This window comes from Cibotium barometz, chromosome 21 (genome assembly GCF_041138505.1).
Source record: "Cibotium barometz isolate CiBa-2024 chromosome 21, ASM4113850v1, whole genome shotgun sequence".
NCBI classification, from domain to species: domain Eukaryota; kingdom Viridiplantae; phylum Streptophyta; class Polypodiopsida; order Cyatheales; family Cibotiaceae; genus Cibotium; species Cibotium barometz.
In genome coordinates, this window is record NC_141066.1 from 47,277,135 (window position 1) to 47,349,223 (window position 72,089).

The window sequence follows — 72,089 nt, forward strand, 5'->3', positions numbered from 1 at the left end:
TAATTGGGTGTAAAGCTTCACAGTGAAGCGTTTGATATTTTTGAAAGCTTCAAAGGAAGCCTTATGTAAAGGTGCTTGGCTTCACATGCATATATATATATATATATACATATATCTATACATATATCTATATATATCTAGATATATATAGATATATGTACGTATATATATACATATATATATATATATGTATGTATATATATACGTACATATATCTAGATATATCTAAATATACTTATATATATATAGATATATCTAGATATATATATATACGTACGTGTATATATATATATATATATAGATATATGTGTATATATATATATATACATATATATCCAAGGTTTGAAGATATTTTTGTACTAAGGTGCATTAAGGTGCTTGTGCCTGCTCAACATCCAATGCTAGAGAGGGCTTTAAAGGTCTATGGTTCATGTGAGGTTGAACAAATAGTTTCATTTTATGGTTCACCTAAAAAGCTTAATGTTCAAGACTTCAATGCAGTGATTGATCCTGATGAATTCACGAGAGAGTTTGTAAAGTACAAGCATCGAGCATCAAGCTTTATGGGAATGGGTAAGATACACTCTTCCAGATGTAACTTCTTCCATTGCATGTAATAGCCTATGGAGAGATGCACTTCCTAATGTGTTGTCTATATGCCAATTTGCTCTTGTCCAATGTTGTAGCATAACAATATGTGAAAGAGGTTTTAGTGCATGCACTATGATAAAAACCAAGTTAAGAAATCGATTATAGATTAAAAGTTTGGATGCTTTGATGAAGTTGTCTATTGAAGGTCGTGATGATCTAAGCGATTCTTCAAAGTTTGTTAATAGTGTGGAGTTATGGTCTTCCAAAGCTCATCCTCATTTATTCACTGCTCATGGAATTTTCTCCTTAGTTTTACAATAATGTTGCCTTTTTTCTTATGAAGGATATGACTGGGATGAGGATTTTATGTCTTTAGTTCCAAAAAATATGGCCGATGATAAGATTGAAGTCCCTTATCATTTATGGTCTCCTTTTAACTTATAAAAACAAAAAAAAAAGTAATTTTCTTCCTTCTTCCAAAGTTTTGGTGATGCTATACTCTTTTTTCTTTTTTTCTACTCTTTACTAGTTTGCCTTTCTTTTGTCTTTTTTTAACTTAAAAAAACAAAAAAAAGTTATTTTCTTCCCTCTTTCAAAGTTTTAGTGGTACCATACTTTGTAGTACATGACTTTTATTTTTTTCTACTCTTTACTAGTTTGCCTTGCTTTCTTGTCTAATGTTTTGTCTTGCTTTCCTTTTTTCTTAGGAGTGTTAACTCTTCTTTGCGGCCATAAAATTGATCTAAATACTTTTATTAACCTGCTCCATATATGTTCTTTGATTAAGAAGTCCCTGATAAATGATTCTCAAAAGCTATCACATAAATAACTCTCCATTACTGCTCAAGAGGAGAGTACTACATATTGCAGCACTGGTTATCATTTTTTTACTTCAACATTACCAGAGCCTACTCTTAAACATACCCTCAGTCAGGCCTTAACTTTGAAGCAAAATTGTGCTTCAAGACCTTTCCAGGCTTCAAGTGAATCCTATTAATTGGGTGTAAAGCTTCACAGTGAAGCCTTTGATATTTTTGAAAGCTTCAAAGGAAGCCTTATGTAAAGGTGCTTGGCTTCACATGCATATATATATATATATATATACATATATACATATATATATATACATATATACATATACATATATATATATATATATACATATATCTACATATATATATATATAGTATATATATGTATATATATATATATATATATATATATACATATGTATATATGGATTACTTCCGCTAGCTTAGTGTGATAAAAGGAAATAGGCTATCTCAAATTATAATGAAAAGGCTTAATCGGACTCAAATTTTGAGTGACTTGTTCACACTTGGGTGAGAAGGATTTAAATCCCGCTCATAAAAATCCCTGGTGCCACACACACATGCTCTCTCACTCTCTCATAGATAACTTTTTTTTGAAAAGAGAGTTTTTCTTTTGACCTTTACTTGATTCAAAAATATCTTATCGTAGTACAACATATCTGCTTTTGTGTTGTACACCTCTGGGTCATAAAGAACATCGCCAGTCTACCCCACTGATCCAAAAGAGACCATGTATGCAAACCATACCTGTAGATGTGATTGAGAAACCCTACCAAAATATCTGAAACAGATGCCTAAAGTTCTAAATTGCCATCAAAATTAGGTCATGGTCGTTTTTCTATACAAGCATATCGTATGCTCTCGTCTAGACCTCAGGGAGATAGTTTTGCCAACTATTTTTCACAATAAAAAACACCCTTGTAATAAAAAACACCATTGCAATAGACAATTTGAAATAGATGAATTATCATCCACTTGTATTCCAGTTGGGAAGGTGTTCAGTTGTCATATCCCTTGTTATGGGTACCCTACATGATGCTCTTTCCCTTGCTTTTTGGGATAGGGGGGATCCCATGGGTACTATGCCCTCTCCTCACGTGTGTGAGTAATATAAGCATTTTTAAGAAAATAAATAGATGAATTAGAAAATGTTTTTTAAAGTAGAAAGTTACACATTAATTACCATTTGAATATCATCCATCAAGTCATAGGCATTTTTGCCTATTTAACTGAGTGGAAAAAAATAAATCCAAACATAAAGTATGGCAATGGGGACTCAACAAAACATAAAGTATGGCAATGGGGACTCAACAAAACATAAAGTATGGCAATGGGGACTCAACAAAACAATCCTCCCTTGCATGTATTAAACAAATGAGAATGTGAACATCCTTCATAGCTCTTTTGATACTAGTGTTGAAGATGGCCATTATTTTGTTCAAAAATAAAACATGTGAATATCTTTGTCATTTTGTATTGTTGAGGTTGATGATGCACCATGAGTCTCAGTTACTTATGTTGGGGTTTTTCTCTAATGTAGTGTTGTTGTGGCAACTTGTGGTCTCATTCTTTTTTTAAAATGCAAACTATGATTTATTTATACTTCAAAAGAAAAGTATGACGCTTCATGAGGAGATATCAACTTAGCTATGTTTTGTCTAGTGAGTTTACCCATCGTCGAACAAAAGACTTCATGCTTGCCTCAATAAAGTCTTAGCAAAAGCTCTAGAAGACTCAATATAACAAGGTCCTCCACCATGAATCTTATGATTCCTAACATTCTAGATAGTTTGGATATCATGACTATTAGAGCATGCCCACACATTAGAAGCTCTCCTTAATTTGATCCTCTTATCTAGTCTCAGTTGTTCAATACCCCACTCTTTGACCTTTGGATTAGTGAGAGCTAAAGGAGATCTTGGCCAATCATCTCTTATATGGTTAATCACTTCTTGCATAAAAACTATCTTTTTGCTACTCAATACACTTTGTGGACTATCTGGAATTCTTTGGTTCATTATGTTATTGTCCCATATGTGTCCAAATTTCCTGATTCCTTTATTATGAAGTCTTTTAGCCAGTGTCTTGTTCCACTCAACAATAGGACTTTCTTCCTTCATGAATGCCTTAGATAACCATAGAATTGGACTCAAGGAAGAATCCCCTCTGAAATTAACCCACCATTGTACATTTGACAAAAATTTCTTCCAGATTTCTACCATATTTCTCAAAAAGACTAACCCTTTGATCTTGATCCTCCCCCCAGTGGGGTTGTTGCAAGATCAGGATGTCTAGTTTTGTCTAGTTTATGCTGGACTGGGACAATTCTTGGACAACAAATTTGGGGGGGGGGGGGGGTACTTCAAACGAGATCAAGAAACTAATAGAAAATACACATACACTCAAATTTAACCCCAATATAACTTAAATTAATATAAATTAGTCAAATTTATCAAAATTAACCAAAAATATGATAAAACAATAAAAAAATAATCTTTCCATACTTAGAGTGATGTAATTTTTTTTCCATAGATGCACCAATACAAGTACACTAGTCCCTATAGGTTTTAGATGATTTACATCAAAAATGTAATTTTACTAATTAGATTATTAGTATTTGCCGGACTTCTGATAGCCTGTAAGAATTTTAGAAAAGAGATCATTAAAAATCAAACCATTGGATTTGCAATTTTGACTAACCATCACATTCTACCAATGTATCACTATCTACCACTCTTTTGATCTACAAGATTATGCATTTTTAAGTGGTAGTTATTGTGGGTGCAAAAAGTGGCGTATATTATAACACTTTAAAGAACTTGAAATATTTAAAGAAAATAGACAAATAGCTTAAAAATTTCTCAAAAAATCAAGTTAAGCTCTATATTATGTGAAGATCTAAGATGCAAAGTGGAAATCTCATATGAGTTTATATGTGAAAGATATTAGCATTTTATGGAACAAGCCCAAATTTGGGACATGGTGTATACATTGAGCTTGTACCTAAGGAAATGAGGACTTTTAACTATATAATGCTTAATTAGATTATGCAACTATATTCCCAACTTTGCATGTGGCGTTCCAACAAAAGAACTTGAAAGGAAATTCCTTCGTTAGCTAGGAGAGATTGGCCACTAAAGGTAAATAAATGCCTATTTTTTTACTATTTACAGGGTGCCTGAGTGGACAAAACTGGGCACCCTGATCCTGCAAAACCGCCTCCTGGCGCGCAATCAACTTTTCCAACTAGCATGTACCATGCCACTAATTTCTAGCCACTTGAGCTCTCTCAATCATACATTTAATGATATGGGCCTATGGTTGATAATCCCTTTCAGCTTGCTTAGCCATTTGCACAGTAATTGCTTGACCTTGTCCATAATGGTAGGCAGATCCCAACCACCATCTACCTTTCTTGTACATATCTATCCCCATGAGAAAATGCCCAAACCTATTTGTATTCCCATGTCCACATGTAGTTCTTGAAAACCTTTACAACCTTGCTCCCCTCATTAGAAGAAAACTTGATCAATGAGGCAATATAAACAGACATGACATAAAGCACATGCTTGAGAACAACTAACTTACCTACCATGCTTAATTTAATTTGAGATCTAAGATCCACCTTGGCCTTTAGTTTTTCCAAAAACCACATAGAACAATAATTTTAATGATCCTCCCTAGCCCCACAAGGCACCCCAAATATCTTATTAATTAACTACTCTGATTTCTTATAGCTCACATTCCTCAAGCACTCCATCACTATGATAAAAAATATTCATGCTCCAATTTCTTTTAGCCCACATTCCTCAAGCACCCTCTGATCAAAACTAAGTCTAAGCACCTCAATTTTGTGGTGTGAAATTCTAGAGCTTGATACATTAGAGAAGTCCTCATGTACACACTCATCAAGGCATGTATGCTTTCTTTTTCACAGTTCACAATGTTACGGGCCACTACAAGGGATTGGGCTCATACCCGCGCTCCTAGCCGCTAAAAATGACTTGTGAATAAAAGTAGCGGGCCCGTGTATCAGCGCGTGTATCATCGCGGCCAGAGACATGCGTGTAAAAGCGCGTGTATAGCACCTCTCAGACGCGCGTATACACGGGTGTATAGCCGCGTTTTTTTTTACAGACGCGTTGATACATGCGACTATACACGCTTTTTCTTATTTTAGACGCGCTTATACACGGCTGTATAGCCGCGTCCTATTCAGTTCAAATTGTCTCAGACGCGTTTACACCTGCGTCTATACACGCGTTTCTTTAATTTAGATGCGCTTATACATGCGTAATCACCAGTTTTGACGCATTAATACACGCGTTTTTTCCAGGGTATCCGCATAGATACACGCGAGTTTTAGCAGTTCTGACGCGTTTATACACGCGAACAGAGAGCAAAAAAAAAATCCAGAGAGTACTATTTGGTGCCTGAATACTGTTCCAGCATTCCAGCACCCAATAGCACTCTCTGGTTTTTTTTTTGTGCATTAGACCATCCCATTAGACCATCCACGAAGAACATATGCACGAGGGAGATTAAGACAAGAACGACATGAATGCATACATTGTCAATACACGATTCAAGACAGACATGAATGTAATACTATCGATCAATCAATTCAATATTACTATCAAAATTTCATACATGTATACAAGGGAGTCCATATCTCGAAGTAGCCCATGGCTTGAGTTTACAAAAAAATATATACAATCACATCCTCAATATGGAATGTGATACTATAAGTCTGAGTACTACTCAGACCCAGATGATGACTCGGTGCTCCCTCCATGCTCAGATGAGCTCACATCGGTCGGAATGTCCGAGGAGTAGTGCTCACGTCCACCCTCTGCAGCGGCGGCCGGTGGATCATCAGCAGCTTATGCCTGTTCAAGTAATATATAGTATATAAGTATATATATATGCAATTCAATAAACCAAAACCATTCGTTTAGAATTTTCAAGTACCTGTCGACCGTATGGTCTCATGGCCATCTCAAACTGCGCGTCCGTAATACGTCCCTCGGCTCTGAAGATGGCCCACGTGTCACGTCTGCTATGCCGGCGAGCATACGCAGTATCGTGGGTTGTGGGCTTCCTCCCCGTAACCCGTCGCTGTATCATAATCAACACAATTTGTAAGATTAAAACAATCATAGAATCAATGAATTAAGTAAACAATCAAATAAAGTGGCAAGATACTTACGAACTCTGCCTCCCATGACTCGACGCCGCCAGATCCGAAATGCGAAGATCCAATGGTCTCCATCTGGATCCGTCGTGCCTCCACATGCTGCCTGCTCTTCACGCCACCCTCTGCTCGTTTCTTTGCCTCCTTCCACTCGCGTTTGTGCGCAGTGGTGGTGGCAGGTTTCTCGGCAGGATAGCCACCCGCAGCTACATTTAGCCGGTCATCGTACGTGAGTTTTTTAAGGTGAGATCTTTTGTTACTTAAGATCTCCCTTATTCGCGTCCTTCCCCATACATCCGAGAATGTAGCATGTGGGGGATTGGGGTACCGACTATGTACAGCCTCTATCACCTCCCCAACTAATCGGCTATTTTGATCTTTAAATTTAATAAAACAATTTCTATATGAGTTTGATACTACCCCACGCATGTACTCCATTACCTCCCTCCCCCTCGCATCCATCACTATCCCGCCCCTATCCGTCACATCATAGCAGACCACTCTCTCTATCTCTCTCATCTCCTCCTCTTCCGAACTGTCTCCTCTAACTCTTCTCTCTCTATCTCCTCTCTCACCGCGTGCCCTACTACCTCCCCCACCTCCCCCACCTCCCCCACCAAAGCACCCGCCGCATCCTCCACTCCCACTCTTCCTACTGCTGCGGGTGGAGTCACGACTGGGGGATTGTCTACGTGACGGTGGCTGTGAGCCCTGACGTGATGGTGGCTCTGAGGGAGCACGTGATGGTGGGTGTGAGGGTGTACGTGAGTGTGTCTGGGACGAGGTATGTCTCCTCGGTGGACGTGGAAGAGGAGAAGCTGCATGCCGTCTCGTCGGACTCGGAGGAATAGACGGCACTGGAGTGCCCTGGATACTCGCGGTAGGGGTATAGACACCAGGCAGGGAAGGAGGGGGGTGGGCATACATATACTCTGTAAGCTCAACCGGACCAGGATGGCGCCCAAAATGATTCAGCATCTCCATCAGCCAATTGCTGTACGCAAATGGATCGGATGAAGAACCTGGAATATCCATAAAGAACCTGCAAACAAACATCTTCATGTACATCATGGGCTGTCTCTTGACTCACACAAATATCATGGGCTGTCTCTTGACTCACACAAATATCATCATTCAAGTCAGTTGTGTTGCCTGCAAATCATGAAATCTGAAACGCCGCAGTCTCGTGCAGAAACGCGTGTATAGACCCGTCAAAAAATGCGTGTATACACCCGTCAAAAAACGCGTGTATGCACCCGTCAAAAACGCGTGTATACACCCGTCCAGAAACGCGTGTATATTCGCGTGAACAGACTCTGCAAACAGGTTACACGCGTTTCTACACGCGACCTGCAAAATTTTTTTTCGAAAAGACCGACCCCCGACAAAGACAGACAAAATGTCCTTATAAAAGGAGCCCCTGTCAGGATGCAGTAACCCAATCGTGTGCACAGAAGCAAAAGGACAAACCCAAAGAGCAAAGAGCAAATAGCATAAAGAAATCTGACGAAAGAGACAAGGCACAGGACAAAGTGACTCACCTCTGAAAAAGTGAGTCCTCTCTGCTCCTTCTCTGCTCCCTCCTTCTCCCGTGTGTGTGCTCCTTTCTCTGCTCCCTCCTTGCTGTTGGAAGAGGCGAAAACAGGCGAAAACGCAAGCAAAGTCGATTTCTTAGTTCAAAATCTATATTTGGGGAAGGCGGGCTGTTTTTAGTTTAAACATACTGTCGCGTTTATATTCGCGTTTATAAACGCGTGTATATTCGCGTGTATGATATTTTAGCTGCGTTTATACACGCGTTTTACAGGCGTTACCCGCGTGAATACATGCGATTTTTAGGAAGTAGCCGCGTTAATACACGCAATTTTTGGGAAATAGCCGCGTGAATACACGCGATTTTTGTGCTTTCATTAAAAACATATAATGATTTTGTGTTTTCTGATTTGTACACAGGATGTCACCAACCTCTTCAAGCAGTTCTGGGGAAGATGAGACAATGCGTCATCGTAATCGCGATGTGTGGTTGGGACAACGGATCAAATGTATGTGTAGTCGATGTCAAGGATGCATTGTACGAGCACGTCGAATTACCTTGAATCACATCTCCATGTATGGAGAATGGAATCAAACAAGTTTAGAGGTGAGTAGATGTAAATTGATGATGGTATTCAAATGACTCATGGTATCCAAATTAAATTAATAGAGTTGTAACATATAATTTGATAAATTGAAGCAGGATGCAGTACCACACCCTAACATGGTACCCTACGCGCGACGAGAGCACGTAAAGCGTCGACGAGATGATGCTGGAGCTTCGGGATCTATTGTCAGAGATGAGTGGGAAAGGGATGACAATAGCCCTGCACCCCACGAAGTTGTGGAAGAGGAGGTGCTTGATGATATGGTGCGGAATCTTTTTAAGGATGATCCCAAAGGTATGGACGACGATGATATGGAACAAGAGCATCTTTATAAGGCTTCATCGACACCGGTGTTTGAAGGGTGCACATTCTCTGTTTTACGTGCTTCACTTGAACTACTTAATATACAAACAGTTTATGGATGGAGCAATGCAAGTCTTGACGCATTGTTGAAGTAAGCATTCTAACTTACAAATTTGAATTAGTGGTTTAAGGTTTAGGATTTAAGACTAATTATAATTGATGATATTGGATGCAGGCTATTATCAAACATGCTTCCAAAGGAAAATAGACTACCCACCTCAAGAGACATAGCGAGGCGCTATGTGACATCTCTTCGAGGACTGGATTATGATAAAATACATGCATGCGTCAATGATTGCATTCTCTTTCGTGGGACGCATAAGGAGGCTCTACATTGTCCCACTTGTGGTGAAGCAAGGTACAGAACAGATATGAAGAGTTTTGATGTACCTCGTAAAGTCTTGCGACACTTTCCTATAATTCCTCGCATCAAACACATGTTCAAGTGCAAATCCATAGCAGAGCTCATGTCATGGCATTCCTCACATCGATCGGATGATGGCATGTGGAGAATTCCCGCAGACACTCCTGCTTGGAAGCATATTGAAGATGAGTGGCCCAGCTTTAAAACAGAGCCCAGAAACTTGAGACTTGGCCTGGGTATGGATGGAGTGAATCCATTTGGTTTCAAAAGCACCGCATACAGCGTGTGGCCAGTTGTGTTGGTGAATTACAACCTTCCACCATCAATGGCGATCAAGAAGGGACATCTTATGTTATCCCTTCTAATTCCAGGGAAACATAAAGTCAAGCATATGGATGTTTATCTTGAACCACTGAGTTGGAGGAACTATGGAGAGGTGTTGCGGTGGTGGACATTAGTAGGCATCCCTCCTCTCGACACTTCGACTTAAAAGCAGTGTTGATGTGGACAATGCATGACTTTCCAGGATACAGCGATTGTTCTGGTAAGAATTCTAATTACCTCCCTACTCTATTACTATTGGCTATATATATTAATTAGACGGTTTGACTTTATTATTCTAACTTTTATTTATATTTTAACAGGTTTGAAAACATCGGGTAAACATGCATGTCCTGTTTGTGGCCCTTCGTTAGTACATGAGTATGCTGACGGTTTGTGTAAGACTATATTCGATAATCATCATCGATTTCTCCCCTCAGATCATCCTAAATATGTTGCTAGTAAGAGTAACATTCCTCCACAAACACTTCGTGCAAAAGATTGGAAGCGTATTTGGGAGTCTACAACTATTCTTCCTCCAGATGGCATGAACAGGTATAGTGATGTTTTTTCAATCTTGTTTTGTGTAGTCTCTAATTGGATTAAAGGTCACATAGAGCAATCCCTTGTGTAGGTACTCCATTTTTTTCCGGCTGCCATATTGGACCCATCTTAAGATCAACCATCTTCTTGATCCCATGCACATCTTCAAGAATGTGGGATCTGGTATTTGGGAACATATTACTGGTAAACAAGACAATGTTAGCGTACGTGAGGACTTGCGGGTCGCAGGACGTATGCGTCAAGCTTGGCCACGAGAGGTGGGTGGGCACGTTCGTCTTCCGCCTGCACCATGGATTATATCAAAGAAAGAGGAGAAGCAGGTAAAGCACGCCATCACCACTTTGCGTACTCCCACTGGATGCATGAGATCATTGAAGGGAGCCTTTACAACCACTAAGAAAAGAGGCGTTGAGCAACTATATGGGTTGAAGTCCCACGATTGGCACAAGATGCTTCAAGTAAGTGTTTTCCAAGTCTTGTACGTACGTTGAAATTAAATTTTGTAATGCCATAAACCATAAATGTGCTCTTATGTGCGCAGTTCATACTACCTACCAGCATCGACCATTGTGCAAATAAGAGTTTGAAAAAATGTATTTATAAGATGGGCGAGCTTGTGAGGTATGTAAAACCCATGCTCAGATCACCCTTCATTATACCTTGCAAAATGAACGTGCATGAGGTACAACGTACTATTTATTTATTTTTCAGATATGTTAGTTCCAAAGCAATTGATCCAACCACGTTGGATGATGCGCGTGTTATGGCAGTGGAGGTGGTTTGTTTGGTAGAGGAGACTTTTCCGCGAACCATTCTCACAAGTCAACTACATCTCATTGTGCATTTAGTGGACGAAATTGCTTTATGTGGTACTGTGCATGCACGCTGGATGTTCTTCCTAGAGCGCTTCATGAAGACCTTAAAAGACTTTGTGAGGCAAAGTGCAAGGCCTGAAGGAAGCATGGCCGAGGGTTGGTTGATACAAGAGTCTCTTGTATATATTTCAGAATTTCTTGGTCAGGTGGACAGCTCTTTGCCACGACTATGGAGCAATGAAGAGGACTTGAGGATGACCTCTATTGTGCCTCAAGGAAAAGGACAGAGTAAAGTAATTGACAGAACATTGATTGATGATCTCAATTTCACTTGTATCCTTAATAGTGATGTGATGAGCAGATGGGTTACAAGATATGAGGATGCAAAGACAAGCAGGCAAGCAGAAAGAGCTCTCTTTCGGAGGCAACATGGCTCTCGGAAGGCGTACCCTAAGCATCTAGCAACACTTCCGAATGATATCCATGTTGATTGGTTGCATGAGGAAATGGAGAGAGCAGCGAGCGACGAGGGGCTGCATATCACGGCGGAAGAATGGGAGTATGCACGAGGATGCATGTCAAAGGTACATAGAACTAATGTTTTGCATTAGTTGTAAGTGATTTGCTTTTAATATTTATTCACATTGCTTACACAAATATTGCTTCTATTTTGGTCCAATGCACTATGTTCAATGCTATATGGTGTGAAGGCAAGCATTATGGTGTGAAGGCAAGCATTTTCGAACACAAAGAATTGATGAAAAGAGAAATACACAAGATTGCGGTGTCATTAGTAGCTTTGAGGGAGCTAATGGAAAAATGGATGATTATTGTGGCATAATCCAAGACATATTTAGGCTTGACTTTCGTCGCTTCTTTGTGTATGTTTTGGATGTCAAATGGCAAATGAACGTGGTGGAAAAAGGGCCTGATGCAACGATAAAACGCCATGCAAGTGGATATGTAACTATTGACTCTACAAAGTTCTGGCAAACAAAGAAAGATAGGCTCGTATTGCCACAACAATGTGAGCAGGTATGCATTTTTTTACTAATGTGTTTCATGTACATATATATCTAAGCTCGCGTACCCTTGACTTTTGATATGCTAATTAATTACTGTACTGTGTATATTTGAGTAGGTTATCTATCTACCAATGGTGCATGACATCAAATGGTGGTACGTCATCCCTATTGCACCACGTTCCAAAGTGATGTATAATACATTCACTGATATGGAGCATATGGAGGATGTAACAAGCCGCAATGAAGATGATGTCGAACATGCCATTGAAGATGTTGTGATCGATGATCAAGAAATAAGAGATGATCATGATAATGAGGATGAGCATGCCATTTCTCATGATCATGAGAATGACCCTACCATTGAGGATGATGGTGATGTTGATGAGGATGATCAGGACATCGATACCATTATCAATGGAGTACAGAATATCGATAGTGGAATAAATTTAATCGTAGCCTTACCAATTGATCAAATGGATATTGATGTTGATCGTTTGGCAAGGATGGATCTTATTGAAGATGAGATCGAACCCTAACCAATCCGTCACTGTATGTTCTAAATTGATGACATTTCTATCATCTCATATGCATGATTTATTTTTGAATATATTTCATTGTTGTAAATGCATGTAGTGGGATTGTGTAATGATGTATACTGTAATGTACTATGAGATGGTTTAAGGAAAATAGTTTTTAATTTTGTAAAAGAATTCAGTTTTTCTTCAGTTTTTCTCTGCTATGCGTGTATTAATCCGTGTATAGTAGCGTGTATTTATCCGTGTATAATAGCGAGTATTACCCCGTGAATATTATCGTGTATAGGTGCGTGTATTGCTGCGTGTATATAGATGCGTTTATACACGCGTTGATTAATGCAAACATACACGCGAACTTAAATGCAAAAATACACGCGCCCGATTCTATTCAAATACAAGCGCGACCATACACGCGTTCGTAATTTATCGCGTGTATAAAACGCGTGTATGGCAGCATTGTCTTGTAGTGGGCTATCATCTATGGGAGACAAATTTCACCATTTGGTAAAGGTAAAGTCCTGGTACCTTTTTGTAAGAGCAAGTCCAAGTTCCTGATGAGAAGGGCATCTATGTCAAGAGCAAACAATAGTGGTGCTAAGAGGCAACCCTATCTCATTGATCTCTTAATGAGAAAAGGAGAGGTAATATAACCATTCACTTGTATTGCTACATGAGCATTCTGAATAAAGTTTTCACCATTTTGAAAATTGCAACCCAAAGTCCATCTCAGCTATCACAGGAAAAATGGACTCCCAAGCTCAGGGGGTGCACCTATAAGAAAATATCCATATCACCTGCATTCAAAGGGTATTAATAAAACCCCTTTACTTAAATGTTATGAGGTAATGAATGATCCCTCTTCCTTAAGAAACTTACAAGTTTCATTTTTCAAAGTGTCGTATAAAACCCCCTCTTGTAAATGTAATCTTATAACTTTTTTCAAACTTTATCAAATAAAATACCCTTCCCAGTGAGCTTTTTTCAAACTTTTTTCAAACTTTATCAAATAAAATACCCTTCCCAGTGAACTCACATGATACGTTTAAAATTTTGGAGGTGCATTCCTTGAGCTTGCAAGCCACCCTATCATAAGCCTTTTCCAATTCCATACTCAACATAAGATAATGCTCTTTTTGGTCTGAAGCCCAATCAATGGGGCTAGCACTATATTGAGGATTGCCTCTTGAATTGAACTACCATGAACAAAACCATACTACCTCTTGTGCACTTTCTTCTTGGAGACATATTTCCTGACCACCATCAAAGTAAGAGCTTTTTCCATCACCTTCTAGATGGTGTGTAACACAGTCAAAGGTTTGTATTGTTTAACCTCTTTCATGTCCCTACCTTTGTGGACTAGTTTAACAAAACTTTTCTTAACATTTGTTGGCATTGTGCATTAAAATATCACTACATTTGGAAGGATTCCCCCATGCTTCATGATTTAAAAATAGTTTAGTGCTTGCTCACCTTGGCCCTATTTTGCATATCTTGTGATTAATACACTCGAAGAGGCAAAATACCAAGAACTTGAATCTCCCAAAGAACATATTATGCTTTGCTAGAACTCACCTTGGCCCTATTGTGCATATTTTGTGATTAACACACTTCAAGAGACAAAATACCAGGAACCTGAAGTCATTGAAGAATATATTATTTTTTGCTAGAGCTCCACTCTTTTCAACATGTCCACAAGAGTGTGCTCCCTACTAACACAATATCACTCTTTGTAGACAATTGTGTCATGAGTGAGTTTATTTTCCCTTCTTGGTAGATTCTGTAATGCCACATGCTTTTAAAATGCAATTGAAAGAACCCTTGTACGTCCTATCCATTCTAAGGCCTCCCCAATATCTACAAGATGAGAATAGGGCATATCACCTCCTAGCTGCCCTCACATGAGCTCAACAGTATGGATTTTTTAAATCCCTTTTCACACATTTTTTACATTAAAAAAGGTACCATTTAAAGGGGGTATTCACCGATTGAATAGAGAAAGAGTGTGCTATATTCATGATAAGTTCACAGATAGGGGGCTTATAAAATAGGCCTGAGATATAAAGACTTTACACAATGTGACCCCCCTCCACTCCCCCCCTTCCCCTCAGTAGCCACCAAATCCTTTTTAAAATATTTAACCCTATCATGTGAGTTCAATAGAAGGCATTTTTAAAATCCTTTTTTTACACATTCTTTACATATAGAAGGGCACAATATAAAGGGGATATTTACAGATTGAATAGAAAAAGGGTATACTTTATTCATAAAAACTTTACACAAAAAAGGGGGGGGGGTAATTAGGCCTTGAATGCACATGATATAGAGGGTTTACATATAGTGATCCTCTTCAGCCTAGCCTACACTTTTCTTGACATTACTCTCCCCTTTTGGAGAAGTTTTTGCTCTAAAAAATATATCTAGGGAAGATGTGACTTGCAAGAACTAACTTTTTTTGACATAATAATCCTCTTGAGGTTTTCCATTCCATTTAACTAGCTTGTTTAATGCTAGTCCTTAAAGCGATCTCAATGCATAGTAGAGTTGTATCCAACTTATCTAACCACCTAATATTGAAGCAATGACCGATCACTAGAGGCTCTTGAAAACACTACCTTGATAGTGCCCTTTGCTCAACATAAAAGGTGGGTTAATGAAACTCCCTTCCCCCCATCTTAGCCCTAGTCTCACTACTTGATGACCCACTTTAGTCTATGCAAGTACTACAGACTAGCCATTGAAAACCAAGGTTGAAAACTTGTGGGAATTCATCAAATGCCACATAGAATCTTGGTATGTGTCATCAAAATTAAAGTTTGATGAATGTTGTGCTTTATCCAGACTTTTCTCTCTCTAAAAGTGGCCATTTGAGAGAGAAAAGGAACACGAAAGCACATATGGATGGACAAAGAGGCATGTATGAAAGTGAATTAAAGGAAAGAGAAGTGCCAAAATGTGAATTTTACTTCAAAAGTGCATGGAATATTTTCCTAGGATCTCACCAAAATTTTACGAAGTGCAAACGGGCCTCCGAAGGACCTAAAACGGCTAAAATACGGCTTACGTGAGGTATCAAGAGGGGGCACATGGACAAAGAATTATGAAAATGGGAAGGAGGGATTTGACGCCCAACCTTCCCCATGACTCACCCATGCTCTACCTCTCTCTAAGCCGCCACCACATGGATGCTAAAAATGGTATCAGCTTTCCACCTCATCAATTTGAGTTCTTAAAAGTGGATTATCTTGCTCATTAAGAGGGCAATTAGAGTGTGGAAAAGCACAAGTGAAAGCTCTCAAAAAGCTCTTCAAGCTCAAGCACTCATATGCTAGTAGTTACATGCTTATGCTAGTGTAATACCCTTGGTAGATAAGTACATAGGCTATGGAGCACTTCCAGCTCAAGCTCCCATCCAAATCCTCTTCAAGACTCTCCTTTTCTTCGCAAGTACTCTTGGCTTGAATAACCATTGAGGCTCTGAGAAGAGGACAACGTAGCACAAGGTCCTAAGCACAAGCCCAAAAGCTCATGGTGGGTTATGGAGATCCTAGCCTCCATGGTCCAAGAGATATATTAATTCAAGCTTCTCTCTTTATGTAAAGAGTTCAAGAGCGAAATATTAATACAAAGCCTTTCGAGGGGGGGTCGGCCTCAAGAAATCCGACCCTCAATCTTGTGGTGTTAAGTTCTTGATTTGCAAGCTTGTTTTGCATATGCTATTTGGTTGTGTGTATGTGAGTAGCTAAATGAATGCATGAGCTAGTGGTTTGTGTGTGTGAATAGTCAAATGAATGCAAATGCAAGTTGTTTGTGTGTACAAATAATTGAATGAATGCATTAGCTACTATGTTATTCCTATCACATGCTATCACTACTAAGGGTGGAAATTAAAGGAAATCATTACTAAAAGAGCTTGAGTAAATACTTGTTATTTGCTATAAAGAAGCTTATATTAAACTTGGTTTCATTAGTATCAGAGCATTGTAGGTGTTGCTTAATTGAAATTAGAATTTCTAATTAAGCTATGATCCAAGCACTCTCATAAAAAGGTAGTGAATATTGTGAAGGAATCATGTCTTTCATTCCACACAATGAGCATAGTTGGGATCAAGTAAATTTTAAGGAAGATGAAGCTTCAACACAAGGAACTCATGGCTTAAGGAACTTCGTTCAAAGCTTGCATGAAGCACAACATAATCCCTTTTTTAGGCCCACGGTTCAAGCTTTAATGTTTGCTCATGTCATGGTTCTTACAACAAAGTCTCCTCCACGAGAAGCCGATTCTCCACAAGGGAGTGAGCATGTAAGAATGTTTGTGGAACGGGAGGGGCAATCTCCATCAAGTGCTCCTAAAGAATGACGTTCCCATTGTAGACGGCAAAGATCTTCTTCAAGTGATGGATCTTCCTCATCCAAAAGTGGAAGAAGTAAAAGAAGCCGTTTTCATCGACGAAGGAGAAGGTCTCCTTCACCTCCATCAAGCCCTTCACTCTCAAAAGGTGATGAAGAGAGTTCTCTACAAGAGAGGTCAAGCACATGCACTCGCATACCAAGAAGGCGCAAAAGGACCTATTATGCTTGGAAGAGAGCTCGCAAGCTTCAAACATTCAAGGAGGGTGGAAAGAATGTGACTTTTCTCACATTTGATGGTACATATGGCAACACGGATAAAGTACTCAACTTTATCCAACAATTTGATGCGGCTTTTGGTGGAGAGCACTTCACCAAATAGTCCAAGTTACGTCATGTGGCCATGTACATGCAAAGGTCCGCCCGTCAATGGTGGGCGAGTCTTCGAGCTCAAGGTTTGCGGCCCAAAACTTGGCAAGAATGTAGGAATGCTATCATGAAGCAATTCCTAAGCGACCAAGCTCAAGATGATGTGCTAACATCATGGCATGCTCTTAAGCTCGAAAAGGGAGAGAGTATGCAGCACTACATAGACAAGTTTTGGGATTTACATCTCAAAGCTATTGTCTTTAAGAAGATAAATTTCTCGAAGCAAAAGCAATAGTTTTTGGCCGGCGGGCTTTATGAAGATGTGCCTGGATATGTTTATGCACAAAAGCTAGCAACTATCTTCGAAGTCATCCATCACTCATTGGTGGCTCATTGGTGGGTAGCAAGATTTTCCCTTTCAGTCCACTCCATCCTCACAAGACAAGACCATCCAACTTCCAAAAATGGGTCAAGAAGTTTAGTGAGTTGGGTGATCGTACGATCATTTGGCTTCATTTAGACAAGTGGCCAAGGTGGAGGAGGTCTTTGATCTTCACACTTTAGTTGAAGGGTTTGGATTTACACTAGAGTGTTAGACATTGAAGAGTGCACACAGAGGGTGTTGTGTGTGTGTGTGGAGTAGCACAGAGATGGATAAGAAGAAGACACAAGATGTGAACTCCTTATCACAATGAGTGAATAGGGTTTGGAAAGAGTCCTTATTAGTTAGACTACAAAGAATGGTGTCCGGCTGCCCACTTACTTAGGGATGGCACAATGGGCTTTACCACCCCAACAAAATATGCCAAGGTAAGGCCCAGCCATTCGATATTTGATGGTCCATATTTGATGGGGATGAAACTTGGTAAGTAGGGGTAAGGAATCTTAAGAGACATGATTGTAAATGTTTGTTAGCGAATGGCTGGAATGAGGCCTTACCATGGAGTATTTTTAACACACGTCCTTAGGAATAAATATACCAGGGTAAGGCCCCATGCCAACCATTTGGTAACTTGCAACCAGATAATTTTGACTACAATCTATAAACACAATAGATTTGATGTATACTCTTAGTGGTATTTGAGTGTGATCCAACACACACACATTGTGGTTTATGCACGAGCCACAAATATCACATACATATGCTAGCACTATGTGCACACCAATGTGTGCACCTTTCACCTATCAGAATCAACTATTTAGAAACAAGGAGATCTGAATACGACTTACCAGTACTCCATGCAAACGTCCTCTAACTCTCTGCTCTGACGGAGACCAAAACACACCTAGAACATATTTTTGGTAGCAAAAGTTTCGCTTATGTATTGGATGTCGTTGCCAATGGCCCCAACATAGCTCTCGAACCTAGTGTTGCACCTGTATAGAAGGGATAATCGATGGTAATGCTCTTGACCTTGTACTGCTTCCCATGGCTCTATACTTGCTCTCTAACCTCTTAGCTTGCACTGTGGACTTTGACACCATTAAAATATTTGGGAAAGAAGGAGAGCTAGAACACTTGCAAGAACTCAATGGAGAAGATATGCAAGATGTGGAAGGTTGAACTTCTTCTTCTTCTCTACTAAACAAAGTGATAACAAAGATGAATCAAATACAACAAAGATTAATGAAATACAACATAAGTACTAGAGTACTATATGTACAAGCAGTCCATAGTGTGAATCCATTGTGAGGTGAGCCACCATAATAAGTATGCCATAGCTCAATATGTGGTCTAAATGTATAGTCGAGTTATAGAGAATCACTGGCAAAGATCCATCATGTCAGTCTCACCAAATGTGCCAATGAGTAAATTTCTCAATGGCTAGCTGTTGTGACTACCAGCTCATGTTGAGCTTGACATATCAGCAGTGATATAGCACATAGCACTTTGGATCAATTCAATAGCTTCTAACACTCCCAAAAGGATTCAGTTTTGGGTATGTTTCTTTCATTAGGGAAAGGATAGGGTCTATAGTGTTCCTTTAAATTGCCAGGGGGATTAGAACATGATTAGGAAAAAGGCTTATAGATAAGTGCCATGTACAAGAATGTTGGGTTTGTAAGAGAGGTCAAAAAGATTCTTTAGAAGATGCTTTGTGAACTTTTTCTCTCTTAAAAGGGGGGGGAGTTTTTTATCTTTTAGACATCCATAACTTCTACGTGCAAATCAAAATTTGACAAAGATTATAGATTAGCTTTTAATAGATATGTTACATTACATTTTCATGCTAGATTTTAAATTCAATTTTGGTGGGAAAATTTGAATTCAAACATTGTAGTGAGTTTTTCATGTTTCACTTTCAAAAAGAATCTTGGATCATCAAAGTCAATTTGTTACCAAGTAAAAGGGTTATAGACCCCATCCGTCCCCTAATGATTGTAAGTTCATTTGAGTAATTATTAGTTATTCTTCTTGGGTACCCTATCTTGACAAGCCTTTTGAATCTCTAGTCTCATAGTTTGGGGTTTTGCTTGTACTAGTGGGTACCTCAGCATTATCCCCTTTGTCAGCCCACCAACACCTGCTTTACCAGGCAAGTGTCCACACTCACTGGATTTCTTCTTGGCAAAACCACGGTACAAAATTTTGTAGCTAATTGTTTTGCCCCTTCTGTCATCACTAGGGCTTCCCAATCCTGCATGATCATCTACTTGAACCCTAGCTTCATGGCCCACTCAACATTATTTTCCTTTCAAGAAGAAGGTAGCAAGCTTCACAAGTTGCAAGGTTTGAGTAATTACCTTCTTTGTGGCAAGGGCTTGCTTTGCTACCATGGTGTTAGTGTCCTATGATTTATCTTCACTCTATGTTTTCTACTCGTCTAGTCTTGGCTCTTTGTTTTGCCCTTGATTAGTTGTGTTGTGATTCTACATGTCATGATCCTTTTTATTAGTGTCATTTATCTTGAGATGTTCTTGATTGCCTCCTTCAATGGTCTTGTCTTTGTGATTTGTGTCATCATCAGTTGTATCTCCATGATCTTTCATTATGATGACACGTATTTCCAGCCTTTGTGTTGTTTCCATTTTACTTCTTTTCTTTTTCTTTTTTAAAATTTTCAGCATTTGTTGTATCTTCTCATGAGTATTTCCTCCTTATTTGATTTTTCATCATGGTCTTTAACAACCATACTTTTGACTCCTTCATAGTAGCCTTGTGTACCAAGGAGATCTTCTGGAATAATACACCTAACAATATTCATTTGTCTGCTTAAGGTTGAATCAAATAAATCTTTGTCTTTGCTAATATTTGAGATATGGTTTCCTTAGGGATCCATGTTTGCACATAGTTGTCCTTTGTCTTGGATGGACTAGAGGTTGGAGCACATCTATGTGATTTTGATTTTCTTCCCTTCCACCTTGATTCTTGAGTCTTTTTGTGTCTAGTTTGAGGTCCTCTCGACAGGAAGTGTCATTATGGAAGGCACATTGTAAGCTGTGAACTCTAGCTTTGGTAACCAAAACTCTCTATTGACTAGGCTGGAATCTTGTGCTTCCAATAATATTTGAGTAAAACTCGATCAATGACTACGCTATTGTGTAAATGATCGGTACTCACACATGTACGTCCATGCAAGACATCTAAAGCTATGTGGGATATTTTTTCTAGATTGTTTCATACTAAAAATGAAGCAAAGATCATGCACTTGCACAACAAATTGTTTAAATATACACGCATGCATGCAGGAGAGTCCATTACAGATTATGTGACATGTATACACGACATTGTGGAAGAATTAATTGCTCTTGATGAGTTTATTGATTAGAGAACTTTGGTTAATCATTTGTTAACAAATATCTTTGAGGACTTTAACACATTTGTTACTGTTATCTCGATTACGATTGACAAAGATGATGTGAATGCCTTTGATATTGTGGTTGGTTTACTGTTGGAAGAAGAGTAACATATGCAAAATATGGATAGTTCTCACAATGGGGGTAAACATGCTTATGCTAATAAGCACATGTAGAAAGCACAAGAAGAGGGAAAATCCAATGTACAAAAGCATGTGTCAAGGAATATGCAAGAGAGTAGCACCTCTCACCATGGTAAATATGAGAAGAAAAATGGTTCATGTCATTATTGTGGTGGTAAATAGGAACATTGGGCAAATGAACACAGAAGTTGCAGATGAAGGTAAATGTTTTGAATGTAAGAAACATGGGCGTTTAGCAAAGAATTGCAGGAATAGAAAGAAAGTTGAACATGGTCATGTTGTAGAAGCTAATCAAATGGCAGAGTCTAATGCTATAGAATTCGAAATGTGCTCATTGTTTGCATTCAAACATCTAATCAAGATACATGTCTTGCTGTAATGTCAAACTTATAGTGGTATGTAGAGAGTGGGGCTACAAAGCATATAACCCCATGTAGACAAGTTTTTAGCATGTTCAAAGGAGTGAGTGATGCCAAATGAATTCTGGAATGCGCTAATGGTATTCACCATCTGATTCAAGGTGAAGGTGATGTCACTCTAGGCTTATATAATGGCAAAAAATTGATACTATGTAATGTGCTATATGTACTTGATTTGTCGAAAAATCTTGTGTCAGCCTCAACCTTGATAAAAGCAGACATGAAAGTGTACTTTGAAAACAATGCTGGTACTATTTTGGACAAAACCAATAGGCTTATCACTTCAACTCTATAAGTGACAATGGTACGTTTTATTTAGATTTGCATGGATGTGCATCTAGTATGGCAACTACTGATAATGATGTATTGAATTGTGGCATGCTCGTTTTGGTCATTTGCACTTTGATGGTCTTTTGAATCTACAAAAGCATGATATGGTTCGTGGAATGGCTAAGCTAACAGCGCATGCTAGTGTGATGGATAAGCCATGTGATGGTTGTATGAAAGGAAAGATGCATCGTTTATCTTTTTCAAAGCTGGATAAACATGTGAATTTACGTAATGTACCTAACTTAGTACACTGTGATGTAGTGGGATCACTGCCAGTGTCCCTAGGTGGCTCCAAATACATTGTCACGTTTATTGATGATACCTCACCATTTACATGGTTTTTTCCAAAGAGTCCTTGAAATGTTTAAGCAGTGGCTTGCAATGGTCGCAAAAATGAGCTGGATAGGAAACTAAAGATATAGCCTACTGATTATAGTGGAGAATACTTCTCTAATGACATGCGTAACTTTATGCATCACAAGGGAATTAAATATCAATTAGCCACGGCTTATACATCGCAACAAAATGGAGTGGCCGAGCATAAAAATAGGACAATCATGGAAATGGCACATACAATGCTGAAAGCAAAGGATCTTTCTGGTATTCTATGGGCTAAAGTAGTTGTAACTACGACACATATTTTGAATAAGTGCCCTACACATGCTTTATTGAATAAAACACCTTATGAAGTTATGTATTTCAAGAAGCCAAATGTGGGCTATTTTTTTGTTTTTGGAAGCAAAGCCTATGCATATGTACCTACTCAAAACTGGAAGAAACTAGATGAGAAAAGCATAGTAGGAGTCATGGTAGGGTATATGCCCAATAGCAAGGGTTATAAACTCTATTATGTGCATACCAAGAAGATATTTGCAAGCAGGGATGTTATATTTGATGAGTTTGAGACTCTTGATTTATCTAATGTTGATGACCCTTTTGTGGATAGTGATTATGAACTTGGTCATGTAAAGTTACCTTTACAAGAAAAAGTAATGAGCCTTCTGATGACAAAGCCATTGGGAAAGCAAAGACCATGCCAAAATGGGTTGTAAAAACAAGCAAGATGCAAAACAAAGTGATGTATTACAAGGCCAGACAAGAAGTGAGCAAACAAAGCTGGACATGGCTATAGAAAAGAAGAGAGTGACTACGTCATAGGTCTTCAAGACTAAGCGTAAAGTTGATGGCAGTGTTAATAAGTATAAAGCATGATTGGTTGCAAAAGGGTATGCATAGAAGAAAGGAATTAACTATCATGAAACTTTTGCACCAAGTGCATGTATGACCACCACCATCAGATTGGTTACAACTATGGTAGCTCTAAATTCATGGAATGTATATCAACTAGATGTAAAGACTGCATTCTTAAATGGTGATTTGGATGAGGAAGTCTTTATAGAATAGCCATTTGGATTTGTAGTACAAGGCATGGAGCGTAAAGTATGAAAGCCTAAGAAAGCTCTATATGGTTTGAAACAGGCACCACGTTCATGGCATAAGAAAATAAATTCACATTTTCTTAGCCATGCATTTCAAAACTATCCTTCAGAACCAACATTATATGTACTTGTTGATGATGAGAAAATAATGATTGTTGTGCTTTATGTAGATGACATTCTTGTGATAATAATAGTGAAGAAAAGCTTGTGCAAGTAAAGCAAAATCTACAATCTGCTTTTGAGATTTCAGATATGGGGATTCTCCACTACTTTCTTAGTGTAGAATTCATACATAGAGATGACAATATATATATGTCACAGCGTAAATATGTCGAGGGGATGCTAAAGAGGTTCAATATGGATGATTCTAAACCTATTTGTACTCCCATGATGTATGGACACACTTTAGATAAGTGTGAAGATGAGGATGATGCTGATCCCTTGCTCTTCAGGCAATCAGTTGGGTGTTTACTTTACCTGTGCTTCACAAGACCCGACATTATGTATGTAGTGTCATACCTTAGTAGATTTATGACAAAACCCAAAGTTTCACATTGGACAGTCGTCACTCGTGAAGAGAGTCTTTCGATATGTTAAAGGTTTTTTTACACTTGAGTTTATTTTATAGCTCACAAGATGAGTTAATCCTGGTTGGCATCAGTGATTCAAATTGGGTTGGTGACAAATCTAATCGAAAGTCAACATCTAGATATTACTTCATGCTTGGGTTGATAGCTATCCTTTGCATTGCAAATGAGGGATGCTGCATTGAAGTAATAACACAAGCTTTCTCTCTGCCTTTACAAGGTTCTTTTCCCTAAATTCCCTACTTGTGCATTTTCACATGAATTCATTGTTGCTTCTGTAGTAGCTGATCTCATACAAATATACTAATGGTTTGTTTTTCAGTACAGAAGAAACGGGAGAACACCCTGCCACCATGCCGTTGCTGTTACGTTGAGCTGGAGCAACATTATTTTTAAAGAAGGTGAGAGGTTTCCTCACTCAGAATATGCCTGCTAAACACACTCTCTCTCTCTCTCTCTCTCTCTCTCAGCACACACAGCGCTAATGTTAGATATCGAGGTGTCATTGACACCTAGCAGTTACCTCAAATACCAAGTGGTAGTTACACCCTGCGCCCATACAAAAACGCACAAAAAAACACACACTTCCACATTTCATAGTGGAAGTGCACACCTGCATATGCACGCACAGGAGCACTGTGGAGCGGGCTGGGAGGTGCACACACTTGCGTCTCCTGCTTATTACACAGTGGCTTCACCATCATCTAAAGACGTGCGCAAGGGTGGAGTGCTTAGCACATTATATTTGAGGGGCCAGGTCATGAGATTGATCCCTGGCTCCTGCCCCTTCCTTTTTGCACATGGTTGCATACGTGGCACCTTGATACCCGGGTGCCTCCCGATATCTCCCCCTGCCCCCTCCCTCCCCAACACCCCACACAAACACTTAGCCTACCCTGTTTGGGCAAATGGGACACTAATTTTGGGCCATCAAAGAAATTAAAGGGCTTTGCACATCTATTGTTTGCTTCAAAGCCTAAAGATTTTACCTTGATCTATTGACTCTAGGTCCCTGCATTTTCGTGTCACCCAAATTAGAAACTCAGGTGTTTAGAAATCCAAATTAGCCGGTTTGACATGCAGGGAAAAGGAGAATTTCTCACATCTTATGTATCTTATGTATAAGATAAAAAAAATTCATCTTCAGGTTGCCAGGTGTCAACACCTAAGATGTATAAGATAAGATGCCACGTGTCAACACCTAAGATGTATAAGATAAAAACAAAAAGAAATTCAACCGGGAAAAAGGTAAGTGTGTAGAAGAATCTATGTTGAAGTGAGGGAAACTGTCTTATATATATATATATATTAAAGTGAGTGAAATATATATTAAAGTGAGGAACCTATCCTAAGGAGGAGAGAGAGAGAGAGAGAGAGAGAATATATATATATGGCCTTTTCTCCGACAGATGATTCTGCTCTATCTCTCTTTCTCTCACCGACAGAGAAAATATATATATATATATATATCAGCCCTCATTCACCTCATTGTTGATGCTCAGGTGCTCATTGCAGCCTCCTTCTCAGGTACAGCAGCCTTCTTCTAAAGGTGTCGTGTGCGTGTCTCTGTGCTTTTGGCCAGAGCCATCTCTCTCTCTCTCTCAAGCCTCCACATCAAGTCTCTGTTTTCTAGGAGGTTCTGCTGTAGAAATAGGAGAAGATCATCGTGCAGGGCAGGCTGTTCTATAGGGGGTGGCGGTGCCAAAGTTTCGCTGTGCTATAACAATCCGACCCCTTCGCTTCTCCGCCCCACAATGGCAGGTTGAATTTACTGCTCATTTTCGGCTTCTGCGTATACTATCTATTATATGTACTTTTTCTGTCATTTTGTATATATTGCTTCATAAGCTCAAGCTGGAAGAGTTAAGCTCAAGCCTGTTGCAGTGACCGCATTAAAAGTTTAATTTAATTAGAGTCTGAGAAAGGGAAGAATTGAAACTCACGCATTGTGCATGGTGAGAGCAGTGTGAAGGACCATAGATTGATATTTGCCTCCCCTGAAGATGATCGGATATGCATATTAGCAAGCTGAGAAGAGCTGGGCCTAGCTGGTTGCTTTTTGAGAGAGAGAGAGAGAGAGAGAGGAGAAAAACAGCCCATGTGTGTGTGTGTGTGAGAGAGAGAGAGAGAGAGTGTGTGTGTGTGTGTGTTTGTGTGTATGTGATAACCGTAGACTAATTGACACTTGCCTGCTTCCAAATCAAGGCTGACGAGAGTGAGAGAGGGAAGAAGAAAATATTTTTTTTTATAGTAAAAAATGTGATTGTCTTTTTCGATAAGTGTAGATATGTTTACAAAATTAGTTTTTAAAGTGTATGTCCACAAGGCTAATTGCACGATATGGCATTTTGAGATTTGCTTTTATTGTATGTTTGATTTGATGTTTTATTATTCTAAGACATCTAAGACAAAAGAAGAAAGCACAGTCCGCATGTTAAAAGAAAAAACATAGTGGCGTCTAAACAAACATGCTTACTCTCTTAGCGTGCAAATTTTCTAGGTTATCTCGGTGTTGTGTATATGTGTCTATTTTAAAATTTGTTGATTGTGGTGTGGTATAGACTAGAAAAGATAAGACTTCAACATTGATACAAGGCCATGTATTTTGGCTATATGTGTCATTGTTGAGGTTTGCAAGTATCTTTATTGGTTCTTAGTCATATTATTTGACAACAATGAGTGCCACTTCTAAGATAAGTGTTGTCTTTTTTAGGTTAGAGAAGACATTATTTTAGGTTAGAGAAGACACAATCTTAACATTGATAAATTTGGCTATATGTGTCATTGTTAAGGTTTACACGCATCTTTATTAGTACTTGGTCATATAGGTCTATTTTTAAAAATTTAGGCATCTCTCTCTCTCTCTCTCTCTCTCAATAGATATGTGAAAGATTCCTGTTTCTTTATATTAAAAAAATATTACGTCTCATACACTTTTATTGTATAAAAAAACACTTTTATTGTACTTTTCGTGATACCAAAACAATGACTAAATATTTTTATTTATTTTGATAGATACCATGGCCGAAGAACAGAAGAAAGCTTTGTTGAAAGCTTTAAGAATCTCTATGTGCACCAAAATCACCAATCTTTCAACAAATGAAATCTCCCATATCCCCGAAAATCAAATCTCCCTTGATAATCTTATCAATGAGGTGATATTTGTTGCTGCTAAATCCAAAGTGGCTTATCCCATTGATATAAATACGGCACGCGAATCTGTGGTTTCCATAATAGGAAATATGAGAAAGTGTGTCACAGATTTGCATGATAGCCTACCAAAGGTCTTGGACCTTGATAGAATAAGAGAGTGGGATGATCAATGGCATAGTCAAAAGCAGAAGAATAAGCGTGCACAACAAATTGACACCCAATATCAACCTTCAAAAAAGATACGTGCTCAGCAAGCTATTCATGATTGCAATACCAATAGAGAATAGAGAATTAGTACCCAAATGCCCTCCTCCAAATTACCTAGATAGCACTCTACGTAATTGTGAGTGCACATTCTCTATTCGTATCCCAAGAGATGCAATACTGTAGGTTATTGATACAATAGGACAAGGTAGCTTTGGGGTGTGCGAAAAAGTACTCATCAAAGGTATCTCTTTCTCTCCAGCGGGTACCTTTTATACAGCTAAAAAGTATCTTCTTGGAGCCCCTGAAGTTCGACTCAAATCTTTTGAAAAGGAGGTTAGTGTAGATCTACTACATGCAGGGATTGTGCGTAGCATTGGACATACTTTCTCAAGTCCTTGGATCGCTATATTCCCATTTTTCAATGGAAAATCAATTAGTAACATGCATCATTGCCATATGAGAAAGGAACTTATGTGTCAGAGTAATTAGAAAACTTCAGGGAGGTGGTAGGGGCATTGATAGAGGACTGCCCCCTGTGTTGTCGGAGGCTGAAAAATGTCGACTTCGCTGCTTTTGCTTCAACGCCCCATCATTGATTCATGCCTTGGTACAAACAGTAGCTTTTGCACATGCTAACAACATAGTGCATTGTGATCTTCACCCTGGGAATGTCATGTTGGATTTTACTCAAGACAACCAACCAAGAATTGGGATCATTGATGATTGGGGTAAACGGCTTTGAGACTGGGATATGAAAAACACGTATCTCAAACTCCACATAGAAAAGATATTGATATTCGACCATGGTTAGCTCCAGAGCTCTTAGGTCAGGATGATGAGCATGTCTGTACAAAAGATGTTGATGTGTATGCTATATCATGGATGATCTTTCAAATTTGTATCTTTTGCGAGGAGTATTGCGAGGAGTATGAAACAGACTGGGGAGACTTAGATGCATACAACCAGGTTCAGCACATCAAATTTATTGTGAAGGATAGTTATTTGAGATATAGTGAAAGGAAGACCATGTCAGAGCTAGATCAAAGACTACAACACATGCCCTCTAAATGTTTGAGACCATTGATAGAAATGATGCCAGCTTTTTACTAATGAAGAATTTCTCAATGAAGGATTTGTCAATTTTTTGAAAAGCATCTATTTTGAATGAAACCATCTTTTTTAGTGTGAACTCTCTCTCTCTTTCTTTTAAAAAGCTTTTGTATGTGTTGTCAACTCTCTCTCTCTCTCTCTCTCTTTAAAAATATTAAGTGAAAAAAATGTATTTCATTAAAATGATCAAATTAGTTCCTTTGGTTATTGCAGCATATTATTAGGGAACGGAGGGTAGCAACAACTCCTCTATTGTTATTGGCCAAGGTTTCTCTACTCCAAAGCAAACTTATACCTAGAAATCTACGTGGAGCAAAAGGTGTCGCTAGAAAGCTTCCTGTTACACTTTCTTCAGTTAATACCAAATGTAGTTGTTCATTAAAAGAAGCTACCACCAAAAGACCAATGAAGAGGACCTCACGATCCTTTACCATTGAATCTACTTCTTCTAAGCAACGGGCATTGACAAAACTAAGTGCCGCAAGCGGGTGTTACAAAGGGCTTCATCAACTCTTAGAAAGAAGTGTATCATTGATTTGTTACAAGAAGTCCAAGCTACTTGCAGTCGAGCTGCAGTAAAGCATACAACTTCTGTTGATACTATTGCGGAATTGATTTGTTCAATGGAAATGGAAGGTGGATGCCTTTCAAGGGTGCAAAATGATCTAGCACACTTGCAGGATCAGATTTCTTCCATTCAAAGAACACAAGATAAAATCTTAGGCATTCTTGAAAATGTTCAGAACTCTCAAAAAGATCACATAACTGTCTTGCATAATATTGTTCCTGATGTTAGAAGTGCAACAAATAAACTTAGTGCCGTAGCTAAAGTCCAAAGCTCTAGCATTGGTCAAGTTAGAGCAACAACAAATAGATTGAATGCAGTTATTAAATGTCATTTGGCAAAGCCAAAATGACATAATGGAGATAAGTAAACTCCATGGACATTATGTATTGGATTTTAAATCTTTTTTGGATATTTGTTAGTTTAATTTACAATGTTCTGTTATTGAATACTTATGTAATGTTATTTGATCTTTAATTTTAAAATGTATTTTTTTAATTTGTAGCGCAATGGTATCTCGTCCACTTATTTTATCACCTGGTCATGCAAAATGGGCTAGACTATGTGATGCAACAAGGGAAACTAGGCGAGAGGTTGCTAGAAATCGAGTTAGGCATCCTTTACAGGAGATTGGAAATTGTATACAAATGGGAGAAACAATAAATTCTTCAATTAACAGAAACAATTTTGCAAATCAAAATGTCATAGGTGTGGATGAAAATAGAAGCCACTAGAGCAATCCTCCTCCCCAACTTTAGCAGATCCTATGCATATCGATGTTGAATTTAATGATGTGTCTATCAATGCTGAATGCTTTGCAAGAAATTTATTTTGTAGTGCAATGGTATCTGGTCCACGGATTTTATCACCTGGTCATGCAAAACGAGCTAGACTGTGTGATGCAACAAGGAAAACTAGACGAGAGGTTGCTAGAAATCGAGTTAGGCGTTCTTTACAGGAGATTGAAAATAGGAGCCACCAGATACCATTTAATGATGTGGGAGAAACAATAAATTCTTCAATTAACAGAAACAATTTTGCAAATCAAAATGTCATAGGTGTGGATGAAAATAGAAGCCACCAGAGCAATGCTCCACCAACTTTGGAAGATTCTATGCATATCGATGTTGAATTTAATGATGTGTCTATCAATGCTGAATGCTTTGCAAGAAATTTAGCTACTGTACGCAAGGGAGATTATAAAAAGGTAGAGAAAGGCTGTGCAAGCATTTGCTATACATATCCGGAGCAAAATGCAACTTTCATGACCTCCATGTTGCCTCTTTGGAAAATGTATAGTACATGAATTAAGTGGACTTGACTACGTGTGTTTAAAATGCAACTTTCATGACCTCCATGTTGCCTCTTTACTTTGGAAAATGTATAGTACATGAATTAAGTGGACTACGTGTGTTTAAAATGTCAAGCTTTGTGCTTTAAGGAAGAAGGTAGACGTATTCTCGAGAGTTTACAGGAAAGTATTATTGTTTAAATGGAAGTATAGGCTTGCCACCTTTAATGGACCCACCTGAGGAATTAAGAGAGTTGATGCAAGGTACACAACACCCAAAAGTAAGGACTTCCTAAAAAGTATACGTGCATATAATAGTGCTTTGGCATGTGCATCTTTGGGAGCACACATAGATGAAAGACTTTTAAAGGGAAGGGGTGTGTATACGTTTAAAGGGAAGGGGTGTGTATACGTTTAAAGCACATGGTCAAATCTATCATAATATTGGACCTTTGATGCCTACTGAGAGATCTGACAACATCCCTCGGTTTGCTCAATTGTATTTCTATGATACAGAACATGAACTTCAAAATAGATTACACCATGTACCAGCTATAAAAGAGTGCACTCTAAAAATGCTACAAGATATGATGCATCATTGGTTGTAATCCATATGCTAAAGCATTTCGTTCTGCTGCAATGATGATGCGTACCTCAAATAGTTCCAACATCTCCATGGTCATTCCAGAATGTCGATTAGGAAATTGGCAATATCAAGCACCACGTGCTATAGAAGTTGCAGCCATAATGCCTGGACGAGGAGATGAAATAACCGTGGGTCATCGTGATATTTTGATAAATCTCTGTGATGTGAACGGAGGATTAAAAAGAATCTCAAATTTGCATAGATCTTATATGTCATTGATGTATGTGCTTTTGTTTCCAATGGGAGAAGATGGATGGAGCTCTTTTTCAAATATTAGTCAGAAAGACTATTATTCTTATAGGCTTCAAGTAAGAGAGGACACTACACAATGTCTTTTACAAGGAAGTAGACTTCTCCCAACAACTCATTGTAGACGCATATAGTTCCATGGAAGAATCTAGATTGGTATGGCTGCGAAATAATCAAAAGATTCTTTGAGTTGAGATGTATAAAGGATTAGTTGACATGGTTAATGCAAGAGATGGTACAAAATGTCTTGTTGGTAACTGCATTGGAAGAAGGGTTGTGTTACCATCTTCTTTTGTTGGTGGGCCAAGATACATGCATCAACTATATCAAGACTCTATGGCTATTGTTAGAAAGAGAGGAAAGCCTGATTTGTTTATAACATTCACTTGCAATCCACGTTGGAAAGAGATACAAGATGCATTGTTGTCAAGACAAACTGCTTCGGATCGTCTAGATTTGGTGAGCAGAGCCTTCTATCAAAAGTTCAAGGATTTGATGAATTTATTGATCAAACAGGCATTCTTTGGAGATGTTGTTGGCCATGTATGTGTAATTGAGTTTCAAAAGAGAGGTCTTCCACATGCTCATATATTATTGATTCTTGCAAATAGGCATAAACCTCATGAACTGTCTGACCATGACAAGTTAGTTTGTGCTGAGTTTCTTGATATACAAATCTTCCCTGAGTTGTATGAAGTCATTACTCGATGTAATGTGCATGGTCCGTGCGGACGTTTGAAGCCTAACTCTCCATGTATGCTTGAAGGTAAGTGTAGAGCTAAATATCTACGACCCTTTTGTGCATCAACCACCCTTGATGAAAATAAAAATTTATCCTACGTACAGAAGGAGAGATGATGGAAGACATATCATGGTTGGTGATATTAAGCAAGATAATAGATGGATTGTTCCGTATAATCCATTTTTATCAATGAGATACAAGGCTCACATCAACGTAGAAATTTGCTCCACAATCAGTGTTGTCAAGTATTTATATAAATACATCTATAAAGGACATGATCGAGCAACTATTGTCATGCAAGATGGAGATGGAATAATTGATGAGATCAAAACCTATCTTGATGCACGCTACGTATCTCCATAAGAAGCTATATGGAGAATTTTTGGTTTTAAATTGCATGATGAAAAACCAAATGTTCAACGATTACAGATCCACCTCCTTGGACAAACCACAGTGACCTTTCAAGATTGTGACGATTTGTAAAGTGTTGTTGAACAATGAGAATAACAGAAAGACTACACTTACAGAATGGTTTGTTGCCAATCAAACGTACAATGATTCGGATGATCTTTTGTACATCGATTTTCCAGATAGATATGTCTAGATAAAAGGCTCCAATAGTTGGAGAAAACGTAAAAAGGATATTTCCATTGGTCGTATGTACAATGTTGTACCTTCTGCAGGAGATTTGTATTTTTTAAGAATGCTTCTTACTGTTTGTAAGGGTTGCAAGTCATTTGAGGAACTTCGTACTGTTGATGGCTATACCTATGCAACTTTTAAAGATGCTTACAATGCTAGGGGGATGTTGCAAAATGATGAAGATGATGGGGCATCCTTCTTGCAAACTGGAGCTCAATTGCGTGAGCTCTTTGCTATCTTATTGGTTTATTGTATGCCAACATCTCTTGAGTTATTATGGGACAAGTTTTTGGTAGAACTTTCAGAAGACTACTTTTATGCATTGCGGAGTTGTGGATATGATGTAAGCGTTTGTGGTGACATAGCAAAGGAACAAGCATTGGAAGACTTGGATGGTCTTTTGAGAGAACATGGAAAGAATTTATGTCACTTTCCTAGTATGCCTCAGATAGATCTGTCACAATCTCACTTGCTTGAGAATACTCTTCTTGCCGAAGAAACAATGTTTAATGTAGATGAACAAATGCGTGCTGCATCACAAATGGAAAGGGAATTAAATGAAGGCCAACACATAGCTTATAACAAAGTGCTATTGAAAGAAGTGAGGGAGCTGTATTCTTCTTGGATGGACCAGGTGGATCTGGAAAGACCTTTATATATAATGCACTGCTCTCCAAACTTCGTGGTCAACAGAAAATTTCTATTGCATGTGCTTCTTCAGGCATTGCTGCATTACTTCTTAGCAATGGTAGAACTGCTCACTCGTGGCTCAAAATACCCATTGATATCCACAGTGAGTCAACATGTAACATAAAGGTTAATAGTGTTCATGCTGAGCTACTAAGGCGGGCATCTCTCATTGTTTGGGATGAAGCTCCGATGGTTCATAGGAATGCTTTTGAGGCCTTAGATAGGTCACTCAAAGATATTATGCAGATAGACCATTTGTTTGGAGGTGAAATAATACTTCTTGGTGGTGATTTTAGACAGGTTTTACCGGTTGTCCTTAAGGGACGTCGTGAGGACATAGTGAATGCTTCATTGTCTATTCATACATTTGGAGTCATGTTGAGATTTTGCAGCTTACAGAAAACATGTGCTTTGGCACACTGTGCATCCATTGAAAGTGAGAGTCTTTGCTAAATGGGTACTTGATATTGGAAATGGAGATTTGCAAAAGCAGATAATAGAAATGATGATATTGTATTGCCTTTAAGTATGCTTCTATAGGAGAACTGCGTTCAAACTCTCATCGATTATGTATATGTAGAAATCCCTCGCATAGAAAACTTTGCATCTTTCTTTAAGGAGCGTGGCATACTTGCACCAAGAAACAAGGATGTTGATGTTATAAATAGTCTTGCTTTGTGCAAACTAGATGGAGCATCCAAAGAGTATCTAAGTGCAGACTCAGTTTGTTCGTCTGACGACGATCAAAGTCACCACTTATACACCCTTGAGTTTTTGAATAGCTTAGATCTTGGTGGTGGTTTTCCACCACATGTACTTTGCTTAAAAATAAGTTGTCCAATCATGCTACTTTGTAATCTAGATCCAAGGCATGGTCTATGCAATGGAACAAGGCTCATATGCAAAGAGCTGCATGATAGGGTGATTGATGCAGAAATAATCACTGGTAAAAATTCTGGAGATCGAGTGCTCATTCCAAGAATTGATTTTATTTCTTCGAGCACTTTGGGACTACCATTTGAGATGAAACGAAGGCAATTCCTTGTAAAGCTAGCATTTGGAATGACAATCAATAAAGCACAAGGACAAACTCTTGGAATTCTAGGTTTGTATCTGCAATCTCCTGTGTTTAGCCACCATGGATAATTATACGTGGCAATGTCACGTGTCAAATCTTCTGGAGCTATTAAAGTCGTGGTTGATAACCAAAAAATACAGCAACAACATGGCATTGCAACAATCTGTGTTGTGACTCCCAACATTGTGTATAGGGAAGTGCTACAGATGGCAAAAGCAAAAGGTTAAATGATATATGATCTTAGCATCTCTGATCATTCATGAATAAAAGAGTCTATTGGTACAGTCATTGTCTTTTTTTATTGATGTGGTGGTATTTTTGGTTTTCTCTTTTCAAGTGATTAATAGAAAAATTTCTCAAACTCTCTCTTTCTCTCTCAAACCCTACCCAACTTCTTAAGGTTGGTGGTTGTGGTATTGATATCAAAGGGAGTTTGGTGTAGTGGTTAGAGTGTGTGTTGTGTAGTGAGGGTGTGTGAGTTCAAACCCTACCCAACTTCTTAAGGGTATGGCTAAAAAAACTTACTAAAGGTGATCAATGTACATTCATAAGTGCTATATGTTAACGCTGATCTCGAGTGTGTAATAGGGTGTTACAATGTTGAGATGTCCATGAATTTGCTAGGATGTGTAATACATGCTCAAAGCTACTATGTGCATGTCTAGATGTACATAGAGATGCTACAATACTTAACATCCAAATAATTGTAGAAGTGTACGCACCAATAATTCAAGCATTGGCAATTCTTAATGGCCTTTTTGTTGTAAATGTTGGTCTTTCTACCCTAAACGTTTTCAAACAAGGTACAATGAAAATTGATTTTCATGTAAAGGGCTTAGGTTTTAAAAAATTATCAGGTATTAATTTGTACAATTTATGAGTCAACATAATCGATATAGCATACCATAGAATGCTAAAGTTTTCTCATTATTAAGGAAGACCTTCGATTTTAAGCCAATTAGGTGGATAGTCCTTATATGTAGCTATAATTTCACTCCGTAATGCATTCCAGAAGAGTTTGGAAACTATTCTTATCTACAATCTATGTTGTTACCTTCAAATGCTCTCTCTTGGGGATAATTCCAGCTTAGATAGGTCACCTCCAGGAGCTACAGGTTCTAGGGGACAACATATCATATAAACTAGCCAACTGTCCTTAGCCATGTTCACCAAATGTGAGCAACATATAGAAAGCCAAAGGCTTTACAAGTAGTAGAAAGCTTTTCATATTGTGCTTTTTACCAAGAATCTCTTATCTTTGTAGCTCTTTTGATCTATAAAGGAAAGAGTCCCATGATGTTTGTGCCATATGAAGCGGCCCAAAAAAAGTGGAACAGACCGGCCGGTAGGCCGGTCTGTAACAATAGTAGCTATAAAAAAGAGAAAGAAGCTGCACATGCTTCTCGAGCCTAGAGAGAAGGCAAGGATAATGAAACATTTGACACATCAAGACATGTATGTGTTAGAATATGTGCTTGATGTACCAAACTAAGGTTACAAAATGGGGTGGTTGCAAGATGAGGTTATCTAGTTTCATGGCGTGGGTGCCCTTGGCTTTAGCTGAAAAACAGGCATTTTTTCAAGAAGAATAGCCAATCTCTCATAGTTAGCCAAGGAGTTTCACTTCAAGGTCTTCTAATGAAACATCATATGCAAAGTTGGGCACCTAAAACTATAATCTGATCGAATATCCAATAATTGCAAATCCCCTTTTCTTTGGGAACCAAGTTTGTATACAGGCCCTGTCCTAGGTTTAGACAGGTATAGTGAATGTGAGTAAATTGCCTATAACTTTTACATTATTACTCATACGATGTTCCCACTTTGCATTTCACAAATACAAATAACATAGAGCTTAACTTGATTTATCGAGTAATTTTTGATGTGTTCTACTATTTTCTATATTATTTAAAAGATATTAGAATTGTTAAAAAACATACTATTTTATCCTCCCACCACATCTACCATTTAAAATGCTCAATTTGTATGGATCTAGTGATGATTAGATTGGGAAAGATTAGTATAATGTGGGTATAAGATAAAATTACAAATCTAACGGTTTGATTTTTGTAGATTTACTTTGGAAAATTTATTATGACTGTCAGAGGCCCATTAAATCAATAGTAATTTAATTCTAGAAAATTAAATATTGAATCTTTCAATCTAAAAACTCATGGGATCAATACTCTTGTTGCCATGAATTTATCAAAAAAAATTTGGCTTGATTTGAGTATGGGAAGGTCCATTTTCAATCCTCCCAAGTGAAAATTCCCATATTGTGTCCACTCTCCCCTTTTCAAGTCTAAAACCAATCCTAGTTAGGTTTGGAAATCTAGGCTTGGTAAACTTCACAGCTTAGGTTTCATTCCATGTGTGAGGCTTGGGTAGGCCCAAACCTTATACATGCATGCCACTTTATGTCCACATGAGCATCGAGAGGATCCACATAAGCAGCTTGCCACCTCAGCTTGCCACCTCCACCCTCCATGTCAACATGGTCAACCTAGTTGACTCCCCACCTCATCATCCTAGTCATCATTAATGCCACATCATCTTGCCACCTTTGCATGCCACCTCGCACATGGTGACATGGCATGCCACATCATGGAATTGCCACATCAACCATAATAGTGCCACATGTCAAGAGAATGCCACGTGTCATGCACGCTTGTGACACGTGGCATCTCCTTCCCACCTCCCCTCTTTTTTCAAAAACATATTTTTGGAAAAGTTAATTTAGTAATTTAGAGAAATAGAATATAGAAATTTAAATAATAAAATATATGTAACTTATTAAATAAAAGAATTTAAAATCACTAATTTAAAAGGATTATATTTTGGGATTAGATCAATAAAAATATTATTAAAGATCATATTATTAATTTTAAAAAAATAAATTTTTTATTTTTATATTTCTTGAAAATTTTTTATGTAGAATAAACCTTTGAATAAAATATGAAAAAAATACTTTATTTAAAAAAGGTAGTTATATAATTATAAAATAAAAGATTTCTTTAAAGATATATTTATATATATTTATATATCTGGTAATGATAAATATTTAGACTTGTTAATAAATATTATAAATAATATTAATTTTTAAGTGGATAATAGTTTATCTTTAAATATCTTTATGTTTATCTTAGTTATCCAATCAATCTTAGATAGGAAATCCAGTGAGATTTGAAGTGGATAACCTATTTTTCCTATATAATCACACATCTCTAGTACTATCCCACACTTATCTGTAGTACTATCCCATCATTGAGCCCTTATAATATTTTCTCTCTTAGCTTCCTTGAGAATGGGTTCTCAAAGCCGTAGGAGTCGGAAACGTGATAGGACTAGACTCCCCCCCATCCACCAAGTTCAAGAGGAGGAGAGGAGAAGGGTAGCTCGTGAGAGAAAGAGAGAGTGGAGAGCACGTCAACGAGCAACACCTTCCGTTGGCGATGATCCAAGCCTTGCTCCTCCTCTTCCACTTCCTCTCCCTTCGCCCTCTTCCCCCCCACTACCCCTTAGTTTAGATAATCCACATGAACCCGCCCTTCTTGAGTCCTCTCTTCTACAAGAACCCACCCCCCCTCCTTTGGGCGCCCTTCGTGTGGATAGGAAAGAACTATCAAAGTCAGGGGCACATCGTCGTGCCCATGCAATCTTCCAATCCTATTTCAAAGACCTCACGTCTTCATCACAGGCATGTGTGCTTGATGCTTTGATTGATCTGCCCAACATGGCCAACTGCAGGGCGCTTTCCGACATTGGAGGTCGAAGAGAGAGGAGAGCTGGCAGGGCGGTGCTACAAAGTGTTCGTCATTCCTATATAGTTAACAAGAAGAGGAACTCTGCGGACGCTTTGGCTGCTCGACGGGCTATTGTGGCAGCCATAAGTAGCTCCCAAATGAAGGGTAAGGTTAGTGCCACATCTCGCATCCTTTCCATAGCACCACACGCACTTAGAGTTGGGTCTATTAGGCGACAAAGTTTAGATGCCAATGAGGTTGGTGCTATGTGGGCGAGTAGTGGTCGTGTAGCTAGGCATGATCGCCTACTAGATGAAACCACTAGAACCTTGATAGAAAGTTTTTGGGAGGAGAATTGTCGTGCATCGCCAGTTTTCAAGAAAGCTTTGCGTAAGAGAGTGACAAGAGGAGTGTTCATTGAGCACGGTGCTTGCTTTCTTGAAATGTCCCAAACTGAGTTGTATTCTCAGTTTGTAGCTTCGTATCCAGAGCTTAAAATTGGGCAAAGGTCATTTGAGGGGTGTAAGCCTTGGTTTGTGAGGTACTCACGTCAGCGTGACACATGTTGTTGTCGCTACCATGTTGAGTTCAATCTTTTTTATGATGTGTTCCGTTCTCTTAGTGGGCATAGAGAGTTGCCTCGTAGTCCACGTGATTTCATCCACTCTCTTTTGTGTGCACGCACGGAGGATGCCCAGTTCCATAGGATGCCTTGTGTGGAGAGCAATTGCACATCATGTGGTTCACTTGCACATCTACAGATGGTAGATCTTGATGCAAGTGACCAAGAGATAGTGGCATGGCAACGTTATGAGTATGTGACACACCAGCTCCAGAGTGGTGGACAGTCCAGGAAGTTGCAGCTCGTGGACAAACATACACCACGTTGTCACTTCACAGCCACATTTAGGGAGCAGATCTACCCCTACATACGGCACAGTCATTGTGCCAAGTGGCAGGATCGTCAGTTCCGAGCATGCCTAGCAGAGTTTCCTATTGGTGTGGTCGTCTCTGTGATTGATTTTGCAGAGAACTACACTTTCACACCTTTTCAGGAGATACAATCTGAGTATTACTTCTCAGAGCAGGTAATGGTTATATTTTGTACTATTTGTTTTATGTTTGAGCTTCATTACTTAATTGATTTTTTGTGTCCTAAACGTATGTATTGCTTCCCTCACCAGGTTGCTATTTTGGTCCACATTAGCTATCGACATGCAGAGGCTCATGTAGATGGGATAGCGAGTACCCCCGAGACCCGTGTCATTATTCGAGAGTATCATTTCTATATCAGTGATGATCGTTCACATGATGCACATTTTGTGCAACACTGCTTTCGTCTCCATGACGATTTTTTAGGAGATTGTGGGATCAGACATGTCCAGCGATGGGTTTGGTCGGATGGTTGTGGTGCACAGTTCAAGTCATCACGTCAATTCTATTGGCTCTACAGGTTGTACTTATGGCTTTCTTACATTTTCAATTAAACTAAATTCACTAGAACATCTTAAAGAAAACAATAACTAAGACTATCTTTTATGGATTTATAGGTGGCATGTGCAGTCTAGTATCCCAGTGATTTGGTCATTCTTTGAGACTGGTCACGGGAAGGGTGAGCATGATGGTGCAGGCGCATGTGTGAAACGTGCCTTGAGGCGTCATCAGCTGCGACAGGATGCTCAGTGGTTCAGAGATGCGGGCCACGTAGTCGAGTGGTGCTCCCAACATTTGTGTGGGAGTGCAGCATCATCGTACCCCAGACGTGATGCTCGGATTGTCAGGAGATTTTTTTGGCATGTGGATGGTGGCACGATTGACCGCCGCAGAGCCTCCCATGATTGTGACACAGTACCTGGCACCTTGGGCTTACATTCCATCAGGAGCACGTGCATGGCGGCCCCCACGATTTACACACGACGGTTTGCATGCTTCTGTGGAGCATGTATGGATGGCGATTGGTCACATTGTGCCTCGAGAGGATGGGCAGATGCATGGATACAGACATTCCTCTCCCCCGAGCATCCTTCACATCCAGTGGTGTCTGTTGAGCACACAGGTCCTGCGTTCATGGTCAGTTATGATGACCTGACAGATTTGCTACAGGAGGGTGATGTATTTGCTGTTATTTTGCCAGTGAGGGAAACAGCGAGGGAGTAGACTACTATCTGATGAGTTGCACTAGGCCAAAGTGCATGCTTGACCAGGATACAGTGGATGATAATGGGTTTTCTTATGACGCCCATAGCATGATTGTGGCAGGCCGGTTCTACCAGCAGATTCGACTTCATCGGGGGAGTCTTGAGTTCCAGCAGTGGAAGTGGGAGTTAGAGGCATTTCAGTTCTCTCATCTAGTGGTTGCTACCAGGCTCACTCTTGTTCGAGTACAGAGCCGAAAACACAGTTCTCACCCTCGTTTTCGGCTTCGAGTGGATGACCATGAGAGCATTCTAGAGCAGTTGAGAGCTAGAGAGGGTGCTGCTGACTAGATCTCTATCTTGATAGTGACTAAACTCAGACTAGCTGGGTTAGCTCACTTACATTGTACTTAGATTTTTTGGGCAGTGACTAACCTCAGACTAGCTGGGGTAGCTCATTTTCATTTTGATGTACTTATTTGATGTTTATATCATTATGAGTTTTCTCATTATTGAGTATCATTACATTTTAGTTGATGTTCTTGATTTTATTATATTTTTTAACACTTTGGCTATCATATTGTTTGTTGAAAATCTCCATGCCATCGTACCCAAACATGCTCCGATGGGGACCAAACTTTGCAAGCATGTGGGGGTGGGCCCCCCCCACATGCTTGCAAAGTTTGGTCCCCATCGGAGCATGTTTGGGTTGGCAATCGGCGCCCAATGCGGGTTTTTCAAGTCTCTTGGTGCTTAAGAGGCCATGGAAAATCCGGGCCTTCCCCATACCATCGTACCCAAACATGCTCCGATGGGGACCAAACTTTGCAAGCATGTGGGGGGTGGGCCCCCCCCACATGCTTGCAAAGTTTGGTCCCCATCGGAGCATGTTTGGGTACGATGGTATGGGGAAGGCCCGGATTTTCCATGGCCTCTTAAGCACCAAGAGACTTGAAAAACCCGCACTGGGCGCCCATTGCCAATCCAAACATGCTCTGATGGGGACCAAACTTTGCAAGCATGTGGGGGTGGGCCTCCCCCACATGCTTGCAAAGTTTGGTCCCCATCGGAGCATGTTTGGGTACGATGGTATGGGGAAGGCCCGGATTTTCCATGGCCTCTTAAGCACCAAGAGACTTGAAAAACCCGCACTGGGCGCCCATTGCCAATCCAAACATGCTCTGATGGGGACCAAACTTTGCAAGCATGTGGGGGTGGGCCCCCCCCCACATGCTTGCAAAGTTTGGTCCCCATCGGAGCATGTTTGGGTACGATGGTATGGGGAAGGCCCGGATTTTCCATGGCCTCTTAAGCACCAAGAGACTTGAAAAACCCGCACTGGGCGCCGATTGCCAATCCAAACATGCTCTGATGGGGACCAAACTTTGCAAGCATGTGGGGGGGGGGCCACCCCCACATGCTTGCAAAGTTTGGTCCCCATCGGAGCATGTTTGGGTACGATGGTATGGGGAAGGCCCGGATTTTCCATGGCCTCTTAAGCACCAAGAGACTTGAAAAACCCGCACTGGGCGCCCATTGCCAATCCAAACATGCTCTGATGGGGACCAAACTTTGCAATCATGTGGGGGTGGGCCCCCCCCACATGCTTGCAAAGTTTGGTCCCCATCGGAGCATGTTTGGGTACGATGGTATGGGGAAGGCCCGGATTTTCCATGGCCTCTTAAGCACCAAGAGACTAGAAAAACCCGCACTGGGCGCCGATTGCCAACCCAAACATGCTCTAATTGTGACCAAACTTTGCAAGCATGTGGGGGGGCCCACCCCCACATGCTTGCAAAGTTTGGTCCCCATCCGAGCATGTTTGGGTACGATGGTATGGGGAAGGCCCGGATTTTCCATGGCCTCTTAAGCACCAAGAGACTTGAAAAACCCGCACTGGGCGCCGATTGCCAACCCAAACATGCTCTTTTGGGGACCAAACTTTGCAAGCATTTGGGGGGGGGCCACCCCCACATGCTTGCAAAGTTTGGTCCCCATCGGAGCATGTTTGGGTACGAAGGTATGGGGAAGGCCCGGATTTTCCATGGCCTCTTAAGCACCAAGAGACTTGAAAAACCCGCACTGGGCGCCCATTGCCAATCCAAACATGCTCTGATTGTGACCAAACTTTGCAAGCATGTGGGGGTGGGCCCCCCCCACATGCTTGCAAAGTTTGGTCCCCATCGGAGCATGTTTGGGTACGATGGTATGGGGAAGGCCCGGATTTTCCATGGCCTCTTAAGCACTAAGAGACTTGAAAAACCCGCACTGGGCGCCGATTGCCAACCCAAACATGCTCTGATTGTGACCAAACTTTGCAAGCATTTGGGGGGGGCCCACCCCCACACGCTTGCAAAGTTTGGTCCCCATCGGAGCATGTTTGGGTACGATGGTATGGGGAAGGCCCGGATTTTCCATGGCCTCTTAAGCACCAAGAGACTTGAAAAAACCGCACTGGGCGCCCATTGCCAACCCAAACATGCTCCGATGGGGACCAAACTTTGCAAGCACGTGGGGGGGGCCCACCCCCACATGCTTGCAAAGTTTGGTCCCCATCGGAGCATGTTTGGGTACGATGGCATGGAGATTTTCAACAAACAATATGATAGCAAAAGTGTTAAGAAATATAATAAAATCAAGAACATCAACTAAAATGTAATGATACTCAATAATGAGAAAACTCATAATGATATAAACATCAAATAAGTACATCAGAATGAAAATGAGCTACCCCAGCTAGCCTGAGGTTAGTCACTGCCCAAAAATCTAAGTACAATGTAAGTGAGCTAACCCAGCTAGTCTGAGTTTAGTCACTATCAACAGCAACCCAATCAAAATCGTCATCTCTAACTGCCGGTCGACGTGCGCGTCGAGGCTGCTGTGCACGTCGAGGAGGCTGTGCCGGCTGCGGGGGTCGTCGAATGTCTGCGGGGAGGTCTGCCTCAAAGGAAGGATCGTGAGCTGGTGCCGGTATACTCGGGAGCTCACGAGTCCCAAAAGCTGCTATGGCCCTCTCTCTCTCTCTGCGTCGTGCTAATGCAAGACGCCTCTGTCTGTACACCCAAAATCTATAATCTGCAATGGTGCGTGTCTGCCACTCTGCTCGTGTAAGCTCCTCTGCTGTAAGGACACGCTGCTCATGAGAAGCAGCACTGCTGCTGCTAGCACCATCACCCGCTGTGCCACTAGGGCCAGCACCACCCACGCGCTCAAATGCTGTCACCTGGCTCTCATGTAGGACTCTCTGGTAAGCGTCGAACTCATGTGAGCTCCACTCTATCTCAGGAGGCACCTCAGGCTCCTGGGCTCTATCGTCGAAGGCGTCGAGTCCCAAGTCCATAGCTGATGTAAAGTCGACAGGCCTCCCAGTCCTGGCATCTACTCGTACAAGGCCTGGGTGAAGATCATCGATGCCCAATACCCTGTACGTCGCTAAGTCGACGCGTGCACGGCAGGATGGGCATGCTGAGAACCGGACGAGCTCCTGGGTGATGCAAGACAAGTGGAAAATATGTCCACATCCTAGGGCATATCCTCCTGTACTATCAATGTCCTCGATACATAAACAGCAGCACGCATCACGTAGGAAGGGAGGTGCATCCTGAGGGAGAGGTCGTCGAAAAACCTCTGTGATAGGCCGTGGATATAACGGTAGGTAAGGCACTGTCACATCCGATGATCTACGATACTCTCGAACATGCAGCATCAGCTGCTCTGCCCTGTGCTGGGCAATCTGCTCCATAATCTGATGATGCTGTGCCTCAGCTCTGGAGCTCTCTACCTCGGTCCGAGCCTACGCAAAAAAGTAAAGCATTAAAATATTTGATTAGTCTCTCATTAGGTATTACTTAAAGAAATTTGTAACTTAAACGTGCAAGAGAAACCTACCTGCTGGATGTCGGACTCTCTCAGATGCTGTGCCTCTGCAGTAGCTGCCTCTGCCATCTGTAATGCAGCTCGGAGGCGGTCTATCTCCGCTCTCGCCTCTACCAACTCCTGAGTGAGCCTCTGAGTGGCAGGTGTGGGAACCTGCGTGACACAATCAACCATGCTGCTCATGTAAAAATATAGAAAAATACATATAAACATGAAGATAAATGACCAAAAAAACTTAAGACATAATATATATGTAAATACCTCCACATCTGTCTCGTCGGTATAGCTCGTGAGAATAGGCGCACCACGTGCTGGATGCTCTCCGTGGTACTCCGTACGTCAATGCCGACCTGCGTGCCAAGAGCCTCTACTGTCGACAATGGCACAAATGAAGGTTCTGTGGCAGGTGCTACACGAAGTGCTGGTGGAGGCCGCCTACCCTGGTCCTGGAGACGGCCTCGGCCAGCACCACCACCCGGACGATGGCTGGTGTAATCGACCTCCTCCCCTAAGACAAACTCCGCATATAACTGCTTTGCGAAGTATATGGGGATCTGGCGGTTGTTCGGCATCCTCCCATATGCGGCAACATATCGACTATAGATATGTGCCGCCATACGAGGATGCGAACACCGCGAAATCGTGAGGGGCTTCCCCGCCCCGGGCCTCATCCCACGACTATCGAGGAAAAGATCTAGGAAAGCCCCATCCCTAATAGGAGCAAGATCACAGACCTGACGATATGTCAGGCCATGTGACACCGGAGCAGCGCGATGGTGGGCTATCCACTCATCTACATCAACAATATCGTGAAGGCTACGAAGGGACGCAAGCATCGCCTCCAAGTCTGCCACGATATGTAATGTAGACGGAGTGTCTCTAGCACTCCTACGGATAGCCGCTAACTCACGGTCTATCTCCGCGATGAGGTCCGCAATAGATGAGCGGCCCTCCTCGTGGCCCTCCATGCTAAAACCTAAGCCCAATGTGAAGGGTCCAATGTGAAGGGTCTAATGTGAAAGGTCTAATGCTTAGTGCTAAGTAGCACTAATGAAGCTAAAAACAAAGCTAATGGGCTCACTAACACTAATCCAAATCAAGAGAGAGCAAGGGAGTGAAAACGACTTGTGAAAATGAGGCCAAAAAAAAAGTTTTCCGGTTTTATAACCTCGATCGAGGTTCAGTAACATCATGCAATTTAGGGTTTGCAAGATTAACGCTCTGGATATTAGGGTTAGTGCAACATACGGCCAAGATACACACCTAATTCTAGGGTTGGGGAAGGATCGACGGCTGAGATTTGATATTAATATCTCGATCGAGGTAATTGGACGGCCACGATTTAGAGGCATTACCACGAAAAGGTATCTCGACGGTCAAGATTCATTATATACCTCGATCGAGATATTTAAACGACCGAGATCGCATCTTCCAGCGTACGTGAATGGACGGTATAGATTGCGTTTCCTTATCTCGATCGAGATAATTGGACGGTGGATATTGCATCTACGTATCTCGATCGAGATATTCAGACGGTGCAGATTGAATCTCTATATCACGATCGAGATATTTGGACGGCTGAGATTTGAACTCAGTATCTCGATCGAGATATGGGGACGGTGGAGATTGTATCCGATTACCTCGAACAATGAATGGTCGCGATTGGATGTATATTTCTCGTTCGAGATACGTGGACGATGGAGATGTGCTAGTCAAATATGCCTACGGGGATACAGCGTGGCCCTGATGTGGATCCGAGTGGCATAGATATCTCGATCGAGATATTGTGGTGGCGGTGACATGTATTGGTGACATGGATGACGCCTGGAAAGCCGGACCTGCTAGCGTGGCATTAGTTGGCATCTCGATCGAGATATGTCGATTTAGGCTCGGGAGGCACGTGTCGTCTTTTAATTCGCGGCACTATCACGATCGAGGTACTCCGCCCGAAATGGATGGATGTCCCAATTTTGGAGAGAGTGAACGAAAGTGAGTACCCTCATCTTGCAACCACCCAATGGGATGGCCTTCAAAATTTGTATTTTGATAGAATGGATGATGACATTGTAGTTTTAGAATTGAAGACTTCAAATGCAATATCATATGGTAACCTAATTAGCTTAGAAGGTTAATGTGACAAATATTTACTTGAATAAAGCTCTTCTCTTCTTGGATATAATGGTCTTTCTACTTACGTGAAATTTTAACGAGTATTTGAAAGGCACATGATTACAACTATATACTTGTTTTAGATTAACTAAATATACTTGTTTTGGATCCACCTTAAGAATCAACATTGTACTAGCACACTCATTGAAGTTGGCTATAGCCCAAATTTTGATATGTTAGATGCATGTCATTGAATAAAGAAATAATCATTTGCAACCAATGATGTATATATAAAGTATATGTGTGCACGTGTTTACGCAACCAATGATGTATATATAAAGTATATGTGTGCACGTGTTTACGCAAAATCTAGAATTAAAGAAACTTAATAATAACATATAAGAATGCTTTCAAATATATATAAATTCTAACTAATCAAAATCAATAAGTTATATATATGAAAGCGTAATTATTGTACATTGATAATCACGAGAGTAGATCTTTACGTGTACTGCAAAGAAAATCTAGCTAATGCATATCTACAAGCCTCATGGTTATATTAAATATCTAAAGAGCACAAACAATGTTTTATTTTCCATTTTCACCTTATAAAATCTATAGACTTTGTATGATGGTTGATGAGGGCAAGAAGTTTTAGGTATTTAAGATCCCCTTGTTGGAGATTTTCTTAAGTCTCTTTGACCTAGAAGAGAGAGAGAGAGAGAGAGAGAGAGAGAGAGAGAGAGAGAGAGAGAGAGAGAGAGATCTTAGGAATAATCCTAAGAGACCACATTGGTCCATCCAAATGGTGTGGATTTGAACACACAACGGGTTGAATACCAACTAGATGAGCTGAATAATCCACCACACTGAGAGAGAGAGAGAGAGAGAGAGAGAGAGAGAGAGAGAGAGAGAGAGAGAGAGAGAGAGAGAGAGAGAGCACCTTGTGTGGGTAAGAAAAAGAAAAACACAGAAGTTGAACATTGGAGAGATGAATTTTTGTTTTAGTTCTTGTTACACTGTTTTAATACTCATTTTAGTTCGTACTACCCTCTCACATAAACACAACAAAACAACTATAGCTCTTATAGTGGAAAAAGCTTCTTCCACCAATCATAAGTAGGTAAAGTCGTTTGCAATAGCCATAAACATAGAGTAAAGCATGTTTTATGATAATTTCTTCTAATGATCGATTCACAAAAACGACTCGAACACTTAAACAACATAAGTTTTTGGAGAAAATTGATGGATAAGTGGGGTAGAGTTAATGCGCACTTGAAGCTTGGCATGAATTGATAAGTGGGATAGTAGGGTTAAGATGTTGGTTACAGTGAGTATAAATGTTCACATTGGTGAGTCACTAGAACTTCTAGATAAATTTCATTGTCCTTTGACAGTTTTTGCCCCAAATAGTATTCAACATCACGGGTGTGTGTGGCAAAGGCATTGTATACCTATAGTGAGGTGCCATGGGGGCACAAAACGGCACGTGATCCTCTCCATGTGAATTGAGGGGAACGATGACCGTTGAGTACCGTCGAGATTAGGGAAGCCCTAGTGGTCCTAGTAGTGTGAGGTTCCCCCTAGAGAAGGCCTAGCTTAGGGATACTTATGATTATGTACATTAATGATGTTCTTGTAATCCAAGAAGTGCTTAGAGAATGTGGCAAATGTGTTTTGTGAATTTGTTATATATGAGAGATAGGACTGAAAATGTAGTTTGTGTATACAGGAAGCGATGACATATGAGGGATTAATTAGGGCAAGAAGGGTAATGAGAGAGCCGTCACAAAAAGAAGGAGAGCAGATGCTGGTAAGAAGCTCGCCATCGCCAACAACTGAAGAATACGGGTTGCTCCACGCAGACTATAGCCCCGTCAAAACCCACCCTCCCACTCACAACTAAATCCGAGCCTGCTTTTTGCTGCTTTCCTTTGAGGAAGTGTGCTTCAATAAAAGAGAGAGAGAGAGAGAGAGAGAGAGAGAGAGAGAGAGAGCTCTCTTACGGCTCAGTAATCGTTATGATTTAACCCAGGGCTTAATAAACCAAAGTCTGCTTGATCTCCTTCGATTCTTCTAGTTTCTTATTTTTCATCGATTATTCGTCCGAGATTCTTTGAAAAAGTGTGGTATCTTTAAGATTCCAAAAGAATCTATTTACTTTTCAAATCCTAAGGATACCATGCTTTAATTCTCTCCCCTAACACTTCTCTCTCTACTTTTTTTCGATAGAGTCACTGCTCGACAAAAACCTTTTTCCCAACCCTTAAAAATAAAGGCTTTTGAAAATAGAACCGGTATTTTGTGCTAAATTTAGTGATTTTACCGGTAATATAAACTAAAATTAATGAATTTCAGCCCTTAAATGTAAGGGAATGGTCAATATGCAGTCGGTTTTTCTGAAGTCCAATCGGTAAAATTACATGTAAATGTCGATTTTGTCGAGCATTGGATAGAGTGCGAGAGTACCTCGTTCGACGCTACTTTGTTCATGAAAGTTCGAATTTACATGTTTTATGTGTAAATCTCACCTCCTGTCACCTACATCATTGTGCTCTCTTGATTGAGATTGTTTTTAGGATGTTAAAAGACTCTCTCTCTCTCTCTCTCTCTCTCTCTCTCTCTCTCTCTCTCTCTCTCTCTTCTTCGAGTGAAAAAATACTGTGTGAGAGTAACTAATTCCTCCCATGCAATTCTTGTGATGTCATTGTGGACCCTGCACTACTGTAATTAAAATTGATCATGGTTAGAGCATAGTCCCACATCATATTAAATCATATCTACAAAATTAATGGGTTTAATGCATAAACTCACAAAATCAATGCTCCACTACTTTCATACTTATGAATTGTGTCAAACCAATTACAAGAAAACTCATGAGGAGAAAACAACTTTCACACTAGAATATACACTCTCTTTTCCCACGGATCGAGCAAATTCTCCATTGCTCTTTTCTCCATAGCATCCTTCCACATCAACACCTTCTCTTGAAAGAGCAGTACACACACCTTGTCTCATCTACACACACAATATTCTTGTCTCCCCACACACAATATTCTCATTTCCTGATTTGCAAATTTTCTTGGAGTTCACACATATTTTAAGCACTTTAATTTGTAAATTTTCTTGGAGTGCACACATAAGGACTTTAATTTGGGTTAGAACTCCATAATTCTGCACATTCTAGCATTTAATACAACAACTAAAGTCAACCGATCTTACGTCCATAAACTTAACCCAAATGAGGTGCTTTGCACTTTCACGCAAGCATCACAAGCCAAACTTTCATTTTTAGAGGTAAGAAATTTTATTTAGAATACATTATCGTGATGAACATGCATGAAAAAATATTATCAACTTCATCTTATGCTAATCAACATAGCAAAACATATAGTAGATATTGACGGGCCTTGGGGTAGGTGAGCCTTTAGAACCACTTCAAGGATTCCAAGTTGTCGACGACGATCAAGAAGCACCGATGATCAAGAAGCACCGAGACTTCACTCCCAACTAAAACTATGAAATGGACACCACCTAGTTAAGGCGTGGACAAGGACACCACTCAAAACCCCCAAGCCTTTAAACTTCAAAGTTGAAAAGAAAAAATGAAAATGCCTCGATAAAACCCTTAATCAAACCAGCCACAATACCTGCACTCTTCCCTTTACCACCTTCCAAGGATCCCCAAACATTCTAACCTTGCACTAAGCAAAACACAATCATAATTTTGTATGGAATTGGCTAGTCAAAAGGCTCATGTCCTCCCGTGTCCTACTCCTCAAGATAAGGGCTTACTAGGTGCATGGATGTGCAGCATCTAAGGTGATGCTTGAAGAGGGTAATATAAACATTCCTTTGATAAGGGCTTACTAGGTGCATGGATGTAAGGCATCTAAGGTGATGCTTGAAGAGGGTAATACAAACATTCCTTTGTGAATGAAGAGCTAGTATGGGCACTTTTTTGTAGATGGTAAAGGCTTTCGATGGAGAATTTCCCATGTTTTGAATCCATGATGATGGGGTTGATTGCCTTCTAACATAGCCCTAAGGGTATCCATAGTCATTATGCTTATTCTAATGTACGTTAGAGATCTATTGTGCCCCCCCTCCCCCCCCCACACAATTCATAGCCATTCCTATGCAAGGCATGTACTACTGTGAGACACGAAGTTGGGGTTTGGACTCCGGTCACTTCTTAGAATCAAAACACACTTGTATGAAACCTCACAGCCTCCTCACCTCCCTTTCTCTCCTTAGGTTAAGATAAAGATATACACATCAAAGGTGAGATCATAATTCATGGAAGGGAAGATGAAAGGCTCCGGAGAAGCAAGAATTTTTGCCAGTCTTGCAGCTCCAAACAAGAGGGTGATTCTTTGTTGGAAGAAAATCTTCCGACTCAGGATTATGTGAACGGAAACATACAGGGAATATTGGTAAGGTTCATCCGTTCGAATTGGGCGATTTGATCGAAACATATTAAAGCAAATGAATATAGCAATCACTTACAAGAGGATAAGACACATGGGGTTTGCCTTTTGATAAGAGATTAGGAGGAAATTAATCATAATTAAGAAGAAATAATGGCCAAAAGTCTATAAAAATAGAGATACACAAAGAGTTGCAGTTTTAAATCCATAAAGGCTGTACAATAGAGGATTATATAGATGCATAGAGCTTGAAGAGAGCTTCGCGCCCATATAAAAACTTTCAAAAACGGACAACCGAGCGAAAAGTTATGAGCATTTTACTACAAGACTATAAAACTGCCAAAATTCGCCTAAAAATTAGCAACTTTGGGAGAAATTCTGATCATCAATGAAGTAAGGGATTAAGAAATTAGTTACATGAGTGGAAAGAGCATAGAAAGAGCATCCTAGCCATATGATCAATTTTAGAAATCAATACCCGAGTGATGAGTAATTACCGACGGTTAAAATTTGGATATTAGACCACAAAAACTGCACTTCCCTCTCTTTGCACGAAACCTCAATTTTCACATAGCCTCTTGCCTTTCATCTTCTTCATGATTCAAGCTAGAGGGTAAGGGTTAACATTGCTCAGCGGAAAATCATAAAGATTTACCTATGGTCCCCAAAGTCTTTCCACATGCTCATTACCGCTAAAACCATTGGTACCTCCAAAGGAGGGCGGCAATAAGGCAAGGACTACCTTGAAAAGTCACAAGCCCACCAAGATAATAACTCCTTATCCCACTTATCATGAATCATCAAAGAGGTCCAAAATTGGGTTAAGCATGAGGAGCTAATGCTAAATGAGATATTCACATGTAAAGAGAGTGTTTGAATAAGGGTTTGAAAGATAAGAGAATGGCAATGACACAAAATGCTCAATTGAGGAGACTCATTCCTTGATTTAAGGGAGAGGAGGGCTCCTTTTATAGATGGAGAATCACCCTCTCTTCCATTGTTACAAATTACAACATAAAAATCTTCAACCCTTCAGTGACATAAGGGTAGATGTCACCATCAATTGTCACCATCAATTGTCACCATCAATTGTCACCATCAATTGTCCTCTTAGGCTAAGTCTTCTATTGATTATTAAATTGAAGACTTTTTGACTCTGAGAGTGTGATGAGATAATAGCCAAGTCTAAGTGGCATGTAGGTCCACGGAGATCCCACTTACACATGGTGGAATTCTCCTAGGCATTCTAGAAGAATCTTTCCCAATTATGCACCTACACACACTCCTCCACATGCCTTCCACACTCCCCAACTTGTAGCCTTATGGTGGTGAATACCATATTAATAATACAATTAAAATCCATGTGAGCATGAAGGCCCACTTTTATTTTCCACATCACTAGCCTATCTACCATACTAAAGTATTTATCAAGCATACTTGTGGTATTTACAATGTGTGCACCCTAAATCAAGTAAAACCATTATATTTGAAGATAGAATGCTGTTATCGGGGTAGCCGCCAAGCCGCCGCATCACCACGCCGTTATTCGATTGTGGGCGCCGCAATCTTCTTAGACAAGCTTCCACCTTATTACCATTGAGAAACCATCAAAATATGCACAAAATTGACAATGAAAGATATCAATTTTTCACGTCACATCTTTCCCCCCGAGCAGATCCTCCATGCTTGTCTAGGGGGTCTGTTGGCCATGGTGCTCGAGGGTAGAATATCTTTAGCCGGTACTCATTGGCACGTCCGGGAACCTCCTGGCCACTTGCATCCTCTAGAAGATAGGTGTTATTTTTAAACTTTTGCTTTATCCTAAAGGGGCCTTCCCAGCGTCGAAGAAGCTTCTTATCTAGCCGTTTCTCCACATGGCCATCATACCTCATGACTAAGCTTCCTTGCTTGAGTTCTGGCTTCTTCTTCTTTCTCGTGAGAGTGTCATGCCTTGCCTTGCGCCGTTGTTGTGCAGCCTCCAAATTTTGAAGTGCCTGAAGTCGCCTCTCATCCAAGATCTCCAGTTGTGCTAGGCGTTGGGCATGTGTTTCTTCTTCATTATTCAAGTGTGCAAAAGATGTGCGAAGGCTTGTGATTTTCAATTCTATTGGCAAAATAGCCTCCATTCCATAAACTAATTGAAAAGGTGTGAAACCAAGAGAGAGTTTGTGAGTTGTCCTATAGGCCCATAGGACCTCTGGCAAATGCACATCCCACTTTCTCTTCATAGTATCCACTAGCTTAGACAAAGATCCACAAAGTAGTCCATTAGTTTTTTCTACTAAACCATTACATTGGGGATAATAGGGAGTTGACATAGCATGCTTTATTTTTAATTTCTGCACCAAAGCTTCAATCAAGTCATTCTTGAAAGACCTCCCCCCATCCGTAAGGATTTCTAATGGACACCCAAATCGGGCACATATGTATTCCCTGAGAAAGGATGCCACAGCCACTGCTTTATTATTGACCATTGCCTTTGCTTCTGCCCACCTTGTTGCATAATCTGTGGCCACCAATATGTAATACTTCCCATGTGAGGAACGAGGAAGTGGGCCCACAAAATCTAATCCCCATCTTTCAAATGGACCATATGCTAGGATAGGGTTTAAGGGTCCAGGAAAACCAATTGCTTATGCCCATATGCCTGGCATACTTCACAGCTTCTGCACCACTCATAGACATCTTTGCTGAGTCGAGGCCAATAATACCCTGTGTTAAGGATCCTCCGAGTTGTGCTGGCTGAGGCAAAGTGACCTGAACATTCATGACATAGTTCCATAATCCTTTTAGATTCTTCCAGGCTCACTACCCTACTAAGGATCTTATCCTTACCTTGCTTGTAAAGAACATCCCCTAGAATTGTGTAAGGATGAGCTTTCCTAGTAAGCCTTTGCTTCTGTTAAGGATTCAATCCAGGAGGGAAGTATCCTGTATCTAAATAGTGTTGAACATCTTGGAGCTCAGGCTAACCTGTATCCATTAATGCAAGAGTAGCTACTTTGAAAGAAGCCAAGGTTTTAGTAGCCAATTCGTCAGCCTTTTGATTATCCTTCCTGTTAACATGCACAAATTTACAAAACCCAAAAGCTTCTTTTAACTCCATTGTCCTTTTATACAATTCTTGGAGATTAGGACTCCTTGCCTTATATTCTCCTTTCATTTGTCAGATGACCAATTGTGAATCCCCTTTAACCTCTACCTCTTTAATTTCATCTTTCATGCAATCTTCTAATCCCCAAATTAATGCATTGTACTCAGCCACATTATTTGATATAGCCTTTGGAAATTCCCTACCCTTGGCCCATACCTCTTATCAAATAAAACTATCCCCCCAACCCCACATTGCCTGGAAGGGCTAAAGGCTCCATCAAAATGCAGAGTGAAAGCAGTTGGTGGTGTCTCCAAATCTTCATACACTTCTTCCTTTGCTGCTGTTCCTTCTTCCTCTTCCTTCTTGGTAAGCAAATCTGCAAGAGAGGCCCTAGTGGTGTTTTCTGTAATAAAAGTGAAAGAGAATTCTTGAAGCTCGCAAATCTACTTTGCAAACTTTCCTCCTGCAGGATTGGGTTTACGGACCAAGAATTGTAAAGAAGGTTGAGATGTGAGGAAGAAAAAAGGGCGAGGTAACAAGTATGACCTGAACTTCTTTACTGCAAAAACAAGAGACAAACCACCTTTCTCCATTTCACCATACCTCTCCTCGGCATCAGTGAGTTGTCGGCTTGCATAATACACTGGTTGCATACGCCCTTGCTCTCCCTTTTGCAAGAGTATAGCACCCACTGAATGTGATGAGACACTTGGGCTCACATAAAAGTCCTCCCCCCACCTAGGAGGCTGCACAATTGGACTTTGACTCATGCATTCCTTGAGCAAACAAAAAGATTGAATTTGATCGGGCCCCCATTGGAAAGAAACATTCTTCTTTGTTAACAGATTTATAGGATACATCTTCTCAGAGAACATGTCAACAAAGCGTTGGTAATACTTTGTTTTACCCAAAATCCTCCTTACCTCCCTTACATTGGTAGGTGGTGGGAGGGCCACAATTGCCTGCACCTTCTCAGGATCCATCTCTATGCCTTCTTCTGAGATAACATGTCCCAAGAGAACCACCTTCCTTCGTGCCAAGCGGCATTTTCCAGGATTAATACACCCTTTTGCATCATCAATACTTTGCAAGGCCAACCTCAACTTTTCCAAGTGATCCATGCGGCTTGAATAAATGCAAAAATCATCTAGAAAGACCCTTATAAACTTTCCCAAGTAAGGTGCAAATACCTGACTCATGAAGCATTGAAAAGTTGCTGGTGCATTGGTCAAGCCAAATGGCATCACCCTATAGGCATACACTCCCCAAGGGGTGATAAATGAGGTTTTCCTTTGACCTTCTTCACAAATCCGGATTTGAAAGTATCCAGAGTATCCATCACACACTGAATACAACTCATGACCTGCAACTTGATCCAAAATCTCATCCTGAAAGGGTAGAGGATAATAATCCCTCTTTGTGCATGCATTCAGAGGGCGAAAGTCCACACACACACGCCATTTTCCACCCTTTTTGGGAATGACTACAACTGGGAAAATCCACTCTGAATTCTCTACTGGAAAAATAAATCCAGCTTCAAGCAAATTAGTTACCTCCTTCTTAAGCACCTCCGCTCTTGCACTACTCCCAAACGCCTTAGTCGCTGTACCACTGGATTACTTTGGGGCTTGAGATCAATCTTGTGCTCTACTAGGGTAACTTGGCGTACTTGTGAGTAGCTGTTTGCAAAAAGGTTAGGAAATCCATCCAACATTTTTAAGTAATCCTCCCTTTCAGTACCTGCTATGGACTCATCAAGAAGAAGTTCATTCTGTTGGTGAAGACTAGTGAGGTCCACATCTCCTTTCTTGCACATGGTTGAAGAAGCTTCCCCTTCCACGGCTCCATTGTCTTCAGCATCCCCTCGATCCCTTCCCAGGGAAAGACCAAATGCAACTCCCTCCACCTCCCCTTCTGAGATAGAATCCTCGGAGCTACGACTTGTCTGTGGACTTTCTTATTCTCACCTTGTAGAATAAGATCACTTGTCTCCCACTTTTGAATTGCCTTCACTTGGCGAAGCCATGGCCTACCCAATATCAATGGGTAAGCCCTAGCATCAGGCTTTGTAGGAATGACCTGAAAAGTTGTAGGCATAGAAATACCACATACATCCACTTCCAAATTCCTGACAATTCCTGAGGTTTTCACCCTAGTATTATCAAGTTTGATGCGATAGGGAGAGTTAGTAGAAGACAACTTTAAATCAGCATCTTTCATTGTTTTTTCACTCATGACATTGATTGACGCACCTTCATCAATATATGCATTAGAAATTGTTTGCCCCTCAATGATGACATCAATCAAGGCACATCATCTCCTACATCAATATCCACTTTTTGAACCATTATAGGAGTCCCATTATCCCTCTCCTTTTTCCTAGATTTCCTTGTGCTAGCCAGCTTACCCCATTCCTTTGTGAGCTTGGGAGAGAGTGCCAAAAGCTGCCCAAATGTGATTTGTGCCGTTTTCTCCCTAAGATCTGTCAAGAGGTCATAACTAAGAGATCCTTGTCCAAGAGGAAAATCAGATTGTCCAATTTTTCTCCTAGATGACTTCTTCTTCTTCTTATTTTTCTCCTCTTCTTCAGATTTATCTTCTTGTTCTTCTTCCAGACTCCTAGTTTTACGACCCCTTTTTGCCATTAATGGCATCAATGTTTCCTCTTCTTCTTACTGCAATTTTCACATAGCCTCTTGCCTTTCATCTCCTTCATGATTCAAGCTAGGGATTCAAGCTAGAGGGTAAGGGTTAATATTGCTCAGCGGACAATCGTAAAGATTTACCTATGGTCCCAAAAGTCTTTCCACATGCTCATTACTGCTAAAACCATTGGTACCTCCAAAGTAGGGCGGCAATAAGGCAAGGGCTACCTTGAAAAGTCACAGGCCCACCAAGATAATAACTCCTTATCCCACTTATCATGAATCATCAAAGAGGTCCAAAATTGGGTTAAGCATGAGGAGCTAATGCTAAATGAGATATTCACATGTAAAGAGAGTGTTTGAATAAGGGTTTGAAAGATAAGAGAATGGCAATGACACAAAATGCTCAATTGAGGAGGCTCATTCCTTGATTTGAAAGGGAGAGGAGGGCTCCTTTTATAGATGGAGAATCACCCTCTCTTCCATTGTTACAAATTACAACATAAAAATCTTCAACCCTTCAGTGACATAAGGGTAGATGTCACCATCAATTATCCTCTTAGGCTAAGTCTTCTATTGATTATTAAATTGAAGACTTTTTGACTTTGAGAGTATGATGAGATAATAGCCAAGTCTAAGTGGCATGTAGGTGGAGATCCCACTTACACATGGTGGAATTCTCCTCTTCCACATGTAGGCATTCTAGAAGAATCTTTCCCAATTATGCACCTACACACACTCCTCCACATGCCTTCCACACTCCCCAACTTGTAGCCTTATGGTGAATACCATATTAATAATACAATTAAAATCCATGTGAGCATGAAGGCCCACTTTTATTTTCCACATCACTAGCCTATCTACCATACCAAAGTATTTATCAAGCATACTTGTGGCATTTATAATGTGTGCACCCTAAATCAAGTAAAACCATTATATTTGAAGATAGAATGCTGTTATCGGGGTAGCCACCAAGCCACCGCATCACCACGCCGTTATTTCATTGTGGGCGCCGCAATCTTCTTGGACAAGCTTCCACCTTATTACCATTGAGAAACCATCAAAATATGCACAAAATTGACAATGAAAGATATCAATTTTTCACGTCACACTACCCTCCATTCATAGTCATAATGCTCATTCCTATGTGCACTAGCAATCTATTCCCCTCCAATCATAGCCATCCTCTTTCATTGCTATGCAATGGCATCTTGTTGGCATGAATGCATATAGTTAAGCTATGCATGCTAGGAGTATTTCCATAGTGCTTAGTATGAAAATTTGCTTCTCATATTTTATTTTTGTTTGTGCAAGTGCCCATTGAGTGCTAAATGAATGTGGGGAAGGGGCTGAAACCATCGCAGCACTAAGCTCCTTGAGATTGACCTCCATTGTAGCCTAAGGGTTGGTTTTATTTGTGCTTAAGGACATGGGTTATTCTTCATCAAGGTTATCCAAATCCTGATAGTGAGTGATGAGGATGCATTGCTTACCTCAAGTATGCCAATGGCATTAAAGCATTCCATGGCCATAATAAGTGTGCAGTGGCTTTGAGAATACCATGTAGATTCTCTACGTAGCTATTAATTTCGTAATTAATATTCTTTGCTTCCCCTTATTTTATATGAAGTGATAATGTTTACGTAATATTGCATGAGTAGTAAGCCATAAAGTTATGCCTTGTTACCTAAGGCCATGATGATTGAAGGTGAGATTCATTTCTAGCATGTGCTTTTTATATGGCTTAATGGCTCTTATTTACAAGGTTTAGTTACATTTAGAATGCCATATTAGAGGGAAGCATGAATGTGTATGCATTACATAGAGTTTGAGTAAGATTTCTTGCCATAATTAACCTTGCAACTTAAGGAAACGTATTGATTGAGGGTGAAATAAGCCTATTGATTGAGGGTGACTCCATGGAAGCACTTGGGATGACAAGTATTGTCCATTGTGACTTAAAAAGTGACTCCCTTATGCACGTAGCACATAGGGCTGCTACTCCATCCATAGATCCCATTATGCTTGTATAAACCACACTCATTACAAGAGGTGAAGCCCAAAAATAGGCATGCCTGTATCAAAAAATTTGTGAGGGAAAAATAGAGATATAAATCATATATCAGATAGGTGTGTATGCCAAGGTCATGATGCCATAAAGATTCTTCTATGTGTGTGATTGATATGATTGTGATATGCATATGAGTGATATGTGCTTATGCGAATGTCATGATGCCATAAAGATTCTAGTGCGTGTATGATTGTTAATACTTGTGCTACGCATATGAGTGAGGTCCTTGAGCTATTGGTCCTTAGACATAGACCTGCTCTTTGAGGTTGACCTCAATGGTAGCCTTCAGCACATTAAAGTTCCCATGTTATCATTCCAAGCATAGAAACTTTGGAGATTGGAGATCAACTCCCCGCTCGCCCTCCCCCCTTTCAATAATTGTAAAAAATCCTAATAATTTCGTACGCCCTTTAAATGTATGGCCAATGCACAAGAAGTTTTGAAATTATGCATGTCCATGTGCTTTTAATGGTTATATGCCATCATTGTTTACGTACATGTGTCTTATAGATGTATAGATCTATGCACATGTGAGTTAGCCAATGCATTTATGTTTGTGGGAGGTTGTTGTATGTGTGTTAGTATCTATATATTGGGTTATTGAGAAAAATGGTCAAGTTTGCGTGAGTGTGCTTCAGAGTGTTGTACATGTATGCACTTATGAAACGAGAGAGAGAAAGAGAGAGTGACATATAGAGAGAGAGAAAGAGAGAGAGAGTGCGCACGGGTGTATGTGTGTTTTTGTGTTCATATAGAGTGTGTGAGTACGTAGTTGGAATGAGAGAGAGAGAGAAAGTGTGTGTGTGACATAGGGGTGAGTGTATATAGAGTGCATATATAGAGTGTCGAGCATGGGGGCGGATGCGCGTATGTGTGTGTGTAGCATAGTAGAGTGTAGGGGAAAGAGAAGGCAGAACGCGAAAGCAGAGTAGCAAAAGAAGAGAGTGTGCATGTGTGTCAAGGGCAGCATGGCAGCACATGAGGAGAGAGAGAGGGAAGACCATACGGTGTGTGGAAAGTAAAAGGGGGAGAAAAGGTAATCAGCACACTGCAAGGACAGGCGGGACAGAGACAAAGAAGGACAGAGCTCTCGCCCCAGTTTGCAATGCACGGAGAGAGAAAAGGGGGGGGCCTTTGGCACGCACCTTGGTGAGAGAGACAGAACAAGCATACAATGGCACCATGGGTAAGGAGGGGGCCAATGGCTGCTGGCAACACAAGGTGGAGAAGAAGAGGATATAAGAAAGAGAGAGAGAGACGGTAGCTGCAAATGGGCAGCATCACACACACACACACACACAGCACGACGTGTCTGCTGAAGGCTTGCCTGTGACAGAGAGGGAAAGAGGGTGCGTGTGATTTTTTATTTATTTTTTCGTTTTGGGCCACCCTTAGACGGTGGTCCCTAAGAATAGGGTAGGACCTCTTCTTTGCCCCTTCCTTTTTTCACTATCCACATACCCCCTTTCAGTGAAGACGGTACATTTTATGTACCATTCCATGAAGTTGAAATACTAGCCAAGCATTAATCTTCTTGCTCTTCTTCATCACGTGGAGCCAAGAACTCCCTTGGTGCATTAGGTAGGCCAAAGGGCAAGTTGAAGGGTAATTCTTCTTGGAGTGTAGTCGAAACCATACATTTGTTAGATGCATTGGTCAGTGTTGTCCAAATCACATGGTTTCAAACAGCTCCTTATACATATCTTCTTATTGCTAGTAATAATCCATTAAGTATTCTCTCCTTCACTCTAGCTCTACTAGAAAGAGAAGCTTCTCTATCCTCACCTCTTTGACATCTCTTCCCTCTCTCCTATGTATCCTCATGGTGTGGATTCTAGCTTGATAGGTTGTAACTCTTCATGCCCATAGACTAGTTGGAAGGGTGTGAATCTGGTGGACTCTTCGAAGATGGTGCACTATGTCCAAATGGACCCATCCAAAAGTTGATCCCAATCTTTTGGCTTGTGACCTACCGACCTCCTTATGATATTACACACAATCCCATGAGCCTTTTCCACCAACCCATTCCCTTGCGTATAAGATGGAGTGTTATACCTATGGATGACCTTAAGTTTTCTTAGAACCTCATCAGCATTCCCTTACAAAGTCTTGGACCATTGTTGGAGAAAAATTATAGGGGAATACAAAACCTATATCTTATGTTAGTAGAAAAACCTACTCATGAATTTGCTAGTAACTCTAGTTACACTAGTGGATTTAACCCACATAGTTGAAATCAAATCGCATTTAGCACTTTTAGCAACTAGTCTTAATGACACTTAGGTTTTCCCAGGTAATTAATGTCCTTAGTCATGGTAGCATGTGATAAGAATAACATAATAGCTAATGCATTCATTTGGCAACTCACACACATATTCAATTAGCATGTATATCAAGAACAATAAGGAAAGATATTGACATAATCAACACAAGATTGAGGATCAGATTCCTTCAAGTAAACCTCCCTTCGAAAGGCTTTGTATTAATGTTCTCTCTTTAACTCTTTACAAAAGAGAGTAGCTTGAATTAATACATCATTAGGACCATGGTGATCATTGCCTCTACACCAAGCAAGCTATGGATGGTAGTTTGTTAATTTTGATCCTTTATGTGGATGACATGCTTATTGTAGGCCAAAACAATGATGAAATTTTAACCCTAAAGTTAAAATTAAGTGCGAGCTTTGACACTAAGGATTTGGGGGAAGCAAGCCATATTCTTAGTATGCATATTGTTCAAGATAGGAGTAAGCAATTGCTTTATTTGTCTCACACAAAGTACATTCAAAAAGTGCTCAAAAGACTCAATATGGAGAGAGGAAAGGCATTGAGTACTCCACTGCCTCCATATGTGAAGTTCAGCTTGAATGACTATCCTAAATCTAATGAGGAAAAAGTTGAAATGGCACAAGTCCCCTATTCATCTGCTGTGGGGATTATGATGTATGCAATGATTTCTACGCACCCAATATAACTAAGTTTACTATAAGCTTCTTTATAGCAAATAACAAGTACTTACTTAAGCTCTTTTAGTAATGAATTCCTTTTAATTTTCTCCCTTAGTAGTGATAGCATGTGATAGGATTAACATAGTAGCTAATGCATTCATTCAACTATTTGTACATGCAAACAACTTGCATATGCATTCATTTGGCTACTCACACACACCAGCAACTAGCTTATGCTTTCATTTAGCTACTTACACACACACAAACAAGTACTATATGCAAAACAAGCATGTAGAACAAGAACTAATTGAGGGTCGGATTTCTTGAGGCCGACCCCCCCTCGAAAGGCTTTGTATTAATATTTTGCTCTTGAACTCTTTACATAAAGAGAGAGCCTTGAATTAATACATCTCTTAGACCATGGAGGCTAGGATCTCCATAACCCATGAGCTTATGGGATTGCTAAGGACCTTGCGCTATGTTGTTCTCTTCTCAAAGCCTCAATGGCTATTCAAGCCAAGAGTACTTGCGGAGAAAAGGAAGGTCTTGAAGAGGGTTTGGGTAGGAGCTTGAGTTGGAAGTGCTCCATAGCCTAAGTACTTATCTATCAAGGGTAGTACATTAACATAAGCATATAGCTAGCATATGAGTACTTGAGGTTGAAGAGCTTGATGAGAGCTTTCACTTGTGCTTTTCCACACTCTAATTACCCTCCTAATGAGCAAGATAATCCCCTTTTAAGAACTCGAGTGGATGAGGTGGAAAGATGATGCTATTTTTAGCATCCATGTGGCTTAGAGAGAGAGGTAGAGCATGGGTGAGTCATGGGGGAAGTTGGGCGCCTATTTCTTCACCTTTCATTGGATAAAAGGTGTCCTAAATGGACCAAATAAAGCCCTCCTTCCCATCTTCCTTACTCTTTGTCCATACGCCCACTTTTGATACCTCTCGTAAGCTGTATTTTAATCATTTTAGGCCCTTCAGAGGCCTGTTTACACTCCGTAAAATTCTCGTGAGATCCTAGGAAAATCTTCCATGCACTTTTGAAGTGAAATTCACCTTTTGGCACTTCTCTAGCCTTGAATTCACTTTCATGTATACCTCGTTGTCCATCCATATGTGCTTTCTTGTGCTTCTTCTCTCTCAAGTGGCCACTTTTAGAGAGAGAAAAGTCTATAGAAAGCACAAAATTCATCAAACTTCAATTTTGATGACATTACCTCTCCCTTGAGATCATAGTTGTCCTTGACTATGCTTGTATCAAGTGAAAGGAAGCCCATCTATACTCCACATTTGAGTATAACTCACTTTCCTGGACTAGATGGCTAGTCTAGCAGGTGCTTAGGTGACAAAGTCATCACTAAGCTAAGACTTGGTTACTCTTTATCACTCCGCATGCACATTTGAGTGATAATGACATTCTTGGACTGGATAGTAAGTCTAGCAGGTGTTTAGGAGATAAGTCTCACTAAACTATTCCTTGAAAACATTGGTGTACACCGATCAAACATTTTAATGCACATTTATAAAGGAAAAGAATCTTTGCATTAAATCTTTGTACCTTTTTATACATCGATGTCTTGATTATCATCCAAAGCATGAAGGAGCAGTCTTGCAAAATAGGTCAAGAGAACCTTCAGCTAAGGTTCCTGCATCCATTTGGCATCTTCTAGAGGATAATTCTTAAACTTAATTAAATACTTACGTATTACGTTACCATTTCGAAGAATGTTGTCCTCATGCTTTAGGATGACCTCAGGTCGTAGGACCTCCTCTTGGTCCTCAATCTCAGGAGGATTGTCTTCTATAGGGTCCATTGGAGGTGTGCCTTTAAACGGCTTTAATAGAATCACATGGAAGGCATTATGTATATGCCAATGCTCTGGTAGCTTGAGTTCAAAAGACGTTTCATTGATTCTCTCAAGAATTTGGAATGGACCATAATACCTCTTAGAGAGCTTAGGATAAATCTTTTGATGATTTGTGGGTCTTCCTTGCCAATCCTTGCCTGTCTTTCGACATAAACGGGCCTTGGGGAAGTTGAGCAAAACCCATTCATCCTCTTTTAGCTCTAAAGGCCTTCAATGCTTATCCGCATCTCATTTTTGTTTTTCTTGTGACACTTGAATAGCTTCTTTTATCCTTTGAAAAGCTATCTTGACGTCATGCACATACTCATCAACTGTGAATATACTTGAATGCATCCTTAAGATTGGTGGAAGCTTTGGATGTCCTTCCACAATCTCAAATGGAAACTTCCTTGTAGAGGTATGCACCGTGTTATTGTATGCAAATTCTACTAGGGGGGTAAGTATTTCTCCCATTGTTTGCTTTGATCTCTCTCTCCAACATAGCTTTTAAGAAGATCAAGAATGATAGAGTTCACAATTTCTAATTGCTTATCCATTTGAGGGTGATCGACCGAGGAGAAATTGAGCTTAGTGCCCAAATTTTCAAATAGCCCTCTCCAAATTTTCAAATAGCCCTCTCCAAAATAGCCTTGAATCCACTTTCATACATGCCTCTGAAGAGCGGTTCTCTCTACCGTGCAATATAGTGCTCATAGAGTACTACCGATCAACAAATGTGTTGAGAAACACAATGTCAATCCGAAGACTCGACCCGATTAGTGCATGAAGGCTTATCCCTTGCGGGAGAGCTCACATACACAAACCACCACTTGACGATTCAACCATTCAAACACCTCAATCAATCTCTCAATCCCTTAACCCCACTACACTAATCAAGAGAACAAGCAATGCATGGCAATCTCATAATCCCATTCAAACATTGATTAAATCTTAGCTTTCCCTAATGCAAGCAAACCCATAAGCGTGCATCTACTAACCCACAAGCTTAAGCAAGCATAGAATGTAACATTCACAAACCCACAAGCTCATAGAGAGAGTCTATCCATGAATAACTCATTGCCAATGAAGTGGCCAAGAGCTTGCATCAATGGAGACTACACACACACACACACTACAAGCATGCATACACAAGAGACAGAAAGAAGCATTCAACGAATCATAGATTAATCTACTTCAATGATGCTAAAAGAGATTAAGAGAAAGAAGTGGAGCTTTACTCATTGATTAATGGAGCTTGATGCTCATTAGAGTACAATTGAGAGGGTTAGAGAGTTGCCATAGCTTGAGAGCTCAAGAGCTTCACTCAATAGCTTATGAGAATGGCCAAAAACGTCCTCTTTCTTTAGCTAACATCTCTTTTATAGAGATGTCACTAACCCTAGGCCTCTTTCACACATGGGCAGACACAACCCCATAAGTGAGCCTTGCTTAATACACTTAGAACTCTCAGAACCCACATTGAAACGATTTACATTGCACTTCGGCACAAAAATATGGAAAAATTATGTGCGTCTTTATGTTTCCATGGCTACAATCCCGCTCTCTCGCATTAATTGCTTCCGGCCTCCTTCCATAATCCGTGTTCCCGTGAGTGTTCCAGTGGAACATTCCCCCCTTCCTAAATCGCGCATGTCCTCGGGCGCGATAGAAACAAAAGCTGCAAAAAATAATGGAAGACAAGTAAAGCCTTTTATTGAAAAAAAACCAGCAATGACAATCTCACACGTGAGCATGCAAGTGAAAGGCCGATTAGAGTTTTAAAGAGTGCTAAAAGAAGCGAATAAAGACTAGTCAAAGTGAGACTAAGTGGTAGATAGTGCTATGCAAAGGCAAGTGTGCTTGTACACCGGCGGCAGGTTATGACCGCAGTCCCAATGTCCTACAAGTGTTTAAGTTATTCCTAAGTGGCAACCCTACTCCTAAATATAAGCTATGGTGATTGGACCTTTCTTGCTTTAAAAAAAAATAAAAATTGTGTAAAGCGCAGAAGATTAAAGAGAATTATTAGCTTGATAAAGAGAAAGGTTCCATCCCAATGAGACCCAAGCAATGGCCAAGAGACCTCCACCAAGAGAATCTAAAGACTGCTAAGTATCTCAAGGGTGACAGACCCTTTTCTTTCTTTTTGACATAAGGAGTACCCCATGAAGATGATCAGGGCATCGGTCTCGACGGCCCATAATGTACCCAAGAGTCCTACGAGCATCTATCAAGGCGATAGAGTCCTTGTAGGTCTTCTTCTTAATCTTTTAGACATCAGTGTTCACCCCATGGAAACCAAGGCATCGGCCCCAAGGTGCTAAAACAACCCAAGGTCCTACCAAGCATTCCACATGGCCGTAGACACGTCATGTCTCAAGTCACTTCTATATATTTTTTAGGGCATGTGTTTCATAAATTTTTGTTTATCGTAGCACCTAGCCCATACCTAAGAGGTAGCTACCACTATGGATAACTAATATACTTCTAGAGCATAAGAACTTGGCATACTCCATTGGTATATGTCTTACACCATCTTCAAATAGAAATACCTTCTACTAAGTCCTCTAAGAATCTAGAAATCACTCCCACATATAGTAACAACTAATTTAAAACTTAAACCAGCCAAATATTTGTGAGCATGCAAACAATATATGAAAAAGTAAAAAGCACATAAAGAACAAAAGATCATGATTTGAATACACCTGTTGTAGTGCTCGTTGATGTGGCGCGTTTGTCTTGATGCATTGCTGATGTGCAGATTGCTTCTCTTTGCTCTTTGTAGGCATTGCATGTCTCCCATCTTCCTAATTTGTGTGCACGGTAGGTGGACTATTGGAGCGTGTTTGTATGCTCTTGTTTAGCTGAGATTTTTACAAAATGTCTTATTATTAACAAACAAGAAAAGAAAATAATAAAATTTGTTATTGGTGCCAATCACCGAATATAGCCGAGGGGAAAAACCCAATGGGAGAAAAGTGCCCTGGCTTGTTGATCTTATTGTGGAGTTAATGAGCTTATCCTTGCACTGGCGGTGGATCTGTGTCCACTTCTGCTGGAAAGATTGTATCAATCACTTCAGGATGCAAGGACAACCCTGTACAAAAGCCGGCCTCTGGAGAAGGTGGTAGAGGAAGGAGTGCTTCCTCGCTAAAATATGCATTGGTTCTATGGGAAGGTTAAGTAGACAATGTCGATTTTGGAATCGCTCAATATAGGTGCTCATAGTGATCCAAAATTGACATGTTGAGGCTGGGGGAAGAAGGGCTTGCAAGATAGGTGGTTGCAAGTCATTTATGCATGTATCCCTCCATTGTTGTGCTCGAACCTCCTCAGGTAATCATTGATTTGGTCCTTGGTATGGTACTCTCACATCAAGAAGGTTATGGCATTGGGGTGTAATTCCCACAATTTGTTTCATTAAGCCCATGCCATATCGTCGAAAGTAAGAGCGACATAGCCAACAAATGTGTGAAGCTTCCCCTAATACGAGTCGTGTGCACACTCTTGACAATGTGGAAATGGATGACGCTGTTGATAGAATAAAGTGACAAAGTGATGCCCACAACAAATTTCACCTAAGGGAGCATAAAAGTACCTAGAATGAGTTTGAAAAGGAGGAGCACTATAACCCCCGCGATGTTCAGGTTGAGTACTATCAGGGTCAATGCATGGTGGACATGTATCTCGCCAAGTATCCATCACGAGGTATCTGGGCGTAGAACAATGAAATTTAGAAACTTTAAACTTTATACACTCATATCCATCATTACAATCCCTATCAAAAACAATATGGATAAGATCATCTCAAAAAGAACACAATCCTATAAAGGCAGAAGGAACCACATTAGTAAATGTGAGACTATTCAAACACTGATCTACCAAAGAGCTTCAATTGTAGTGTTAATGCCTTACCTTTGGTTTTGGGTATGTCCTTCTTAAGAGGTGGGAAGGATAGCAATTGTCTAGGAATTTGAGCAAGATAAGAGGATTTAGGCAGTGAAGTGCTAGAATCTATGCTCAAAGGATTTAGGCAGTGAAGTGCTAGAATCTATGCTCAAAGGAGACTCATGTAAAGTTGGATTTGTCTTACGTGCACAAGTTGATGGTGGAAGTGTGTAACAAGGAGAAGTATGGACAACTGGTGATTCAATACATGTTTGGGGAAGGTCAACACAAGTAGATTTGTAGGTGCTATCACAACCACCTATCCTATCTTGAAGAGGTTGTGTTGATTTCCTTTGCACCCACTAATATGAAAAACCAAGAGTGGCTTTTGGAATCTTATTGATACACTCTTCTGGCTCTAGCAAACCATGGCATTTGGGAAGCCAAAGTGCTGTTGCACCCTCATAATAGCCTTGTGCTTTAAGAACATGCTTTGGGACCCAATGAGTAACAATCTGAGGCTTAGGCTTGGAAAAGATATGCTTTTTAGGAGGTTTAGCAACTAGGCTAGATGGTACAAGTTTGTACGCATCTTTGGGTAGCCAAATTGACAATTCCTTCTTGCATGGCCTTCTTTGAGCAGTGACTAGAGTAGTTGGAACATGCTAGCCATGGCCCTCACTTGAGGACTCATCGATTATCCACATCATTTGTCTTTGAGCTTGAAGAGCAGATGTTGAAAGTGGGTTGTGTAAGGTAGAACTACCACCCTTTTGACACGATAAAACTCGTGGAGCAGCAGATCCCAAGATGCAATCAGAATCAATTTGCAATTTATATTGTCTATTCTTCCAATCTAATGAACAATTGGTAGCACTTAACCATGATCGACCAAGAACAACCTCTACCACTGTCTTGGACTTACTAGCCACATAAAAGGGAACTGACATCTGGTGATCCTGAATGGACATCATAATGACACATTTTCCCTCTATATGGTGATCTTCACCTGAGAAGCTTTGTAAGTCAATAGGAATGTGCACAAGTGTTGGTTGTCCCAAGGCTACCCATGTGTCAAATGAGAGAACATTATAATCTGCACCAGAGTCAATTAAGGCAGAGACAAAGTAGGGAGTCTCATGAAGATGAAGACACACGTGAATATTGAAAGGATCAACATATTGTTCATCAGTAGCCAACTGTAAGGTCAACACAGAAGCCTTGCGATGCTCCTTGGCTTTTGCAACTCTAGCGTTAGCTTCTTCTTGAGCCTGATGTTTAAGTAGGTCATGTGCTTCTTTCCGTGTGTGGGCAGCATGCATTTATTGAAGCATGGCTTCAGTTAATGGTTCATTATATTTCTTGAGACAACTTCCATTAATGAAGTTAGGCATTTGCTCACCTTCTTGTGTCTCTAAACGCACTGCACCACTAGGAGTAAGCTCATTAATCACAAACGGTCCTAGGCCACGTTTCTTGAGCTTTCGCTTATGCTTCTTAAGTGTGTACAAGAGCACAAGGTCCCCTTTTTTGAATCGGCCAGTTGTTACATTTTGATCATACCATTGTTTTTGTCTCCTCTTCTCGGCGTACATTCCCATTACCGCCAAATAAGCAGGTCTCATCAAGCTTTTCCAATTCATCAATGCGTTGAGAAAGCTCATGACCAGTCTAGTCCAATTGTTTAGCAACTCGTAGAGTTTGTACAAGAAATTCAATGGGAAGAATTGCATCTAGCCCAAAAGCAAGCTCAAATGGGGTTGTGCCCACAGATGTTTTATAGGCTGTTCTATATGCCCAAAGAACTGAGTGCAACTTCAGTCCTCTGTCCCTCAACAATCTTTGTGAGTGCGTGTAACAAGCTGGAGGTTTAGTGGGACCGACAAAATCAATACCCCATTTGGTAAAAGCACGTGTGCTTAACATAGGCCGCAATGGCATATTGTCCTTTGTGATGGGAGGTTTGGCCCTTTGACAGTCATCACAACATTTTACATATTCTTCAGCCGCTCCATTTGTAAGGTTGGCCACCAAAGCCCAGACCACCTAATCAACTTAGCTGTGGTATTGCCCGAAAAGTATCCACCCCTAACACTTGCATGTGCATGAGTCAAGATTTTCAAGTAGTCAGCTTCACCTACACAGCTTCACCTACACACATGCGCAAGTTGCCATCCTTGCCCCTCTTGTAGAGTTGGCCCTCTATCAGCATATAGTTGGCCGCTTCAACTTCAATAGCATGCTTTCGATATTTAGGAATTGTTCGATCAGTATGACCATGCTGAAGATAGTCCACAATATACTTACTCCAACTTGGTGTAGTTAAAATTTGGAATAATGTGACATTATGAATTGGTTGTTGAATTTGACATGAAGCATAGTTACGAACAAATTTTTCAGCATCTGCATGCATGGTAGGCCACCATTGCCCATCCTGAGTTATACGTCGCACACAAGTAGCTGATGCATGGATTCCACCAATACCCTCATGTTCCCATTCCAAGATCTCCTCATATTGGCCACGGTTAGGTATAAGCCGCAACACTCCATCATTACCCTGACGATATAATCTCCCTGAGATTAAGTGAATGGTCATCATAGGTCCACATTAGGATCCGCTAGTTGTATCTGCCCACTTGTCAAAATTTCTAAGATGGGAAGTGTTGAATCTAACATATCATCATCCACACCCACAGGAGCTTCTCCAGAGGTGATTCGAGATAAATGATCTACCCTAAGATGAGTTGTTCCTTTTCGGACTGCCACTTCAAAATCAAACTCAAGAAGGATGACAAACCACCTCTCACAATCCTTCCAGTTGCACAAGGCTTATTCACCAAATATAGCAGTGCTTGATGGTCCACAAAAAATATAAATTTGTTTGCCAAAAGGTAATGGCGAAACTTTTTTACTGCATATATCATGGACAAACCTTCTCTTTCTGTTGTGGTATAATTCTTCTCAGCATTGTTTAACTGTTGACTAGCATATGAGATTGGGAAATCCTTATTATGTTCTCCCGATTGAGCCAAAATACATCCAATTGCAAACTTTGAAGCATCAATATGGACATGAAAGATTTGGTTCCAACCTGTAAGATGGGTGCAGACACTAATGCTTGCTTCAACTTTTCAAAGGATTCCTCACACCCATCAGTCCAATTAAACTTTACAAGAAGAGCATATAATGGTCTGGCTTAGGACAGCGTACATGTAGATGAATCGACGATAATAACACAATGTCCCATGAATATTTGTACCCCTTTAGGGTTGATAGACCGAGGTAATGAGACAATGATATCAATTTTATCCATATCTGTTGAAATACCATTGTGAGAAACAATATGGCCCAAAATCTTCCCTTGTCTTACCATGAATTTGCACTTGTCAGGATGCAAGCATATACGATAAACTTGACACTTTTGAAACACAAGTCTGAGGTGTTCTATATGATCATCACGCTCTTGTGAGTGAACACATAAATCATCCATGAAGATCTCAAGAAATAGCCTAAGGTACTCCTTGAATACATGACTCATTAACCGCTGAAAGGTTGCAAGTGCATTTGTTAGACCAAATGGCATAACACGGTAGGCAAAGATGCCATCTTCAGTAGCAAAGGCTGTCTTGTGTTGATCCTTGGATCAATTGACACTTGATTGTAACCGGAGAATCCATCCAAGAAACTATATGCCTTTTTCCGTGCAACACGTTCCAAAACATGATCCGTGATTGGAAGTGGGTAATGATCACGTACAGTAGCTACATATACCTTCTCGAGGTTTACACATACTCGAAGTTTTCCATTTTTCTTGGGCACCACTACAATAGGGGAGACCCATTCAGTGTGTTCAATCTCATATTTTGCCTCTAAGATCTTGTCTATTTCTTCTTTTATCTTTCGTGCAAAATTCTCATTGTAAGTATAAGGACGTTGCTTGGAAGGCTTTGCATCCTCTCGCAATGGAATTGTATGCTGACATATGCTTGGATCAACTCCTTTGAGGTCTTTATAACTCCAAGAAAAAACATCGCGATACTCCTTTATTGTTTGAATTAATAACTTCTCCTCATCTAAGGACAAGTCTGTGGCAATCTACACATAGTGAGACTCTTCTCCTGGCTCAGCGATATCAATTTTTTTTGCATCTTCTGGACCATCATATGAAACCCCTGGCATGCTTGGCTTCTGTCGCATGGGCTATTGAAGAACAATTCCGATCTTGATGAAGAGTGTACTGTGTGAAGTTGGAGGGAACATTGAGACCTTGTTCTTGTCCACTTGAGTCATCACTAATTGAAGACCATGCGGTTTTGAGCTCTCTTTTGCAATCTTGCATTAGAGTTTTTCATTCAACCTTTATCTTTGCACTTCCGACACTCTTTTGAATATGTTTGTTTTGAGACTTGAGTTTTCGTTTTGGTCTTTTGGTTTTTTTACAATTTTTGCTAACAGTTTTTAGCTTTTCTCCTGGTTGGAATCCATCTGATCGTTTTACTTGGTCTTTGATACTATCTTGTGCTTGGACATAGTATAGATATCCATTCTTTCTTGAGAAGTGAGGCGATGGTCGCGAGAATGTTCATTCTTAAACTCCTCGTTTTCTTTTTGTATTCTCTCACGTCGTTCCCTCTCATCTTGTTTACGGATTCTCTTATGGCTCTTACAGCATTTACGTTTGGGTCGGCTTTGAGGGATCTCTATTTGAACCTCCCTTCCTCTCAAGAGTAGGCGTGCCTTTCCTAACTC

At 40.3% G+C, this 72,089-nt stretch overlaps 1 protein-coding gene across 1 annotated transcript; it reads right to left on the reverse strand.

Moving 5' to 3' along the window:
• Positions 1-17,093: 17,093 nt before the first annotated feature.
• LOC147627261 (uncharacterized) lies at positions 17,094-44,480 on the reverse strand. The gene is made up of 3 exons (XM_086815261.1): positions 44,319-44,480; positions 43,605-44,223; positions 17,094-17,260 (listed from the first exon to the last, which is right to left on the reverse strand). Exons 1-3 carry the CDS (start codon positions 44,478-44,480, stop codon positions 17,094-17,096), a joined length of 948 nt encoding a protein of 315 aa, XP_086671387.1.
• Positions 44,481-72,089: the final 27,609 nt, after the last annotated feature.

Excerpts from the sequence above, each read along its gene's own strand:
- LOC147627261 (XM_086815261.1), bottom strand. The coding sequence starts at position 44,480 with ATGGTTGATTGTGTCACGCAGGTTCCCACACCTGCCACTCAGAGGCTC. Across the intron at positions 44,224-44,318 it reads GAGAGTCCGACATCCAGCAG|GCTCGGACCGAGGTAGAGAG; the intron begins GTAGGTTTCTCT and ends TTTTTTGCGTAG. Across the intron at positions 17,261-43,604 it reads TGGCCCTAGTGGCACAGCGG|AGAACTCTCTTCATCACCTT; the intron begins GTGATGGTGCTA and ends CCTCTCTTGTAG.